The 61,553-nt window shown below is 37.2% G+C and overlaps 2 protein-coding genes and 2 long non-coding RNA genes across 4 annotated transcripts; 1 reads left to right on the forward strand and 3 right to left on the reverse strand.

Annotated features, from left to right (window-relative positions):
- Positions 1–13,670: 13,670 nt before the first annotated feature.
- LOC131936210 (uncharacterized) lies at positions 13,671–14,272 on the reverse strand. The gene is made up of 2 exons (XR_009386025.1): positions 14,133–14,272; positions 13,671–13,824 (listed from the first exon to the last, which is right to left on the reverse strand). It is a non-coding gene; the product is annotated as an uncharacterized LOC131936210 (long non-coding RNA).
- A 10,599-nt stretch (positions 14,273–24,871) lies between these two features.
- LOC131936226 (uncharacterized) lies at positions 24,872–25,477 on the reverse strand. Its single transcript, XR_009386031.1, has 2 exons — positions 25,351–25,477; positions 24,872–25,024 (listed from the first exon to the last, which is right to left on the reverse strand). It is a non-coding gene; the product is annotated as an uncharacterized LOC131936226 (long non-coding RNA).
- Positions 25,478–41,566: 16,089 nt separating this feature from the next.
- On the forward strand, positions 41,567–45,020 carry LOC131936181 (perlucin). The gene is made up of 5 exons (XM_059293094.1): positions 41,567–41,650; positions 42,092–42,174; positions 42,419–42,521; positions 43,510–43,713; positions 44,919–45,020. The coding sequence occupies exons 1-5, from the start codon at positions 41,587–41,589 to the stop codon at positions 44,945–44,947; spliced, it is 483 nt and encodes a 160-aa protein (XP_059149077.1). The 5' UTR covers positions 41,567–41,586; the 3' UTR covers positions 44,948–45,020.
- A 2,070-nt stretch (positions 45,021–47,090) lies between these two features.
- LOC131936199 (uncharacterized) lies at positions 47,091–60,215 on the reverse strand. Its single transcript, XM_059293113.1, has 12 exons — positions 60,084–60,215; positions 58,652–58,883; positions 57,825–58,021; positions 56,761–56,992; positions 55,675–55,892; positions 55,030–55,279; positions 54,196–54,231; positions 52,483–52,700; positions 50,678–50,915; positions 49,129–49,179; positions 47,888–48,084; positions 47,091–47,351 (listed from the first exon to the last, which is right to left on the reverse strand). The coding sequence occupies exons 1-12, from the start codon at positions 60,213–60,215 to the stop codon at positions 47,091–47,093; spliced, it is 2,262 nt and encodes a 753-aa protein (XP_059149096.1).
- Positions 60,216–61,553: the final 1,338 nt, after the last annotated feature.

Consider the following 61,553-nt stretch of genomic DNA (forward strand, 5'->3'; position numbering starts at 1 on the left):
TTTTGTAATATTTTGAACAAAGTATTTTATGAAATGAAAGCTTTATTGCTGTATTAACCATTAACTTACTCTAACAGTTTTCATGCAATATTTTTTAAATATATTCTCTGTTAAATTCCATTATATATTTTGTGTTTTGAAATTTGAAATTTGATTTAAAATTTTGTCAATCTCGTGAATTACGTTTACTTAAACATAATTTTCTTTATTAATTTTAGTGTGCATCGGATAGTTTTAGTTAACTAAATATTAGATATTTAGATTACAGAACATAATGCAATAAATTTAATGAAACGATACAATAATCACCGGTATTCTCTTTGTGAAACATTACTATCGACTTTGATGACAGTCTTAGACTATTTAGGTAAATGTTCGTCCAATACTGTTGGTGGGAAATACGTTCATTGTTACGACACAACTGATAGGGTATAATCTTAGCGCTCAACCCTCAAGTAGACATATCAGTAAATGCCACAAAGATCAATTAAAAAACGAACGAGTTTTAGCATGGAATACAGTATTACATAGTTTTAAAATGTCAAAAGATTTTAAATATCTGAACTTCTTTTTCTTCTTCTTTGTTCTTAATTTTAGTGGTGGAAGGAATCCACTCCATCACAATTAAGCGTTACTTGTCAACTGGTTATGCGCCATTGAGGCCATTGACTCAGGTTTCAGCCTGCTTTTCTTTTTGGATTTGCTTCCATAGCCGTTGTCCAACCAAGAACAAACTAAAAGGCAGCAGTTGCTTGATTTTGGAGTTGTCTCTCCTAGAAGAGTGGCTGTCCCGAGCTAACGAGCCTCATCTGTCCGAAGGTTTGAACTCGAGACTTTTCAATTTAGCAACCATGAGCTTTTACCGACTCGACCACGCCGAACCCAGTATCTGAACAAAAACACATTTTTCAAACGAGCATTTAAAATTAGAAAGTGGCCTACACATTCATATGCACATACGTAAACTGGTTCGTGAATACGTATGCACACGTACACGTGGTTTCATGTTATGTTCAATAATTGTACAGGAAACAATTGTTATGATTATAAATAATTGTAGTCTAACTAAACGCACCGTTTATCAACATAAGCAAAAAGAACACATAATCATTAAGATTCAAAATTTATTGTGCTCAATGTGGGACACATCAGAAAGGTGCGACAACTTTTCTCTTCTTGGGGGCCAGTTGCTCCTGCTCCCCCTCCCCCACCCAGTCAATGTATTTCTTTATCCCACTGATATAAAATGTACTTTTGCCCTGTTGATAAGGGAATTGAAATTAATACTTAGACAAAAACTTTTTAACACAAGCATACATATACATATTTTCTATTATTCTCATGTTTAAAAAAGACATACATTTCAATGAAATATATGTTTATCTGTATATGATGGTAAAAAATGCAACGATTAGATTTTAACAGGCACGCCATTAAAATAATACATGGAAAAATAATCTGATTACAACTGCTGAGTCTAAGTGTTCTAAATTTCTCTTTTGAGGAACGCTTTAAAGCAAGTTTACAGTTAAAGTTTCCGAATGATAGATTAGATTTTGTAATTAAAGCTTACCTCCCTAGTTTCCACCTCAATAGCAGAAGTGACAGCAAGCAGGAGGCCGATACACAGGAAGATGGCGATGGTTTTCATAGTAGTGTATGTTACACTTCGAAATAATTATGTTAACAAAATGTAATGACTTCTTGAAAGAGCGAGAAATCTAATAAATAAAAAAGAATATATATATATATATATATATATATATATATATATATATATATATATATATATATATATATATATATATATATATATATATATATATATTATATAATTTCAATCACACACGGAATGAAATGGTCCTGGAGTTCTATAAAAATTGTACCAAATGCTTGGTACTTATACACATGTGATCATAAGTTATTCTGGTTAAATATTAATGAGGAGACAACGAAATAGCGGTTCTTAAAACTTTGAAAATGTGTATTACGTTTTAGTGTAATAAGTTCACTCTACTTCAATAATTACTGTTAATGAAACGAATGAGGATCTCTTCAAACCTAACGGCATGTGGGACAGGTGAAGTAGAGTTCATCTGTTCCTTTGATATCGAAGAAATAATATAACAAGCAGTATTTCTAACGTGAGTTAGGTACCCAATTGAGCTGAATATTCTTATGGACGTCCTCTTCACTAGTCCGGGATCAGAACATTAGACCTTCTGTTTAGCAGTCCCGCGATCTGCAGTTAGACCACGCTAAAAAATAAACAAAGATCCAACCGATAGGGACCAGTCTGAGAATTATCGAACCTAAAAAAAGACGGTGTTACTCACAATATTTACAACAACAAAATGTTTAGGTTGTAAATGATCTACTAACACATGTTAAACTCTCTAAATGTCTACATTGTCACGGGTTGAGGTGCCTTGATAAATTAATTACATACTGCACGTGCATCCCGCATGAAGTAAATTTAATTTTACAAAATTATGCGGGGTTCATCCAATTTATTAATGGATTAATCAGATACAAATCAACAAGTTGGAATTACGCACAATTAACATTTCATGAATGATGTTTAGATTAACCGTTTTGTAATTAACATACCGAGGTATCACTTTATCCAATCACAATTTATCGATCCTGTTATATTGGTTTCAATTCACATAACTTGGCCAATTTTCTAGCATTGCCTAGGGTTTCAATAACGATAAATAATCCCTGCGGTGAATATAACCCCAGCATTAATTTAAATCTACCTTGCCAAAATTACATATATCTACACAACCTCAATGCTTGTTTAATATTACGACGGTGTATTGTGAGAATACAAAAGTATTAGATACAACTGTATCGGAAGATTCCTGTTATCTATCAGAAAAATTTGCTAAATAACCCTCTGCATCAAAATAAGGCATGGAATATCGCCACTATGATATAATTAGTAATAATAAAACGTTTCACATAAATATTTGGAATAGAACAAAATAGCTAATACTTTAAAATATGTATTAAATCATTAGAAAATGTGAGTCGTGTGATACCATGTTCAAACTGATGTTGATATAAATATATGTACCTCGCTTAGATATCTTTAATTTTTGATGTACTAAAGCAGCAATCGACGTTGTGAAGTAGGCCTACCTAGGGTATAATTTTAAAATCTTTATAGCAACCTGTTTTAAAAATTGAATACTGCATCACAAATTCAACACGTTTCAATTTTTAATATTCTCTTTGATTTAACTTAAACGTAGGTGGACATACATTTTTCCATATGTTCATGCAAGTATTCTATTTTAACAACTGACAGATAAACAACATAAAAAGAGAACAAAGCATTAGTTCAAATGAAAACCAATACGAAAACTATCTCACACACATAATAAATACTTGTTTACGAAATTATATTTTATTGTATTAATATTATTTTAATAATACCACCTTGTATGAATAAAAAAATCAGTATAATTTTACTTGAGTAGTTTGGTAAGATTTTACAATCTGCACAATAAAATATCTTGCTTTGATTGTTTTTAAATATGTAAAACTTGAACCCTTAAAACATGGGTTCCCAACCAAGGGGGTCGCGACCCCCAAGGGGGTCGCGAAGGGCTTTCTGGGGGGTCGCCAACTGGTAGACTAAACTCTAGCAATAAATAAAAAACATAAATATTTAGAAAAATATTTGAAATTCGGCATTACTAACATCACTGGAAATGGAATAGAGAATAAACAATTTGTACTGTGCAAAGTTGTTCTTAGTCAGGAGTCTATGAAAACTTCCAAACGTCAATTTGAGACGAGTCATTCGGAACACACCAAAAAAGATATGTAGTTCTTTCGTCGGCATAAAGCGAGTTGCAAACGTTAGAGACTTGATCGAACAGAACGTTTTCACCAAGAAAGCACATCATTAGTGCAAGCATCATATAAAGTAGTATTAGAAATTGCCAAGCAAAAAACCTCTTACACAAAGGAGAAAATCTCATCAAACCATGTATGCTGAAGATGATAAAATTAATTCTTGGGGATTCCAGTGCAGTAAAGATGCACCAAATATCTCTGTCTAATAATACTATGCAGCGGCTTATGTTAAAAGACAAATTTAGAATGAAATCAAACTTTCACCATTGTTTGATTTTCAAGTTGACGAATCGACAGACGTGAGTTCGTGTTCGCAGTTGCTTGTCTTTGTGAAATGTATTCATTCAGATGTTAGCAAACAAGAGTTTATGTTTTGTGAAGATATCATGGAGAAAATAAATACGTTTTTTTGAAACTGGAAAATTAAAATGGGAAAACGGCTGTGGGGCTTTTACGGATGGTGCGTCATGTTTGGGTCAAATCGGGGGTTCCAGAAAAAAGTAAAAGGTAAAAGACTTAGCTCCCTAATGAAAGGGAATCCACTGCATAATTCACATATGCTCTCGCCAGCAAGACTTATCCGACTTCATTGCTAATAAACGTCGTAAATCATATTAAATCTGGAGCCCTAAACACCTGTCTGTTTCAAGAACTGTGCAAAGACATGAATAAAGATCACGAGGTTCTACACTTCAGTACGCTGACTGTCAATAGGAAATGTGAAGCGTGTTTTTGAATTGAAAGATGAAATCAAGATGTTCTTGGAAGTGCAAGGAAACAAGACCTTTTGATATACTTTAACGACATGGTGTGGTTGGAGAGAGTATCATACCCTAGCAGATATATTCGAACAGCAACATAAGCTTAACCTGATAAAGGAACGAATATTATCTCTTTTCATGCTAATCTCTTGGCATTTTTATCAAAGCTGCAAAGTTGGCAAGGAAAAATAAATATTTTTAATACTGCCATGTTTGAGAAACTCTGCAGTGTGGTGTGATAGATAAAATTTCGAAAGGATTCTGTGCATCTTGAATCTCTGGACAACGAACTGCGGCGTTATTTTCCCCGAGCTGAAAGAAGAAGAATCTGCATTGTCACCCATTCTCTGCTTTCCTTGATGTTACCAGCATTGCCGATGAATAACAAGATGAATTCTTAAATTCTTAAATTTAATTGTTAATGCTAGTTGATGCTTGTTAATAGCATGTAATTTTGCTCATCGTATTAAAACAGTTATAAAAAATAATTCATATTGAAAGTCTACTAGAAATAATTAATTTAGCGCTTATTATTTTCTTTACTAATTTCGATTTGTTAATTATATGGGGGTCGCGGGTCACTTACGTTTTATGAAAGGGGGTCGCCACTCGAAAAAGGTTGGGAACCACTGCCTTAAAAACATACTAAAACACGCATGAAGCATTATAATAGGCAAATATCAAAACTTTAAAAGTAAGACAATATGAATTTGACTGTTTTTTTCCTCATTTTTCAATGGCAAAAACGGACTAACCATCTAATACAGTGGATTCCTTAATTTCCTAGTATAGTTCAATAATATATTTAACACACTATATTTTTGAAATATTGTTTTAAACCTTATTTTATACATCGTCATGTTCCAATAGTCAATAACAACTTTGCCATTAATAAACACATTTATCAGTTTTACAATTACGTTTTTAAATAGTCAGTTTATCTTTAAATCAAAGGTACAACCCAAATAACAGAATTTTTATAACTGCTTTGACGTTCTTTCTACTGCAAAGTTTGGGTGTGACAAAGCCTTAGAAAAACATTAAAGTGTTTCGTGCATTATCAGGTATCCATAGCTGTCAGTATCAGGAGGGTATTGTTCATGTTTTGTATTTCCTAGAGAGTCATTGAAGTTTGGTTGTTGAGTGTCACCTCTCGGAAGATGACCAACATTGTCTTCGTCAATAAGATGGTAAATATTTCCGTTTGTCTCATTTAATGTAGGTATGACACTAACGTTATCAATATGATTGGTTTGCATCACGTGACTGTTTCCTCCAGTTTCATGGACTTGACCTGTAGCAGTAGCTAGGATAGAACTGTAAACCATATCAGTTACTCTCAGATATCCGTCCTCGTCTGTGGCTTCATGTGATGTAGGAGTTAAAAGGCAGGGGAGTGCTGCATGTATAATGTTATTGTGTTAATTTCTAAAGAATTAGCTTACAAAATAACTTAAAACTCTTTTACATTTTTCTATGGTGGTCGATATGTAAATAACAAAGCTAATATTTTAAAAATAATGCGTGCTTTAGTAATACTTACTAGAAAAAAGATAATATAACGTGTCTATTAATAAGCTGAAAGTTCTGCCTAAAACATCTTTAAAACATACATGTCCTAAACTTTGTAAACTTACCATTAAATTCGCCTCGCTTTTTCAAAACGACAACAGAGGTAAGTATTGCAATAAATATACCTATGCTAATCCCAATCCCCACATACAAGGGATTAATGCTGTAAGAGTTGGTACTTCTTTCAACTGGAATGTTAAACAAATGATATATAATGAAGAATTATGTATTATGAGCACTAGTGGGATTGGTCCCGTTGATAGTCTACTGAACACAACATATCTAAAACAATAATGCAAAGCACTGTGACAAGAAAAGGAATGCAAAAACGTCACTGGATGAATGAAATCAAGGATTGGACTAAAATACACGTTTCAGGACCTCACAGCAGAAGATAAAAATTTATGAGAGAAGCATCTATGTTTCCCAGATAAGCCCGAAGCGTGAGTTCATGTACCAATAAGAATTAACTTAATTAAAGTAAAATGTGGTTGCAATTAAAAAATACCCTGGGGATATAGACAGGGGATGTTTTAAGCTATGTCGATGTGCGGCTTCACAATGGTATATTTTGACAACACAAAAGATCTATCTAAATTGAATAATTGAAGACTGTATATATATATATATATATATATATATATATATATATATATATATATATATATATATATATATATATATATATATATATACATATATATATATATATATATATATGTATGTATAAATGTGTGTGTGTGTGTAAGATAATTTTATTAGAAGGGTAAATATAAGTGTTAATGTAAATTGTAAACATACTGTAACTCACCATAAGGAAATATCGTTATGTTTACGTGAGGACACCTTTTCAAACCTAAATGATTGTAGACGTCGATCGTCACAATAAATGACGTATTTGTAGTCAGGTTTGTTAAAGCGATTGTTGTGCTACTGCTTTCTTCAGTGATGCTGTTGTCATATGTAAGATTCAATGCCGCGTCTTTCAGCTTGAGAAGTCTGAACGTTTGCTTGAGGCCACCGTTATACCCGGGTTTCCACGAAAGTGTGACTGTGTGTTTGTCCGTTCTTTTGTAGCTTAAATCACTTGGACATTCTGGAGTATCTGGATCGTTATTTTTTAAATATTACATTATTCAAAATGGCATCAATTTTCAAATAATAAAATTGTGTATAGGCCTCCTCACGTAAAGGGTTTTCGAGATTTTAAACACAATTTATTTAGTTAAGATTCTTTTCTTACCTTAAAGTATAATAAGAAGTCCATATTCTATTCGATCACAAAACATATTATATAGTAGGCCGCAATAATAACAGGAATAGCTAAATTATTTTTAAAAATTATTTCTTGTTGTCATTGAAATTTCACACATATGAATACATTTATCAGTGCAGAATACACATTATTGTTATAAAGTTACCTATTATAACGGTGATATTTTGAGAGACTCTGGCAGCAGCAGCTACAGGTGAGTCAGGTGACACGGTGACAACAAAGATATAATGCCCAGACACCTGTGGAGCTATAACTGCCGTACAGGTTGTTGTAAAGTATGTCCCATAGTCGTGTGTATAGTTGACATGAGTTAATGTAGGGTAGTGAGGTACTACATGCTTGATGTATTTAGGAATAATAATAGCAATAGTTATAATATTTTAGTTACTTTATTAACAATAATTGTGCTATAAGTAATATGAATAACAGCATTAATTAATAGTGACAATAATAATAACAAATGTATAAATATAAATTTTTGAGATTTATGTAATTAAATATTGAAAAAGTGATGCAAAGTCTTACAGGTTACTTGTCTAAAATATTATTACTACAGGTTTAAATTGCGATCGCAAGTAACTTGCTTATTTTAGTATGAAACTTACAACATAAACCCCCACCAAATTAAATTTATGTCATGTGTTATATGCACGGTCAGAACTAAATCAAATATATCATTAACACGTATAAATAAACCTGTTGTGTTGCGTCAGTGACAGTTGTGTTCCAGGTGCAAATGCCTTGTGGGTAAACTTTTGATGTGATGCAGGTGACGATAACGTGATTGATGTTCGAGTCCCAGGTGCACTCAGGTAGCTCTGGAGGTGCTGGAGTAAAACAAATTAAGCAGGAACATTAATTGAAGTTGTAGGCTAATGGTAATAATGATAATAAGATACACCCATTGTATAGCACCAATCGCTTAGCATAAACAAAAGGTATTTGGCGACTAACCCTAATAATGGGTTTACACATGTTTTTAAAACTAGAATTATTCTCACCTACTGAAAAACAGTTAAAACCCTGTGTAAAAGAACATATTACAAACTGTTCATTACTGTATTCGACGTTTTAAAAAATAAATTATATTTTCATGGGCTTTTTGAAAGCAAAAATTACAGGCATCCAAGAAAGTACCCGAATTCTATAGATGAAATAACGGGTAATTCATGCAGTTTACATGTTGACAAGCAGATCCTTTGTTAAAAGCATAGTATAAGAGAATGTCTATATTTCTCTTGCAGCACACAGGCGTCTGAATTTTAGGACATATAGTAGCATTTTGATAATGAACATGTTTGGCATAAAAAACGCGCCTTTCATAAACAAGATGCATCTAGCCTAATGACCATAAACTCAACGCAATGGAAATCGTCTTCGTTTACCGCAAGATTTTTCTGACACTGGACTTGATTCAAATTTTCTTATTGGTTGTACAATTTACTGTTTATCAATTATTTTCTTTTTTTAAAGCGATATACATTTAGAAGACACTTCAGCCCTTAAAACATTTGCATGGGGAGTTTCGCACCTATTCCCATGTACCATCACATCTGAAAACATGCATGATCGCAACACATAACTGTCTATCAGCCTACTAGCAAAAACAATTCACATTAAACTTTTTATTCAGTGTCACCCATTATCCTCACCGAAAAAAAAACAAAGACACACACTCACACGCACACATAAATACACATACACACACGTCCGGTATTTTTCATTCCTCATATGATAGTGGTTGTGTTCGTCAGCTTTTAAACCAACTTGACGAACGTTAGTTTTCTATGTGAAAACTGTACACAATATCGTTAAAACTTAAAATATCTAGTTTTTTTATTAAAAATAATTGAATTTTAAATAGGTAAAGAGTTAAAAAAACTGCATGTTACCGTAAATCTCCATGAAACAGTTCTTGAATAAAAATTCACGTAATAATTTATTATCACATTCCCACATCCCAGCGTGAAACGTTTGAACAACATCTATCAACATGACTGTATCAACATGAGTAGAATTGATCACAACATGACCTTTGATCCCTGGACTGGAATAGCATGTGGTAGAGTTACACTTCATGGAGTATCTGGAACTGTAGATACTGGATCCCTTGTACTTTGTAGTGTCTGCCATTCTTGTAATACAGTGTACAGTTAAGTTTAAAGTGCCTTCTGCAGCTGAAGGGCATACAAACGACATATTTGAGGTATTTGCTAGAACTCCTGAGAACAAAAAAAATATTACAATTACTGAAAAAGCGAAATAATATCAGTAACATAAATAAACCATCCCTAAAAAAATTGTGAGCATTAAATACAGCGTAGATTATTGAAGCGCGTTAATCTCAAGCATAAATGTTTACATAGCAATCACTCTTATATGCTTCGGCGAAACATTTGATGCTAATACGAGCTTCAATCTGGATGGTGGAATGTATGTTTCCATTATATAGGGGACAGATGCGTAGCAACCCATTTCGACGCCCGGGATGAACTGTCAGTTTTGCGCCTCGCCCCTCCTAAAATTATTTAGTTATTCACGTAGTTCTCAAGAAAACTCAACTAAACTACGTTTTGTCAGGTTTGATTTCAGCGACGTTTTCTTTCAAACAAGACTGTTTTGTTCATTAGGTTTTCATGACTGTTTAACCTTTGATCAGAAATTGGTTAAGTTCTCTCGTGACGTAAGTCTCGAGTTCGAATCCGGGTTCAAGTCAGTAGACCGTCCATTAGTCCACCCATTTCTGATGGGTACCTAACTCACGTTAGGGTAAGTAAAGGCGGCTGGGCATAGTGCTGACCACACTATCCCTTCATATGCCGAGGTCACAGAAACAAGTGAACTCTACTTCACTTGACCTATAGACCGTCTGGTTTGAAAGGGAACTTTACTACTTTACTCTCGTGACGTGCCTCAGACTATTTAATTTGTCAAGGATATTTATAGTTCTGATAGGTCCCAACTTAATCAATGGTTATTTACATTCATGTTGGTTATGTGATCACACTTACCTTTACTTGAAATATTTGATAGTATAAAAATCATGTGCAATATGCTTGAATATATCTTCATCTTAATAGTTTATCGAAAATAGAATGTCACCAATTTTAACGGCAATTAATCTCACCATCAATACACAATTAATAAGAAAAATTAAAAAAAAACAAGTAAAATGATCCTATTATCTGTAATCCAAGGCCACTTGATACAAATTTGACGTTTATCTTGTAAACTTCTATTAATAGGCAATACTTCATGTTTTACATGATGTTAGGTTTGAAACAGACATTTTAAAATCTATTTGTTTTTTTATAATTTGAAATAACACCAATCTTAGAATCATGGAACATTTAATTACTTTAGTTTTTTTTTTAAAACAGTTTGATTTTGACACAATGAACTAGTGTATAGCTAACAATACAATGTCAGATTAACAGCGGAACCTGAGTTTAGTGAGTGAATCAAAAGCTCTGAAAGCCGATGTTTAACTGTCGCCGGAAATGATTCTTAAAACATTTCCATCAACATCTTCATGTCGTACACTGTCATAGTAGATATGAATTGACTCATCTCAGACTGTGTGTGAAATTTTATTTGCAAAGATCATATAATAAACGTTAGGTTTAGAAGTATTGTGCGGTATATAATATAGTATTATTCTTCTACATTCTTAACTGTAATTTTGGAAAGGGATTTCCCCCAATACAATTAACTTTCAACGAATTCGTTTTTAGCGAATATCAAAGTTACAAACACAATGTGTGACGTGTGCAGACACTTCAGTTTTGCTTTGTTAGACTATCGTTGTTAAGTTTGGCTCAAGCACAGCGAAGATATATAGCGTTAGATATTGTTCTTATGAGAGAAGGTTGTGTGACAGTGTGACAATGACTAGGTGTGAAAGTTTGTCAGTGAGTTGATGTGATAGCGTGTTTGTGTGACAGTGAGTTGGTGTAAACATAACAATACCTATATTTATCTATATCTATACTTACAAAAATATATACATATGTATATGTATACTACCTGCATACCGTTGCCCCGCCACGGTAATTCTTTTTTAAATGTACCCACTTGGGAACAGAACAAAATAAACACAAAAACAACACAAACATAACACATACACAACATAAACACAACACAAACACAACACAAACACAAAACAAACACAACACAAACACAACACAAAAGAAAAGACAAACACAACACAAAAACAATGCAAACGCAATCAAACAAAAACAAAAACACAAACGCAATACTCAAACACTAAAGAAAAAACATGAACAAACACAATACAAACACAAATGCAAACGCAAAAAAACGAAAACGCAAACGCATAACATAAACACAACTTAAATGGAAAACATAAACACATAGTGCTCACAGTCCAGCCTGGGGCGGTAAATTGCACCAGCCGGGGCACCGGTGGAAACACCAAAACGGCTATAATACCCCAACTTATACATAAAATATTTAAAATATCCATGCTTTACCTACCACGGTGCATTTTTATAAATCTATGCTAATTATAATATTCTAACAATAATGTCCTGTTTAGAGTCCGCATAATTTGCATTCACATTTTTTTTATTAGCGTGAGTTGAATTTTTTAAAATTACCTACCCTGTCAAAATTACAAAACAGTTCAATTAATTAAGTTTTTGACCCTACTGTTATTAAAATGTATCCAATGTTTCTAGTTAACTAAGCGATAATATTATTTCATATTGATCCGTTTCATATGTTTTAGAAATTTGCGTGTGTATAATATTTTCTTTACATTCTGCAAAAGAGTAAAAACAGTGGCGACTATAAAATACATTAAGTTGTTATATACCTTTTATAAGCCAAGCGGCATCAGAGACGATTGGTTAACTCTCGTAAATTCGGGATGAGTTTTAAATCTCTTCGTCTTCAAAAAAAAAAAAACTTTTTGAGGACTGTACAGATATAGATGTTTGAAAGGGAAGAATGTTTGCTTTGATGTGTCTCATTGTAATAACATAACTTTTCCGATTGCTTAAAAATTTGTATAATTTTAATTCTCGGTAATCCCATTTTTTTTTGTTCAGCTCTACTTAAAAACCCAAATTCCACCCCCCCCCCCCGTCCCCCGTCCCCTCAGCCCACCACGCACGCCGAGAAAAGAAAAAATCCCTTGAATCATCATTTAATTACACATTTGCATTTTCAGTTTCAGGTGGGTTTTTAATTTTTATTTTTTCTTTATATTTAGACGTTTTGTATTAGATCTATGTATAAGTAAACCATCTTAAATGAATGAAAGCAGGCTACAAGTAAGAAGAAAATATTACTATTGTAAATCTGTATCATTCCTCACAAGCCGATGATGAAAACTCTAATACTAAAGCGAACACACAACTGACGCTGTAAATTACATTTCTGAGGCAAAAAAAAAAAAAAAAAAAAAAAAAAAAAAAAAAAAAAAAAAAAAGTTTAAAATCTCTTAGAAAAGCACCTTCTTAAATTAAGTAGATACAATTGAGTAAAGTTTTGACGAAATAACTATGAACAACTGTGCCTTGAGGTGATTAAAAAGTGATGTGCTATTAAAAATTTAGTGTCATTCTAATGTTTAAAAATTGTTTGATTTAAATATTACATTATTCCAAAAACTTTAAGTTTCGTAACGTGAGTCTCGATTGATGAAATGACACACTGCAGTCAGGACTCTAAACCGAGATCTGAACTCCAGACTTTCAGACAAGAAGTAAAACTCTCAACCACTCAGTCCAATATGGAAGGAGGGTCGAAGAAATGATACTCATATAACTGTCATATTTTATGTTTTAAAATTTTGTTCAGAAGTAATTTTGCATTTTAAATTGTATCATGTGGTATTTTATCTATCATTTTGTTAAAACGATGTCTTACCATTATTTTTTTTTCTGATATACTCAGTGTCCTCAATCCAAACAACTCATACAGACGAGCATTTTTAATTGCACGTTCACGTTCACATACACAAGCACACCCACACACCCACACGTAAAGCTAACACACACACTCACACACACTCACCAGTATATGTACATGTAAGTACACATTTGCTTATACACCATTACACCTATAGACAAGATCCACTTTTATAATTATCTTTTTGGCGCAACTAACCCAATTATCCCGGTAACTCAATATAAAACATAAAAATAAAAGAAAACTACAACTAGTCACCATGATTGGTATTTTATTGTGCTATACACCAAACACATCACATCAGTACGGTGAGACAACCTTTCTCTTCTTGGGGGCCAGCTGCTCAGCCTCCCTCTCCCCCACCCAGTCGGTATATTTCTTCTCCCCACGGAGAACTAGACGTTTGCCCTGTGAGTGAGTAAAAGATGAAAAAAAAGCTGAATACAATCTTTAACAAAATGGTGAATAAAAAGTTTATACATTCCAGTTGCTTTAAACAAAATACAAAATACATTAAAATAAATTCAAAGTATCACATTGATTGGTATAATTTTTCGCTAGGCAAGTAATTAACTATAAATCATGTAAGAATGAAAACCTAAGTTCCGATGCAATGATGGTAGACTGTTAATATAAGTCTAAATAATTTACACAATGACTAAGTTACATTAAACGAAAATGAGGGTTACATTTTCTGACGTTAGAATAAAACTTACTTCTTGAGTTTCTGTATCCCAATAAGCAGACACAGCACACAAGAGACCAATACACAGGAAAATGGTGAAGACTTTCATGGTAGAGTTGGTCTGTAGAGTTGACTTTACACGTACGTAGATATATGAACTTGAGCGGGAGTTGTATTAACGTTGCACCGAGAACGTGGTACTTATACATAATTTGTCGTAAGTTATTCTGGTGACATATTCACGAGGAGATAACATAATGACGGTTCTCAAACTGTAACATTATGTTGTACGTTTTACTTCATAAAGTTCGCAACAGAACGTTACAATATGTAATTGTAATTAACAACGCCGTATAACGAGTGCTAAAGGAAAGAGGCATCAGGCAACACCGACACAGATACTTATCATAGCCTGAGAGATTGGGCTTGAACTCACACAACTTATTTTCTTCCTACTTCATCTGTTCAAAGAACTTAAAATTCTGGGGGTCTACATTCTCAAGTACCAGGTTCCTTTGACCATTTGCATATTGCACGCACCACCCGCATATACGCGATGTATATACATATGCGTAATATTAAAATATTCTACTCAGCTGAACTGATTTAGGAATCAGATACAATAATTAAATTATTTAATTAGACGGACAATTAAGCAGTCAATCAGACAGCAGAATGCATGGTAAAATATCTCAGCCTGCTTACATTTTCAGGAAATATTTTTTATCAGTTACATCCGTTACTTACATGTCACTTTATTGATAGATCACGTATCACAAAATATCTACGTTGTGCATCATCGTTGTAACTACATTTACCTCCTATAGTTGTAACTACATTTACCTCCTATCTTTGTAAGTACCATTACCAGCTTTTCACTACAAATGAGCATAATTTAACCTAATGCAAACTATTATTTTTCACTATACCTTGCCGAATTAATATTATATATATATAATACTGAAGTATACAAAATCGTGCGGCGTCAAAACGGCCAATGACAAAACGGCCCCGTCAAAACGACCCCGACAAATCGGTCCCGACATAAGAGCCCCGTCAAATTGACCCCGTCAAAACGGCCAGCGGCATATGGACCCTGTCATATCGGCTCCCGGCGAATAGACTCCCGTCATTTAGGCTACCGACAAATAGGCTTCCGTCATTTAGTTTCTCGACAAAACGGACCCCATCATTACGACTCCCGGCAAATAGGCTCCCGCCATTTTGGATCACGACAAAAAAGCTCCTGTCAATTTGGCTCCCTACTAAAGGACCACCGACAATACGGTTTCTGAAGAGACTAAGTCTCCCAGCAAAACAGTCTCATTGAGTATGACACCTGCCAGTGGGACCCCTTCATCAATATTCTTTAGAATTAGCTTATCCGACACTCTTAAGTAATACAAGGTATGCATATCTTGTTCAGCAGGCCTTATTTTTATAATAGTTTATCTATTATAAGAAATAGTATCTATGACTTCCATAAATGAGTCGGTTATAGGCTGTTTCAACTTTGTGTGTGGGGAGAGGGGTCCACCCTGTACATTCATACCTGCAGTATGCTTGTAGGTTATCAAAACAAAATGCCGTTATCCTGTAAACATCATGTATATCATACATTTACACATCTGTGCTCGCTTTTAAGCAACAGATCTTTACTGTTGTAAATTAAACATTATCAAAAGTTTAGAATTTGTGAGAATTTAGGTGTTAAGGGCTCGATTTGTTTGTGAATTGATGTTAGTTAATGAAAAATAATTTCATTCTGGTATTTAAGAAAGGTTATAGTAGTAGTGGAGGTAGGACAAAATTGTTACTTTTATGCCAATAGTGGTCATGCCGTATTCATTTGCCTGGAGCAAATATGTCCTGAGTCATTTTGTCGGAAGCCAATATGTCGGGAGCCTAATTGTCGGGAGCCAATAAGTCGGGAGCCCATTTGACGGTAGAACATTTGTCGTGAGCCCTTACGTCGGGAGCATATATGTCGGGAGCCCATTTGTCGGGAGCCTATATATCGCGAGTCAATGTAACGAGAGCCTATTTGACAGGAGCCAATAAGTCGTGGCCCTTTTGACGGGTCGTTTTGTCGGGGGTCGATTTGACGGGGTCATATTAACGGGGCCGTTTTGACGGGGCCGAATTGTCCCGGGCCGTTTTGACAGGGCACCATACAAAATACGATGCTAGCGTTTTATAAAAGCTATATTATACCCATTTTTCTGAGAAGAAAAGTTAATTTTAGATGGCATAAGATATAATTTTCAATGTGTGTAACATTATTTTTACTATATAAAAAAGGTAACATTTACACCTTCCTGTGTTGGTAAAATCCACGTGTCTGTGCACCACATTGTTAACATGAAAACGATAATTTTGTACCGGTTTAGTCAGGTAGACTAGTCAGGGGAAACTAGAAGATCTGGAGTTTGCAGATTATCTTGCCTTATTCTCGCACAAGCTACAAGACATGCAAGAAAAATTTGATGCATTAGGAGCCATCTCTCAGCGCGTAGGTCTCAAGATCAACAAAGAAAAGATAGAAATGATGAGAATTAACAACAACCAGGAGGCCCCAGTGAAAATAGACGGAAGACGGGTAAATGATGTGGAAGAGTTTGTCTACCTTGGCAGCAAGTTCAGCAAAACGGGAGGCACAGAGGAGGACATACGTGCTAGAATTATTATAGCCCGCTACGCTTTCACAGTTCTGCGGCCCATATGGAAAAATTCTGCCATCTCCATTACCAAACAAATTAGGATATTTAACTCAAATGTCAAGGCAGTTCTGCTGTATGGAGCAGAGACATGTAAAGTCTCTAAAGCAAGCACAGCAAAGATACAGACCTTCATGAATAGATGCCTTAGATAGATATTGAAACTGAGATGGCAGGACAAAGTGCCGAACATAGAATTATGGAAGAAAGCAAGGCAGGAGCCTATGGGTGTGCAAATAAGAAGGAGGAAGCGGCGCTGGTTGGGCCACACACTGTGAAATGCTCACCCAAATGTTACACGACAAGCGCTTGAATTGAAGCGGAAGAGAGAGCGCCCAAGACAGACCTGGAGGCAGAGTCTTCTTGACGAACTGAAGCCAACAGGGATGTCTTTGGAGATGGCAAAAATAATAGCCGGGGATCGGAAGAAATGGAAGGAAATGGTGGAGGCGCTATGTTCCATAAGGAGCAAATAGGATTAAGTCAAGTAAAGTAAGTCAAGTCAGGTAGACGCAAAATAACTTCTTGAAGGTTTTAATCTCGATAAAGGTTTCCTTTAGTATTTGAGCGATTACCTGTAAACTCGAGTGGTTTCGAAAGTTTCGAGGTTTGGGCGCACTAAATTTCGCGGCGGCAGGCATGTAGATATTTCTGAAGGATTCCACTGAAAATGTCATTGAAACCCCTTCTTGAAAAAAATCAATTTTCGAAAATATCAAGGGGAGCTAACTTATAATACTAAAAGCTTTTTGAAAAAAATACTTTAGGTAATAATTAGGTAGACAATGTAAGTTTGGCAAGTATGGTGTAAATGTCCCAAAGTTAGCTTACGGCTAGATCAACCTTACAAAAATGTGTGCAATGTTAATAGAAACGTTTATGAGAAGATTAGCTGATGTGTGATCAATTATGCAAAGATTCGGCTGAATATTAATGTAAAATACGGCTTATCAGAACACATTATCAGCTGCTGTTTTTTTTTTTTTAGATTTTAGCGCGCATACTTCTTCCTATTTAGCTAGTATGCTATTAATGTATCAGTTGAATCCCTGCATAATTTTATAAAATTACAAAATCGTTTATACGGGTGCTATCTGCTGTATGTAAATTGTAAAGGGACCTCACATATTGGGACAGTACAGGGCTAAGTTTTGTATCTGGTTCTAATAGAAGGTTCTGGAATAAAATGTGTAGTCTACCTACAACAAAAGTAGCCTGTGGTCTGAGAAATAAGGGCTTGTATCCAGTTTGTTGATTGTTTCTACAGACACTAATTATCCAACATGGATATTTTAAAATAACAATCGATATGGTTTATAGGTGAACGTTTCAACATAAAACGAATAGCACATTATACACGCTTTGAGAACCTCCGTTATGTTATCTCCTCATTAATATCTTACCCGCATACCTTTTGACAAATTGTGTATAAGTACCAACTACTCATTAACATTTTCATTCGACTTTCGTAGAACTTCAGAAATCCACGTTAGTTAAATATATATATATATATATATATATATATATATATATATATATATATATATATATATATACGTGCTTTTGTTATTCCTACTTGAAGTTATTCCTTTTTTAAACAGATACTTATTCCAAAGCGTGCCAGACATGAAAACCATCGTCTTGTTCCTGTGTATAGGTCTCTTGGTTGCTGTCTCTGCTACTTGGGAAGCTTCTTGGGAGGCAGAAACTCAGGATGTAAATACAATAATATTTTTTTTTCTAATTAGATATCTAATTAAGCTATAATTTCTGATCCGTCAAATCAACGGGTCATCAAGTCCAAAGGTTTACCCATAACATATCTCGTAGACATTCGTTAAGCACTTCAGCACGCCAATATACAAGAATAGACCTGCACATAATTTCTTTCAATGCTTAATGTTAAGGGTGGGGGGGGGGGTGCACTTGAAACTTTCGAGGGACTGACTAACTTGTCCTGGGTTGGCTAAGTATATATTTTTTAATTTAAATTATTTTACTGGGGTGAGGCCAGTTGACGAGAGATGGAGGAGTAGTGCTCATCTGAAAATATGCTGAGTGCAAGAAATTCTGGAATAATTACATCTTAACGTTTTTAATCATACTTGTATGCGTTCATGAACTTTAATAAATTGTTTTATATCCTTAGTTTTGCTATTTGACAATTAAAGCAATTCTTTTAAAAAAAAGAATTACGAATGTATTTAAATATTTTATTGCTCTGCAAAATAGCTTCAAAAATTATTTGTGTAAAGGGTTACAGGAAAAATCATCTTGATAACAAAATATCTCAGGACAATATATCTTAGGACAATATATCTCAGGACACAATATTTCAGGACTAAATATCACAGAACCAAATATCGCAAGACACATTATCTCAGGATAAAATATCTAAGGACAAAATATCTCATCCAAACATTATTTCGTCACAAATTATCTCACGACCAAAATACTAAGAAATAAAAAAAAAATTATTGCATTTGAACTTTGAACTTAATTTTTCTCACCAACAGGGCAAACGTATGGCTCAACGTGGGGAGAAAAAATATACCGACTGGGTGGGGGAGAGGGAGGCTGAGCTGCTGGCCCCCAAGAAGAGAAAGACTGGAATTCCGTACTGATGTGTTTGTTGTATAGCATAATAAAATATCTATCATGATGACTGGCTGTTCGTGTATTTGTTCGCATTGGTAAATCAAAAGTTTAATTACATCAAAAGTTAAAAGATGTTTTGTATTTTTTTAATAATATACCTTAGTGCAACTCGTGTAAAAGCCCAAGAAAAAAACAACGCTAAACTTTTGTAGAAGAGTTTTAATAAGTATTCACGATCACAATGTTTTGACGATCATCTAGAAAAATAGTTTTAAGATCTTTAGGGAGAGGCGTCCCTGAAATTACACGCAAAGGAAAAAAAAGTAACTATACATGTATTAATAATGATTTTAAAAATTATTCACATAATCTAAAAATCTTTACATAACTCGAGCTATGCACAGCACAACGATTAGATGGTTTAATAAAAATCTTACGGCTACACATCTCTAAACAATAATGTATAGAATAATGTGTTAAATTTACTATAATTCACAGGATAAACGAATCAAGTATTACATTAACATGGCTGCATACTTTGAAAATATGCATACAATTAATTAAATAATCGCAAGACATGAAATTATTTTAAAACATCACATTACGAACTATTAAATTAATTTTCATATACTAAGATGTTAAATAACTTATCCCTTGAAGTAAATTAGATAATGCATCACATGACAAAATAGTAGACAATATGCTGCATAATAAATCTAATATTATTAGAAAATATATCAAACGACAACATATTCTAGACAAGCACCCTCATGTAGTCCTATATAACAGAATGTGGGATAGTACTTCCAGTACCATACTGGGTAAAGAAAGTTTCCATTAATTTCTTTTGTTAATTCTTATTTTTTATAAGAATCACTTGGAAAATGGATCGGGAGTGATCTCCCCTAAACTTTCTCGAATATTCTTATACTAGGCATGCTGCCCAGCTTTGCTTAGGCTTTCGAAAACATTGAGAATTTGAATGCTTAATTAATTCGCCCGAGGGTCGGTCTACGACCTCAGGAGTTATGAAGAGGTTCCTCCGTGGACATTTTTTTTCGATTTAAAGCTCATATAAGGTACCGGTCAGTCGAGGTCAGTTTTGACCCCCTCATCGTAGACTTTTCGGCCAACCGGCCCCCGTGTTCTGTCGCCCCAAGGCAAGATCCTGCCAAATTTGAAGCGCCTGCGGCGCCGGGAAGTGCCCTATGGGCACCCGACAACTTTGCTTTATATATTATAGAGATTAGCAAATTGCATAGATAAACAAAGATTTCAATAAAGTAATTAAGGCCTGAAATACTTTAGTATAGAAATGTATTATTTGAATAGATGAATCTATAATATCTAGATCTAGAATCCAAATAAATATAATACATTTTATGAGTTTAGGCCGGAAAAATTGTATTGTATACATTTCATAGTGTACGTAGATCTAAATCAAATTTGAATGAAATAGTTCATTTCTTTTTATTCTAAACACGGCAGATGACGTCATTAGTTAATGTATAAGCAATAGTGACGTCACAGTTTTATGCGTTCTTTTTCACATATATTATTGCTTTTCCGGTTGCATAAATAATACTGTTTCTCTACATTCGAATACGCCTTTAATTTTTATTTTTATTCTTTAAATAAAATTGTGGTTTACATTTAAAACATCTAACATATTATTTTCAACAAAAGTCCGTATAAAGTTCTCCATATATCGCTGCCGTTTCTGACGTGATGTCCGGCGACAATATTTTGCGGACAGACAGAGAGAGAAAGAGAGAGAGAGAGAGAGATGTGCGCACATGGGGAATTATATATTAGGATAACGCTACTGGGGTTGGCGTCCCGGGATATAGACATGATTTTTAGTCAGTTTTAAATTACTTCAACTTTTTAAAATAGAATAGAATCGCGTAGAAAAAAAAAATGCATAGCAAGTGAATAGCAAACAATGTGTGTATAATAGTGCGGAATATTAGTACCATAAAATTCGTATGCGTTTTTTTTGTGAAATCCGAAATAGCGTAAATTACTATTTCCGGTAAACGGAAATTACTAAAAATTCGACAGAAGGCAACACATTATTTCTTCTTAATTATATGTAAAAATTCGTTTATCTTTCTGTAACAGTACTCAAGTGTCAGACTTTTGAAAACCCAAAAGCAGAATAAGCTCCTTTCAGGTTACAGGAAATCGCTGAAAAGTTGATACAGAACTACAAAATTTATATAATATATTACATTTCATCAATCTAGCTGTAACGGTACTCAACGTGTTTACAGGCACACACCCACACAGACACACACTTACATATATATAAAATTTTATAGCCTACACAATGGCAACACTAAGTTTTTTCAACTCAGGGAGTTGTTAAACGTCGATATCGAATTTTTGCACGGGCAATACTTCCTCTATACTTCGTATACGACAAAGTTAGAGAGGATTGCTCACTAAATGCATGCAAACTATGTAAGTACAAGAGAGAGGAAAATTAGTACTTCATAAAATATATATATTAATTAACATTAAAATGTAATTAAACATCAAGTTTTGAACTACGTGAAACATAAACATAAAATAGTCCAGTTGTAATGGTCGAAATTTTGCTCGCAATTTTCCATCCCTGACGAAAACTTCAAGATATTAATATTATTTTGTCCATTTGAAATATCGGAATAACGTAGAGTACTACTTCGGTTACTTAGGATTTTACATAATCAAAAGATCAAGATCTTACACTTGTGTATTAAATTCCATCCAGCTACTTGAAATGTACTATTATTATCGGTATTTTAGAAAATAAATAATAGAGTAAAGCACCACTTCTGTTTATTGGAGGTAAGTTTAAAATTTAAAGTTTTCTGTGCATAACATATAAGCACATATACCTACAAATTCGTATACCTAAATGAAACAGTACCCAAGTTATCGTATTTTCACGGAAATCAAGTAAAGTATCACTTCCGGAATAATGAAATCGTTCAAAATTTGAAACCTGCGCATTCTATGTTATACATATAAGTGACATTTTGTTTGTTTATCTAATTTAAACGGCATGCAAGTCACCAGCTTTAGAGGAACTTGAGAAACACAGACATGCAGAAAACATTGCAAAGTTAAGTTTTTTTCCAAATGTAGGTGTTATAAAAGGTCGAGAATAGTCAAAATCTCTAGTTAGACTGTTTGCAGACTTTAACAACTTTCTCTATACTCTATACTGATAAGATAAAGGGAAACAAACCGTAACATAGCACATGCAAAAAATATTTAAATAAAGATTGCAGGTAATATTTTTACAACATACCTTATGATCTACTATTGTACTGACATTCAAATTCTTTGACACATTGTGTCTCCCATCCACAATGTCACACAGACGCACTGTCACCCCAAGTCAATTTCATATTGTGACTTCTTTTTCTTCGTTCTGAATTTTTAGTGTTATAACACATTGAGCCTTATCTGCCAGAGGGTTTGAACTCGAGACTTATCGAATGTTAGCAACCATGAGCTTTACCGACTCGACTACGACGACCCCCCTCCCCCCATACTGTGACACCCATCACCGCTAACACAACGATCCAACCAATGGGTTCCATGCCGAGGATATCGGACCTTAAAAAATATATTTTACTAACTCCACTTACAATAACACTTTTTTTTGTCGGTACTAAGCCGATAATATCGGACCTTAAAAATTATGTTTTACTCACTCTACTTACAATAACACATTTTTAACTTTGTCAAACATCTACTAAACACGAGTCACACTCGAAATGTGTACACTGTCACGTGTTGAGGTACCTTCATAAATTACACACCGCACGTACCACCCGCATGAGGTAAGTGTAATTTTACACAATTATGCAGGGTTCATCTAATTGATTAATCAGACACAAATCAACTAATTGGATTTATGTACACGGTAAAAAAAATCAACATTAATTCATAAATGATTTTTAGATTAGCTGCTTTGTTATTAAAATGTTGAGTTATCAATGTATATCAAACTATATCACAATCTATCTGCCCTGTCATATTCGTTGCAATTGATATTACTAGGTGAACTATCTAGCTAAGCTTAGGGTTTGAATAGCGATACATAATCCCTACGGTGAATACAACTTCAACATTAACATTTATACTATACCTAGCGTTAGTTACCTCACAAGTTACAGACAGTTACAAATACTACGGACGTTTCAACCCAAGGTCTTCGTCAGCACACAACAGTGTGATTACAGATTAGACAAATAAAGACAAACAGTAACACAATTTTGGACTTAGCTCGACAGTGAAAACACGTCTTGTTTAAATGCCACGATATCCAAAAGAAAAAAACTCGTTCGAAACGTCCAATTTGATATTAAACTTGACTTAACTGTCTTTAACTTGTGAGGTAACTAACACTATCTGTTTTATTACTTATTGTATCAACCTCACTGCAGCTACCATTTTTATTTTACTTTACCTTGCTCACTCCCTCTTTATTTGTATAGGTATCTTAATTAGAACACGACAATTTTCTGGCTTTATAACTGACTATTGGTTTAACTTCAGTTTGTATTGAAGCAGTTTATGGCACAAACGAAGATAATATATTTTATCCAAAAAATACTTTATACAATGAAAAGACAACCAAACATGTTTATATTTACAACTGAATTGAAAGTCAATCCCTATCGGCAATTACTCTGGTCATGTATGTTAGAGACATGTTCTAATCAGGGAACAAGAGTATAGATCAGACTTAAATGATCACAGTTTGTACATGAGTGGTTGGCCTATCTTATAGAAAATGTGATTGCTCAGGCTCGGATAAGATAAATTCAAATCGATTCCAGCTCTACCATCACACACACCTATTTTTTTTTAAAAATAATGTGTCTATTACTATGTCTGCTGTTGCTTTATATACCATTCTTCCTTGTTTTATTGAGTATATCAAGTCAACAATTGATGTGCCGTGTGGTGACATAAACAGAGGCGTAGCGACGAAGGGGGGGGGGGGGAGTTACCCGGGCGCCAACCCAAGGGGCGCCAAATGGGTTGAAAAAAATTAAAAGCTCATTTTAGCTGCAGTTTTGAATAATAAATATAAAACAAATATATGGGGGTGGGTGGGTGGGGGTGGTGTGGCGCCAAATTGAAAGTGTCCCTAGGCGCCGGGAGGGGTCGTTACGCCTCTGGACGTGAACATCGGCCTGCTTTTCTCCCTGGATGAACTATCGTGGTACATGAACAAAACAATTAGCGAGTGTTGCTATCTCAGCTAACAAAATCATCTGCCGGTATATTCTTTTGTAGATCTAGTCGGTTATACGTGTATTGCATAATTATTTCAACGCTTAGCATCCGTGCAAGTTGTTTTACCATTTCAAGCAGTGTTTCGCGTTTTATTTTTTTCAAAATTGAAGTTTATTAATTAAAAATAAATTAAACAAACAACAAGAAAACTCATTTAATATTTTAATGTATCCAATCCATTGAATTTAAATCCTGGGGAACGAACTATCCTACCATCAACAGTGGGGTCATCACTGTCCTTGTCCCTAGCATAAAACGACGGATACACGTATTTCATCTCTCCTCGGGGTAACACCCGTTTTCCCTGTTGTAGAATTAATTTATCAACAGTTGGAAAATCAAAGTTTCAAGATTAAAACATATAAACATGTAAATGTATTCGCATATTTTACACTACCAAAGTGTCTCAATGTAAATATATTCTTTAGCCGTCAAAAATAAATCTCGAAATTGTAAAAATAATCGTATTAGAATTTCGTTAAAAGTTATGTGAGAAATGTTATAATATTTTTGAAAAACTGATGAACTAAGCTAAGACTGTGTAGCTAGTAGCTGTTAAAATACTCTATTATACATTTTAATGTACCACATTAATGAAACAAAATATCAGTATAATAGTAACAGACTTACATCCTGAACTTCTGCCTCTAAAGCTGCAGAAAAAGCCAACAGGAGACCAATGCACAGAAAAATGGTGATGGTTTTCATGGTAAGGTCTTTCACACTTCCGAATAAATATCTGTTCAAATATTGTGGAATTGTTATTACAAGTTAAGATTCAAACGAAACATGGCATATATATATATATATATATATATATATATATATATATATATATATATATATATATATATATATATATATATATTATATATATATATATATATATATATATATATATATATATATATATATATATATATATATATATATTTATACATATTGATATATATATATACTGAGTTCTCATTTGAACATACATAGTGTTTTGTTTTTTATCTTTAGACTGTATGAGCACTTAACAAATATGTATTTATACCCGTTTCTGCTTCAGTAATTCACGTCAAGTATTCATGAGGGACTCTATAAGGATCTGATAACACCTAACAATGTATAATGCAATATTCTAAACCTAATCAGTGAACAATAGATATTACTTTTCAAAAAGTCGCGGATATAATATTAAAAACTGACATGGTCTTTTTAAATGCCTAACACAACTAAACAATACTATGCATTTTTCAAGTAAAGACTATATGCATTAAAATACCTCTACACAACCGAAGGCTTCACGTATTGTCATACTAAATAGTTTTAATGCTTTATTACAAACTTAAAACAGGGATGTTTTGATCTTTGATACATAATTCTTTTCGATCACAAATACTGTGCAAATCACCCACATATAGGATAGGACTGTTAGATTTATTAGATTTCGCTTACATAATTAGTTAATTAAATACCCGCTGATAATGTATGTTATGTGGTGATCCAGGAATTAATGTTCGATTTTAGTCTATAATATTACAAATCATGTTTTATTTATTGCCAGCTTTTATTTAACTTTCTCCTCTATATGTCGTCAGTCTATCGTCAGTCTGTCTCTTTAGATCAAATCGCCCGAACGAAATTTCAGGCACTTTTAACTGACAGATTCGTTTCAAAGTTAGCACGTTGGTCAAGACATGAAATAAATGCAATATGATTTTAAACTTGACTTAATTGGATGCCTAATTGATTTTTTATTAATTTATCAAAATTGTGTCCAAATTAGTAGGCGGTCTCATCAAACTATTCCCCATTATTATACGCGCGTTATCATATTCATTAGGTGCGCAATGGTTTTTAGTCATGCAACTCTAATATTTTATAAGCCCAAAAAATTTCAAGTACTGAAAAAAATAAACAGGTAGTGATCTCCCCTAAACTCTCTCGAACATTCTTACATAACACGGGATATAGCCATGATTTTTAATCCATTTTTAATCACTAAAACTTTTTAAAATAGAATAGAATCTCGTCGGAAGAAAAATTGCTCACCAAGTGAATGGAGAAAAATATGTGTATAATAGTGCGGAGTATTATTAGTACTTTATAAATTCAGTTTCAGAAGTAATAAATTACTACTTCCGGGTTGACACTGGACTATTGGTTTAGATGCTGGTTGGTTGCCGGCTATCGGGATGGCTACAGGTTGGGTTCTGACTAGCAGGTTAAGTTGCTGGTTTCTTTGCGTCTCCTGTTGCTAGCCAATTAACTGGCTCATTGGTGATTGGCTGTAAGTGGGTTAGAAGGGTAGTTGTATTATGTTGGTCGGTTGTCGGTTAGTGGTGTTAGTTGTGGTTCGTTGTTTGGTGGTTGGTTAATGGTGTTAGTTGTAGTTCGTTTGCTTTTAATCGACAGTTGGTTGTCGGTTTGTGGTGTTAGTTGTGGTTCGTTGTTTGGTTGTTGGTTAATAGTGTTAGTAGTAGTTCGTTTGCTTTTAATCGACAGTTGGTTGTCGGTTTGTGGTGTTAGTTGCGGTTCGTTGGTTGGTGGACGTTGGTTGTTTCGTTGTGAGATATTGGATTAGTCGTGGTTGATGGTTGGTAATACGTTGTTTTTGTTTACTGTGCACACAAACACGCTAATTAAGCACTTACATGACACTATTCGTGTCTGATCATCTTGTTGAAGAGTCCTCTAGTTGATGGGTCCTCTAGTTGATTGGTCCTCTAGTTGAATGGTCCTCTAGTTGACGGGTCCTCTAGTTGTTGGGTCCTCTAGTTGATGTGTCCTCTAGTTGATGGGTCTTCTAGTTGACGGGTCCTCTAGTTGATGGGTCCTATAGTTGATGGGTCCTCTAGTTGATGGGTCCTCTAGTTGCTGGGTCCTCTAGTTGACGGGTCCTCTAGTTGATGGGTCCTCTAGTTGATGGGTCCTCTAGTTGCTGGGTCCTCTAGTTGCTGGGTCCTCTAGTTGATGGGTCCTCTAGTTGATGGGTCCTCTAGTTGACAGGTCCTCTAATTGATGGGTCCTCTAGTTAATGAGTCCTCTATTTGATGGGTCCTCTAGTTGACGGGTCCTCTAGTTGCTGGGTCCTCTAGTTGATGGGTCCTCTAGTTGATGGGTCCTCTAATTGACGGGTCCTCTAGCTGATGTGTCCTCTAGCTGATGGGTCCTCTAGTTGATGGGTCCTCTAGTTGCTGGGTCGATTGTATTACCTCATAAAAACCATTGCCCTCACCCACCCATGTATGATACGGTGGGTGGCAGGTGATTAAAATATATATTTCGTATTTAATTTTAATATTGCGTTCTATATTGACAGTGTAATGGGGAGGGGGGGGGGCGTGACATACCCCAATCCTATATTGAGATTATCCTCTCATAAGAGTAAGTAACCAAGCTTGGTCGATGTTATCGAAAATATTAATAGAGTTGTCGCGCTTCACATAGAAAATCAATATTTATGTTGTTCAATGCGCTACTCACCAAGGGGAAGCGTTGGGGCAGTGGCGTAGCGAGGTCGTGTGTCACCCGGGGTGGCAATTAATGGTGTCAACCCTAGAGGCGTAGCGACCCTTCCGGGGACAAACTCAATTTTCGATTTGCATCCCCCCCGCAAACGTTCGATTTGCACCCCCCCGCCCCTCAAACTTTCGATTTGCGTCCCCCCCCCCCTCAAACTTTCGATTTACACCCCTCCCCTTTCCACCCCTGTCGGGATTTGTCAAATCTGCTCTTAAAAGACTTTTTAACACTCGAATTAATCAATTAAGTGGAATTATCATTTTTCTCTATATATTTTGTTATATTTTGCCTTGGTGTCACCCCCCCTAAATGGTGCCACCCGGTACGATCCGCACCCCTCGCCCCCCCCCCCCCCTCGCTACGCTAAGTGGGGGATGGGTGGAAGATGTTTAATGGGGATAGGGTGATGGTTCAGGAAGTGTGATGTCCAGCTCTTGCAATAAAAAAAGTGTAACAATTTTTTTTTTCATATTTGATAGAACGTGTTTCAGTTGTAATCAATGCAGATAGAGGTGTAAAGTGCGAAGGGGGGGGGGGGAGATACATTGTGACGATGTATAGCTGGAGGGTGTTTCATTTTGTTAGGATGTATTATTTGCGGGCGCGATGATCTTAACAATGTGAAAAGGGGTGGGACGACACATTATGATAATATGTAACGGAGGGAGGGGGGCAAATTGTAACGATGCATAACTGGGCGTGGATATTGTGAAAATTTGTAATTTGGGGCTACATATTGTTACAACTGGGGTGGGAGGAACATCTCTGATGCCACTTAAGTCCCACCTTCTTAAAAAAATGATGTTATTTATGAACGCCCCTTAAACCGTAATGTATTCCACCAAATTACATACTAATACAAAGAAATTTATTGAAAATTAAAATGTAGGCCTTTAATACAAAAAAAAAATTAAAAATAAAACCAACACGGGAAACCACTACACAAATTAAGCTATCTAGTTTCATATCATTTTGGCTGAGCTACAGGATATAAAGCTGCACTTCAATTATAGGTGGATTTAAAACGAGATGAAAGCGGTTTGAACACGATAATTTCTGGCCCGAAAAGAATTTGAGCAGAGCGCTAGACTATATACCCTAAAGTCTCGAATTTCAATGTGGGTTGAAATCAGAAGGACGTCACTGAGTTTAACCAGCTCCGTTGGGTACCTAACTCACGTTAGGGAAACAAATACGGCCAGCCATAGCGCTGACCACATTATCTTAGCTTCAGCTGCGCCATGTGCCATGGGCAACACGGGAACAGGTATTATATATATATATATATATATATATATATATATATATATATATATATATATATATATATATATATATATATATATATTTAAATATATGTTCGTGTGTATGTATGTCCGAAATTATAATATCAAAGACACATGTATGCACGGTTTTCATATTATTATGGTGTGCGTAACACAATACAAAATATAACGACATTTTGATATCTTTCTATTTGTTAAGTATTAATTAATATTAATAAGGGGATTATGGGATATCTATAAAAGCTAACTAGAATCATGTCCAATCAAATATTTATTTGCAAAGTAAGTGTAACTCTCTCTCTCTCTCTCTCTCTCTCTCTCTGTATATATATATATATATATATATATATATATATATATATATATATATATATATATATATATATATATATATAAATATATATATATATATATATATATATATATATATATATATATATATATATATATATATATATATATATATATATATATATATATATATATATATAACATCAGTAATTTATTACAGGCAACACAATGAAATTGTCCGTTCTTCTCTTGTGCATTGGTCTACTGCTAACAGTTTCTTTGTCATTTGAAGCGACAACTGAAGATGTAAGTAATGTAATGTATTTGGTGTTTAAAGTGCAGATTTTCTAGTTCTCAAGACAAATTTAATAGATTGTTTCCGAAGTCTTTATGTTTTGAAATATTTTTTTGAACACATGCACAACTAGAAACATTTTTTTTAAAAAGAAAACTTATAAAGAGGGTAGTATAAACATTATATTTTAATTTGAACAGTTTTCTTTTAGAAAGTAAGTTGCGGTTCTCCTGTAGGGTCTGAGGGTAGTGTTTAAGGTTTACGCTCATTTGACCATAGCTACAAAAGCGTTGTTCTACACGCATTTCTATTGAATGGAATATCAATGTCTTAAGTATGACAACGCTTAAAGGCCTACCAGATAAACGGATTACAATATATTTATATTTTAGTTATTATGCTTAACACAATAATATACTATTTACAGGATAATGTGCTTGTTCTAAAACTAGCAAACAAGAAGCGTTTTCTGAATAAGAAAGGAGTGGAAGATAAACAAAGAGTAAGAAAAATTACTTAAAGAGATCAACATGATGGAGATAGCATTTCAAGTGATAAATCAATTATTCTAAATGTTTTCTTTTTTTTTTGGGAAATCCAATTGGATTTTGATTTTTTTTAAAAATAATATGTAACTACTGTAGCCTACAGAACAGTACATCATCTTATGTTTTATCACGTTTACGCTATTTCTCAAAGTCACATTTATTTCACAATACCACATCTTTTCTCAAGATCACATTCTTATGCTATCAACACATGTTATGCGCCTTACAGGCCGTTGACTCCAAATTCAGCCTGCTTTTCTTTATGAATTTCCCCCCATTGCCTTTGTCCAACCAAACACAAACTACAAGAAGGGTTGCTGTTCCCTGTTCCCAACCTCTCTGCCCGGGGTTTCGAACTCGAGTCTCTTCGGTTAGACAAGTTTGAACTTTACCGAGTCCACCGCGCCAAGCCCTGATTGTTTTTCACTACCCTATTATTTCACAATAATCCTTTCAGTTGAGCCATTCCGCTACTACGTTCATGAATTTAACAACTTTTATTTTATTTTTACACAGCGTCAAATTCGAAAGATCAATACTTACTACAAATAAATAATTTGGAGGAAACTTGAATCTCAAGAGACCACGATGAATGAAAGTATTCTGCTCTCACGCTCTCACGATTTCTCTTCAAATAAATTATTTGAAAATTTTGTATCTATGTTGTGTTGATTTTTTTTTTACATATTCTTTTGTTACAAACTAGTTTTACATTGAAACTTGGAGACATCTTTAATTACACGATAGTCGGTCTTAGTCGGTCTTAGTTTAAAATGTTTTTTTTGACCAAGGAGTATTTGTGAAAATATTGTTAAATAATTTAACAAAGTAAAAATAAAGTGCTCTTCTACATTAAGAATTGGAGTCGATTTTTGGTCTATTTTTTTACCCGACTGCTGATATTTAGTTTTAAAATAACATTTTAAAACTATTATGTCAAAGTTTATAATTTCGTCCATGTAGTATTCCAGTTACATATTTAGGCAAGCAATGCTTGAAATACAAGTAGCTTTGGGAACCCTGAAGGCTCTACAAATATGGTGTTAAAATCAACTAATGTGTTTATGCCTTAAAAATAAAATATATACAAGGGTTAAAAGACGTATTTTATGTTATTTTAATTCCGTTAAATGTTTATAAAAACAATTCTTATGTACATACAGATACATATATATTTACCCAAATGAACAAGCCGGATGGGGCTTTTATTTGATCACTGTAAAATATATAAAACCATATTTTGAGAACCTCTATGAATTTACAGAAAAGACACATAATAACAATCGAAGCATAAATTCTGTTTTAGACACGTAGTTACAAAATTCATGCTTATCTATAACGCGTTTAATGAATGATATTTATCTTTAATATGATTACCATCAAGCTGAATTTATTCAGCATAAATGTTTATGTGTTATTCTGTTGACATTCATACTGTTGACATTCGTACTGTTGACATTCATACTGTTGACATTCATACTGTTGACATTCAAACTGTTGACATTCAAACGGTTGACATTCAAACTGTTGACATTCATACTGTTGACATTCAAACTGTTGACATTCATACTGTTGACATTCATACTGTTGACATTCAAACTGTTGACATTTGATCGATCCCTTCCATAACGAGATAACCCCAGCCTTGTGAAGAGCATTAAGATATGTACAAATAAAAGTAACAAGTTATGCAATACGCGCCGACCCGCGGCGTATCATATGCCGCTATTTAGTTGTTTTATTTTCAGTAATTCATAATTTGTGAATTCGACAGTACCAGTGCTGCCACTGAAAATATTTGCTTTAAAACACTACGACGATACAGGATGATACTACCCCCACCCTCCTTTCCCCCAAACCCTACCTTACACCCCCCCCCCCCTGTGAAAGCAGCCTCCTCTTAGTTACCTCTCCTAAGTTTAAAATCGTTTCAAACTAAATTATCTGCCCCTAATAGCTGTCACTAAACCCGGCTCTATGATTGTAAACATTTAGCGTGAACCACAGCTCATCAGACCATGTGGGGGTGGGGTGGTAGGGATATGCCTAGAGAGGAAGAGATGGGGCTGCTAGGCGCGCTTACAGCTTGGTGTTTTCTAGGGTATCCAAGAAGATATATATATATATATATATATATATATATATATATATATATATATATATATATATATATATATATATATATATATATATATATATATATATATATATATATATATATGTACGCATGTAATTCTTGTGCACGATTACAATACTTCCTATGTACTCAGTATTCGAGAAAAAATTAAACCGGGAGAGATCTCTTTTTCTAAACTTTCTCGAATATTCTTATATAACTTGGAATATAGACATGATTTTTAATTACTTAAACTTTTAAAAATAGAATAGAATCTCATAGAAAAACGAATTGCGCACCAAGCGAACGCCAAAAAGAAATGTATATAATAGAGCGCAATATTATAAGTACTTTATAAATTTACGAGCGTTTTTTGAGAAATCGGAAATAGCCTAAATTACTACTTCCGTCAACGGAAATTACTCAAAATTTGAAAGAAGGTAGAGAAATAGATCTTTTACTTACGTGTGAAATTTTATTTATCTTTCTGAAATAGTACTCAAATTATAGGCTTTTGAAAAATTCAAAGTAGGATAACTACCACTTCCAGTTATCGGAAATCGCTCAAAAGTCGATACGGATCTACGATTTTTATAAAATACTTATATATGAAATTTCATTAACCTAGCTGTAACGGTACTTAAGTCATCGTGTTTACACACAGACAGACAGACAGACACACAGACATACGGACAAGATTGCAAAATTATGTTTTTCCGTATCAGTGAGGTGTAAAACGTCGAGATTTGTAAAAATCTCGATTTTTCTTTTTTTGCACCATTACAATACTTTCTCTATACTTCGTATGTACGAGAAAGTAAAAAGATAAATAATTATCATTAAAAAAGTTTAAAAAAACCCACGTTTTCTGATTGAACTAAAAAGTAGAAAATAAATGCTATACATCACAATAATGCAAGCGATCACTCTACTATAAGCGATGAAAAACGTGGGGCGCCGAAGTAAAAGTTATATTACTATTGATTAGATAATACTATTGACTTTTATTAGGGAGCTTGTAGAGAGTCAACAGTATTAGAAACTGTAAGAAAATCACGTGCCTTGAACCCGTGTCGAGTGGATTAGCAATCGTGTGCCCAACCACTCGACCACATCGTCTCCCCCATACAGGCCACCAGTTGTTACGGTTGTTTGTACACAAACACCGCATGAACACTACTCAGTAAGCAAAGAGGGAGAGTACCGAACCTTGCTTTCATCAAATTACAGTTACTGGGTTATGTCCCTATTTCTCCACGTTTTTACTACAATTATATAGCGCTCTAAAATGCTCAATAAAATGTTTCCATGGATCAATTAAGTAATAATAACAATTGAATATTCTATTGTCATCCAAAACAAAGCTTTCCTGGAAATTTCAGCGCGCTAGCTAACTGGGAAGTGCCAGAAATTTCGATCGCAAGATTTGATTGGAAAGACAGAGACGAAAGCAAGTTAAAGAAAACGTGGGAAAAAAATAAAAAAATAAAATAAACTAAGGGGGTTAACCTATTCAATACTACATCGTGTAGCTGCATTCAACACTTATGTACCTTTATTGTTCTTTTAAAGGAAAACAGCAACGGACATTAGAACTTTTAATGTTACTAGCTCATCAAGAATTAACTATTTGTAATGATATTAATAATAATACAATATAATGTTTATATTTTACTTTCACTTTTGTAAATCATTAGCTTCCCTCGTTGTACAGATTGCTGTGGCTATGGCCATGACTAGCTTCACTTAACTCTAAATGGCACTCACATTCATTTGTTATTTTTATTTTTTTCATTAGAAATAAAAATTCAAGTTTATGAAAAAGTACACACACACATTTAAGCTAGTACACTTATATTTCCTGCACAACGTAACATAAAAGAATAATTTGAGAGCCATTGTAAGTTTACACAGCTCGTATGAGTACCTAACTCACTAAGTAAAATCAGTAAAAATCTACTTCATCTGTACCATGTGTCTTGGGCACGAACGGTAAAAGATAATGATAAAATTACCAATTAATGCAGTAGGTACATTATGATCGGCCATACATATAGCTATTGAAATTAGTGCATGTATTTTACGAGATATTTTAATGACTAGTTTTAAGGTTAGGTTGACATTGTGATGAAAATCTTGCATCACAAAATGCCAACTTTTTTTAATAATATATTTTAATACTTTTTATTTGCATTTCGAATTCCTGCATGTCTGACAATAAGTTCAAAACAGTGCAAACACTTTTCATAAGTGTTCATTCTTTATATTATCTCACCTCAATTGTCTATTCTCAAAAGCAAATTATCATGCGGTGCACTAAACTTACCTTGTCAGTGCATGTTTGTATTGTGTAATTAATACCCAACATGTGGAAAGACAAAGAGAAGGGAAATTGATTGATACTTGTATAAGACAGGTGAGTTTACGAAGTTGCAACAGCTTTTGTTTGTTCGTGTTTTCAATCTGTTATCTGATGCATATTTGATCTCGTTGCATCAATTAACTTAATTATTGTCGTTATATCATTTAAACAAGCCCATCAGTAATGGAGGTGATTAAATAATACGTGCAGCATATCTAGTATTTAGGCGTGATGGTTAGGGTAGCAATACATTGTAGTTAATATACTTCGGCGCTAGTATAACTGTCTGTCCGTCCGTACCGTCTGTCCGTCTGTCTGTCTGTCTGTCTGTCCGTCTGTCCGTCTGTCCGTCCGTCTGTCTGTCCGTCAGTCTGTCTGTCTGTCTGTCTGTCTGTTTGTCTGCTTACCTGCCTGCCTGTCTCCTTGCCTGCCTGCTTGCCTGCCTGTCTCCTTTCCTGCCTGCTTGCCTGCCTGCCTGCCTGCCTGCCTGCCTGCCTGCCTGCCTGCCTGCCTGCCTGTCTGTCTGTCTGTCTGTCTGTCTGTCTGTCTGTCTGTCTGTCTGTCTGTCTGTCTGTCTGTCTGTCTGTCTGTCTGTCTGTCTGTCTGTCTGTCTGTCTGTCTGTCTGTCTGTCTGTCTGTCTGTCTGTCTGTCTGTCTGTCTGTCTGTCTGTCTGTCTGTCTGTCTGTCTGTCTGTCTGTCTGTCTGTCTGTCTGTCTGTCTGTCTGTCTGTCTGTCTGTCTGTCTGTCTGTCTGTCTGTCTGTCTGTCTGTCTGTCTGTCTGTCTGTCTGTCTGTCTGTCTGTCTGTCTGTCTGTCTGTCTGTCTGTCTGTCTGTCTGTCTGTCTGTCTGTCTGTCTGTCTGTCTGTCTGTCTGTCTGTCTGTCTGTCTGTCTGTCTGTCTGTCTGTCTGTCTGTCTGTCTGTCTGTCTGTCTGTCTGTCTGTCTGTCTGTCTGTCTGTCTGTCTGTCTGTCTGTCTGTCTGTCTGTCTGTCTGTCTGTCTGTCTGTCTGTCTGTCTGTCTGTCTGTCTGTCTGTCTGTCTGTCTGTCTGTCTGTCTGTCCATCTGTCTGGCTTTGTTTAACGCCCTGGCGTTAGTGTAACTTGAGTCGCGAATTCATCTCGTCTATCTAAGCATCTGGTGTCCGTTCATTGCACGTCTTGCACTGGGACTAAGTGACAGTACTTGAATAAATAATGATAAAGCACTTGAAATCCCTGTCCTGTCTACAACACCATTGTTACATCGTCTTGACTTTTACCCTACAAAGAATTTTTTTTGCTCCATATTTTTTTTTTCTTAATTACACTACAATAGCTATAGATGAAGGCAAGGGGGGGGGGGGGGGCTGGCGATCTCTGATCATTATGTGCAGAAAATAATGTTGCGACTAATTAATCAATAAATGGAAGACATGATTGACGTCTGCACATAAAGTAACACACTACCTCTTGTGACTACAATTATGACTTCAACCGTGTGGCGTCAAAACGGCCAATGACAAAACGGCCCCGTCAAAACGACCCCGACAAATCAGCCCCGACATAAGAGCCCCGTCAAATTGACCCCGTCAAAATGGCCAGCGACATATGGACCCCGTCATAAAGGCTCCCGATAAATAGGCTCCAGTCAATTGGGCTCCCGACAAATAGGCTACCGTTATATAGGCTCCCGACATAAGGGGTCCAGTCAATAAGGCTCCTGACAATTAGGCTCCCGTTATTTTGGCTCCCGACATATCGGGCTCCCGTCATTTAGTTTCTCCACAAAACGGCCCCAGTCATTACGACTCCCGACAAATAGGCTCGCGTCATTTTGGCTCACGACAAAAAGGCTCCTGTCAATTTGGCTCCAGACAAAAGGACCACTGACAATACCGTTTCTGTAGAGACTAAGTCTCACGGCAAAGAGGTCTCATTGAATATGACACCTGCCCGTGGGACCCCTTCATCAATATTCTTTACAGTTAGCTTATCCAACACTCTTAGGTAATACAACGTATGCATCTCTTGTTCGGCAGGCCTTATTTTTATATTAGTTTATGCATTATAAAATATAGTATGTTTTAATTTAAGGGCCATCTATCTATGACTTCCATAATTGAATCTGTTATAGGCTGTTCCAACTCAGTGTGTGGGGAGAAGGGTCCACGCTATACCTTCCTATCTGCAGTATGCTTGTAGGTTATCAAAACAAAATGCTGTTATCCTGTAAACATCATGTATATCGTACATTTTCACTTCTGTGCTCGCTTTTATGCAACAGATCTTTACTGTTGCAAATTAAACATCAAAATTTTAAAATTGGTAGAGTTTAGCTGTTAAGAGTTTGATTTGTATGTTTGTTTGTGAATTGATGTTGGTTCATGAAAAACTATTTCATTCAGGCATTAAAAAGAGGTTATAGTAGTAGTGGAGGTAGGACAAAATGGTTACTTTAATGCCAACAGTGGTCATGCCATTCATTTGTTTGGAGCCAATATGTCGGAAGTCCTTTTGTCGGTAGCCAATATGTCATGAGCCCATTTGTCGGGAGCCCATTTGTTGTGAGCCCTTATGTCGGGAGCCAGTATGTCCGGGGCCTATTTGGGTCGTTTTGTCGGGGGTCGATTTGACGGGGTTATATTAACAGGGCCGTTTTGACGGGGTCATATTAACAGGGCCGTTTTGACGGGGTCGATTTGTCCCGGGCCATTTTCACAGGGCACCGACTTCAACGGTATTCCCTCTACAAGTGGCTTCGTCAAACTCATGCGACAGACGACCTCAGCCAACTACTAATTTCTCAACATCGAGCTACACACCATCAAAGCAGAGGACTCTAAATTTTATAATAATAACCTAGCTCTCTCGCCTACACTCACTGTGCACGGATATCCTATAATTAACACTATTCCTTCTCCGTCAACAAAGCGTAGGTGTGTTTTCATAGATTTTACACTCCACTCATAGCATTTAGTATAGCTAACTCTTTAATATAGTTTCGTCCATCACATGTGGTAGGATTTTTCATGATTATAAACCCATGACATGAGATGTTTTGTCTGGGAACCATATATATATATATATATATATATATATATATATATATATATATATATATATATATATATATATATATATATATATATGTCTATCCATATGTGTGTATGTCTGTGTGTGCGTCTGTGTGTGTCTGTGTGTGTACCACGACGATTCAGTAGATAAACCTTACACTGTCTCTCAGCATAATAATGCAAGTATGGTAGACTCTATCCCCTGTCCCCTTTACTTTACCTGAACATGAATCAGACAGCCATTACGGCTGTGAGGATTCCATTCTCAATCCGAGAACAATTGGGTCAGCAGTCGAACGCGCTACCGCCGTACCATTCCACTCTAACACTTACAAAATATATAACTACTGTAAGTTTATATATTGTAAAATTTACAATTTGCCGAGTGTGTGATAGCAATGCGTGTGAAAACTTGTTATTAACCCTGTTTTTGCCATTTGCAGATGCCTATTTTTTAAAACTAATTAGATCTAGATGTTAATTTAATGTATATATTATCTATCAGTTGGCCGAGATGGTGATTACGAATGTTGTTTGACAGTCTTCTAACTTTAATGTAGGCACTAATAGTGGTTTAACGGTATTTTATCGCAAATTTCGTTTCATATTTAAAAAGTCAAAGGTTGGAGGTCATTCCGAGTGTAAATTAGGTAAAGATGGATACAAATAGACAGAATTCGTTTGGTAACGCTGTATTTTAAATGTAATTGATTTATTATTATAATTTGTTAAGAAACTAAAAACAACTACTTCTTACAAGGTTCGTATTGTCTAATTATTGAATCATAAGAAACAACAAAATATATATTTTAATTTGGTTTGTTCCGAAAATAAAAAAAAGGCAATTGTAAATGATTTTATAGGCTACTTTGTGTTAAAGTGATGTTTTTAAATTTAGTTAAATTAAAACGCCGACTAAATCTGTCTTCGATGAATCAAAGTTGTACAACAAAACAACGTGTGTACACGATAAACAATAACTCAACATCAAAACTTCTCAGGATCCAAATTTTATTGGCCCATCAAAATAACAAACAATAACTCAACATAAAAACTTCTCAGGGTCAAAATGTTATTGGCCCATCAAAATGACAAACAATTACTCAACATCAAAACTTGTCAGGGTCCAAACTTTATTGTCCCATCAAATAGACAAGGTTATTCATCCTAGTCACAAATAGGAGGGCACAGAATTCGTTTGGCCACAGTTTGATCTCCAGCGTCCTTAGCCTAAATCTCCACAAGCTCTTTCCCCACTTCAGTCAGCCCAGCCTTGCCGTCCTGTCGACATAGCGTTTATATGTTATAGTAATTCTATTTTAAGTTATCAAAATTTCAAACCGAATAAAGAGTAACTTATTTAATACAATACTGGAACCAATATATCTGCAACTAGTGGTGGATCGAATATTTAAACAATATATATATATATATATATATATATATATATATATATATATATATATATATAGTTATATAGTTATATAGTTATATACCTACCCTTTATATTTTAGCAAATTAGCTAAAATCAGAATTATCCAATATGCAGTTATTGAAAATGTTAGGTAATCACATTTGGGTTTTTCGAGTTTTGTAGTATAATAATTTTAAGGATGAGGTTACAGAATCGCGATCACTATATAACATTTCTAATACCAAAGTAGAAATATTTGATATCGTGATATACATCATGATATTAAAGTAGAAATAGCTTTATCAAGGCACAGAAGCATTTAATGAATATAGCTTCAGATAATGTAGGTTTGTTTAATGCTTAAAATAAATGCAAACATTGGAACCTTTGGCTAAAGTAAAAAAAAGTTTCAGTAAAAGTTAGTAGACTAAAGATAGAGCTCTTACATTCATCACCAGCGAATTGTGAAGTATTACATGCACTATAACCCAGACAGTGATAGGTAAATAACTGATTTGGTGAGTAACACGAAGAAACGCACGCTAGGGTCACACAGCAACACAAGGGCAGATAACTTTTTAAACTCGGGTCTCAAAATGTATCACGTATAACGGAATGCAATGACTAAATAGAAACAAACTTGGGTGAAATAGAGTTGTTTGATTAAACCGCAAACCACCAACTCTCGAAACGTAATGTATCAATCACAAGCTCGAAATTTACGTTTACTTATAAAAGTACCATACTTACATCTAGGCTCGCCACATCAGCAGCTAACACGGCAAACAGCAGCCCTAAACAAAGGAAGAAGACGATGGATTTCATGGTACTGCTTTCTGTATTGAAGATGGTGAATCTTGTTTCTGTTCTTGTTTTTTGATACAAGTTCGAAGTCAGATGTCTTACAGCTAGAAGCAAGCAGCTGTTTTATAGTCAGTTTAGAATTAAATTAAGATAATTTGAATTTTAGATTACCGAATGATAAAACTAAAAAACAATATTTTGAAAGGTTCTAAATATTACGTTTAAATTCAAGCTATTTCAAAATTTAAATATTAAACTTACACAGCGTTCCAAAACTCAATTAAAAGAAAACAACGCATACAAACTGCTTCATGTATCTTTAATACACAGTGATAAGATTTGACTTATTCTGTTTCTTTAGTAGAAAACAACTTTTTTATTCATAAAACGCATTAAACATTTTAGCTTTACAAAAACATAACATCATAATTTGAGAATCCCCTTGAACTAAAACGGCAAAATGTATACGCCCCCAGAAATCTCACTAAAAAAGTTCCAAAACATTTTAAGTATTAATAAACTGTTATTTGAGTATCCTCTGTCTAAAACATGTTAAAATTTTGACAAATGAGATAATACACGACCAATGCACGAGTGGGTTGTTCAGTTTTCGAAGCATGTTGTATGATTTGTATGACCGTTTGCATCTATTAACTCATTTTCTGAAGTGTTGGCCAATCTCTTGACATTTCGTTGACCCTGTCTTTGACACGAGACGCACCCTCGTGGAATGTCATGGTAATGTCAAACCTGTTACTGATCAAGACTATTTGGCGGGGCATAACAAAGCGAATGGCATGACGAAAGCAAAATATATCGACTTAAAACATACAATTATTTCAGCAGCGTTTAAAGTAAAATTAAAACCAAACTGAAAAGATTGGATTAATGTTTATTTTCATATGAAAGCAGGAGCTGATGATAAAATTATACCAATATCAGCAACAAATTAATTAAATAATAGAGTAAGTAATTTAGTTTCATTTGTATTAATAACTAAAAAGGATTATATTCATTTATTTTTACAATTTTTTTATTATTTGATTTTAACTATATTTTACTTTCAAACCCTTTAAATTTTTTATGTGAGGAATGTTTTGTTCTATGTTGTGTTATGTTATTTACATTCCATATTTTTAACAAACGTGTTCATGTTTTGAAATGTCGTTCTGACCGACACAACAATGCTGTTTACAAACTTGGTTATTTTTTTGTTGGTTAGTTCGATTGTGGCTACGGAAAATTCAGGTAGTTTTATGTCGTTTTTCTTGTTACTAAATTAACCGACGTGATATACATTTACAAAAGACGGATTTCATTGTAACTAACAAGTACTGTTCTTATTTTAGTTAATCCATGTGTTAAATGCGTGTGTTTATTTTTATAAACCCCTAGATCTAGGTCTAGACATGATTAAAAATAGCATTGTTTGCACGTAAAGTATTTTGTCGAGATAGTTATTAGCCAGTATTAGAGATATGTTAATGATTAATTTCAGGCACAATATAACACAAATTAAATAATCCTCTTTAAACCTAACGGTCAATAGAGCTGATACATTGGGAAAGAGCCTTATACATTGTGTTAAAGTCGTATACATGGTGTTAGAGTCGTATAAATTGGTTAAAGAGGAGTTTACTTGTACTCATCATCTCAACGTGAACTTTGACCTTTCTGTGTTTTGTGTAGGGTGTCAATGGGTCCATTCAGTGAAGATAGGTCGCAACTGCTACACTTTTTTCAACATGAAGTACAATTTTGCTGAAGCATGGGTAGGTCTAGCTAACTATTACAAATGTGATGTGTTTTTTTGCTTTCGCTGAAGCATAGTTAGGTCTAGCTAACTATTAGAAATGTGATGTATTTTTACTTTGCTTGCTGACTCTTGGCACATTACAGTGATGTACACAAGAAAGGACAAGTTCAAGGCCCGTGCCATTTTTAAAACCGTTATGTAACTTTTTAATTTTAAACACGCTACATTTTGATACTTTTAAAGTCGTTTCTTTGCTTCAGGGATTATGTAAATCACTATACCTGTCTGGGTCACTACCTGTGCATTTGAACTACATTAGTTTGGCCAGGCTGAGCAGCTATATGCACGGTATCAACCGAAACAGTGAGTACATGTTAACACTTAGTTCACACATGTTGATACCGAGTAGATGTTTACCCTTACTTCACATGTTGATACCTAGTAGATGTTAACCCACCCCACCCCTCCACACCACACCTCTACCCATCCCACCACACCTCTACCCACCCCTCACACAACACCTCTATCCGCCCCACCCCACCCCACACCTCCACACCACACCCTACCCACCCCTTCACACCACACCTCCACCTACCCCTCCTCACCACAACTCTACATACCCCTCCACATCACACCCTAACCACCCCTCCACACCACATCCTACCCACCCCACCCCACGCCTCCACACCACACCTCTACCCACCCCTAAACACCACATTAGGAACCCCTCCAAATATCACTTATACTCCCCTTCCGCCCGTCCAAACAACACCTCTACCCACCACACCATACCTCTACCCCTCACACAATACCCCTACTGACCCATCTACCCACCCCATCACACCTCTACCCACCCCTCACACAACACCCCTACTGACCCATCTACCCACCCCTCACACAATACCCCTACTGACCCATCTACCCACCCCATCACACCTCTACCCACCCCTCACACAACACCCCTACTGACCCATCTACCCACCCCTCACACCACACCCCTACTGACCCATCTACCCACCCCTCTACCCACCCCTCACACCACACCCCTACTGACCCATCTATCCACCCCTCTACCCACCCTCACACCACACCCCTACTGACCCATCTACCCACCCCTCTACCCACCCCTCACACCACACCCCTACTGACCCATCCATCCACCCACCTACCAACCCCACTTCTACCCACCCCTCTACCCAGACCTCTACCCACTCCTCACACCCCTACTGACCCATCTACCCACCCCTCTACCCACCCTCACACCACACCACTACTGACCCATCTACCCACCCCTCTACCCACCCTCACACCACACCCCTACTGACCCATCTACCCACCCACCAACCCTCAGCCACCTCCTGGGTTGGCCTGATCCGACAAGGCTTGACAACCTGGACGTGGACGGACAACACGACGGCCTCCGTGTCAGATCTCTGGGACGACAACCAGCCAGACAACTGGAACCGCTCCGAGAACTGCGCCCACCTCCGCCACAACTGGAAGCTCAACGACGTCAGCTGTCTCCAAGAGATGAGCTTCTTCTGTCAGGAACCACGTAGGATTATTTTTTTTGGATCACCCTCACAATTTTGTTTCTTTCTTGATTAGACACACCGTTTGTATACAGCCACATTTTTGTAGCTTTGATGGTGTGTTAAGTCCCCCCCCCCTCACCCCAGCGTCTTGTAGCCACCACAGAATGATTTTGTTGGATTACACATTCTGTTATTTACTAGTACAAACAGTTTATTACACGTCAAGCATAAAAATAAAAAATGTTGTAGGCTTTCCGTTTCGCTAGTATGACTTGTTCTTTGCTCCCTTTAGTATTACCCACATTACGCGAATTACTAGTTGCATTTCATATTGCTGACCAAATAATCCATATGTCATGTTGCCTACAGAAGTAACGTATACGTTAACTTAAGAATGGTCCACAGGGCAAGGGAAGTAGAGTTCACACGGGGCATGATGTAGTTACATGTTTCTGTGACCTTAGCATAAGAACAGGTAGCGTTGTCAGCACTAAATACGCTTGGTCGAGTATATTTTCCCTGATGTGAGAAAGGTACCGATTAGAGCTGGAATGACTCAGAAACATCGTACTCATTCCAGTCCGCGATCCGAACTCGAGACATTCGGGCTAGCTGTCATACGGTTAACGGTCTTGAACCAGGATCCGAACTCGAGACATTCGGGCTAGCTGCCACGCGATTAATGGTCTTAAACCAGGATTCGAAGTCAAGACTTTTGGGTTAGCATTTGTATGGTCTACAGTTTGGCCACACCGTCCAAGTAATGTATAATTCTCCTTTAAATGTGCTTATCTATCTCTTCAAAACACTTGACAAATGTTAACCTTATTCCTCAGTGATATGATTTTGGGACACCTGTTTGTGCTGTTACTTTGGGTATTAGCCGGAATTTTAAATAAATATAGAGAAGAGGTTTCTATTTTTATAAGTTACGAGGCTCATTGAAAACTTAATTCAGCTTCTTATTTTAAAGTTTGCTTACAAGTGTAGTATGCTGAAATCGTGGCATCTATTTTAAATTCATCACTTTCTCAAAGTATATTCACTATTACCCGTCTTCATTTGTTAAACTAGTTGTTTTACACATATAAAAACTTCACTCTGTATCTCTCTATACATTTCCTTCCCTCTCTATCTCTCTACGTTTAAATCATTTCCTATCTTACGCAGTCTACAGTCTTACAGTCCCACATATGATACACCAGTGATAAAAAATATATTCCAGAGATGCCACGGTCCTATCGCCCAGTGTAACAGTCCACGATTGATCCAGCACGCTCAAGTCTACCCTCTCCACAGCTCATCAAGCAATAAAATAAGTTTCCTGAGATTATAATATTTTATTTCTATTTTTACGATACAGATTCTATAAAATCAACTCAAATTTTTGTTTCGCTTGAAAATGTGTTTCTTTTTTGAGAACTTGTAAGGAACTTGTGACAAGAACAGGGTTGTGTTGAAGTGTCAGCAATAATCATTAAATACACAAAATAAATTTTTACCACACACAATAATCATTCAATACACATAATAAACAATCAGTACACATAAATAACATTCAGTAAACACAACAAACATTTAGTACACACAAAAACATTCAATACACAAAATAAACATTCGGTACACAGAATAAACATTCAGTACACACAATAAATATTCGGTACACAATCATTCAATACACACAATAAACATTTAGCACACACAATAAACATTCGATACACAATAAACATTCGGTACACACAATAAACAGTACTTACAATTAACATTTAGTACACACCAAAAATATACATAACAAACAATAAACATTCAGTACACAAGCAGCCATCAGCCGTGCGTATACCCAGTCACGCGTGATTTCACCAGTGTAGGTGTCACTACTATGAATATTATCACCCAGACTTCTGTAGACAAAAGATACAAATGTATTTATTTTCATACTTCTGTATTTTTTTAATTACGCTACTTATAAATAACATAACTTAACTTTCTACAACCATGATGCATTTATGACGAAGTAGTAATTAAACAAATAATATTAGAAAGTTATTTTAAAATGTTTATTTGTATACTAATTTAAATACTTGTTAAGGTATTTTGACTATTTTCTTCAGCAGATTTTCTTCCAGGCATCCCATAGAAAATATATACTTTTAACAGTGTCTGCCCCCCCCCCCCTCTCGAAAATTTTAAGTGCATCCCCGAGAAAAAAGTCTGGAAGACTCACTGTTATTCAGACTTAACGTCTAGGATGATTTTGTTACACAAATTTTGGACTACAGATATTTGGTCTACAGACATTTGGTCTACAGACATTTTGTCTACAGACATTTGGTCTAAAGACATTTTATTACAGACATTTTGTTACAGACATTTGGTCTACAGACATTTGGTCTACAGACATTTTGATACAGACATTTGGTCTACAGACGTTGGTCTAAAGACTAGCATCTAAGTATTTGTATACAAAGAAACGATAACGTTATTCAGATGATGTGTGCACCTGTGTTTTTACCTGGTTGAAGTTGACGATGGCCATTCATAGAAGCTGCTCGTCCTCCATAATAGTCTTGACGTCACGATGGATTGTAAAGGAACAAAAATCAGCATGTGTTAGTAGGTTGTATGTGTATGGGCTAGGGTTAGTCGTCAGTGTTCAAACTTAGGGTTAGGTATACAGGATTAGGGTTATATAGAGTGGCTAGGATTAGAGTTAGGTATATTGGCTAGGGTTAGAGTTAGGTATAGTGGCTAGGGTTAGAGTTGTGTATAGTGGCTAGAGTTAGAGTTAGGTATAGTGACTAGAGTTAGAGTTAGGTATAGTGGCTATGGTTAGAGTAAGGTATAGTGGTTAGGGTTAGAGTTATGTATAGTGATGAACCTCTTCGTTGGATGATATTTATGTTGAAAAAAGAAATTATGATTTTGTTATAGATTTTTGTTTTCTTTAGTTTTTGTTTATATTAACATCTGTGTTAAATCTTGCCTTTGGCAATGATACAAACATTTACGAATGGCTTAAAAAAATTGGTAGTTTTAAACAGTTATGATCATTTTTAAGTTTTATTTAGTTTATTTTTCTGCTACATAGTTCATGCGTGTTACGCTTGCAATGTTGTGAATAAGTTATTATTTTTTTTCAACATTATGAAAGCATTCATTGTGAAGTATTGTAAAATACTTAAATTAAAACATATCGTGACTTTTAGTGGACATGATACTCACCAAATACCGTCTAAATATGGACAATGTACTCACCAAATACCTTCTAAATATGGACAATATACTCACCAAATACCGTCTAAATATAGACAATGTATTCACCAAATACTGTCTAAATATGGACAATGTACTCACCAAATACCGTCTAAATATAGACAATGTATTCACCAAATACCGTCTAAATATGGACTATGTACTCACCAAACATCGCCTCTATAGCGATGGCTTTGCTGGTGACCGACGTGGCGTTCTTCTCAGTGGCGGCGGCCCACACGAGCCTATACTTGTTGGACCGGGAGACGCCGCTAGTGGTGGAGATCCCCAGGACCAGGCGGGTGTCGGGCATGTCCTCGACAGACGCGCAGACGTGGGAGGCGTGCATCCACGGCACGTTCTTGCGTAGTTTCAACCGGTTGCACTTGGAAGGGAAACTACATACCTGTGGAGGTGGAGTTGGTTCCAGGTGTTTACAAGTCAATGGTGGAAAACAGCATTTACAAACATGGGCTTGGTGAATTTTACGAGTAGATGGAAACCAAACTACAAAATGAATTTTAAGTTTGTTGATGAATATTAGAACCCAACAAATATTACTTGATTAAAGTTAACCAATAGAATCGCACTGTATGTGTTCAATATTATATATGTCTTATTTACACAAAGATCAAACACGTTTAGCTTGTTTCCAACGTTATTATGAAGTTCTAAGCCACAAATAATAAAAATAAAAATTAATAAAAACCAATAAAGGTCACATAATGTTTTAAACATAATTTTTATAATATATATTTTAGGGAGATGTTGATTGTCTTTACTACTATGGTTAAATTATTTTCAACACATCAAAATATTGTAACATTCCGTTTAGTCAAGATCGCTTAGTTGCTGATTCATCTTACTGTCGCGTCCCCACGCTCGACATTCAAGCACTCAACTAATTAACGAATGAACTACAAACAACCAGTTTGTATTTACCGTTGTCCAGTTCTCCTCAGCCGTACAGCCTGTCTGACACACCTGGGCAGAGATCGTGCGGCAGTGGTCCATAGAATAGAACCAGTTGTAGGTGTTGACCCTGGCCTGCCCGTACAGGTAGATGGAGCTGTTGTGTGCCTGCTTGCAGTCGTTGCAGGCACGTAGGGTCAGGTCAAATATCATGGAGCTAGGTGGTTCTGGGGGTGGGGGGGGGGGAATAGGACTTTGTCAAGTATGGGGATAGGTGGTGCGGGAGTTGTGTGGTGGAGAGGGAGTTGTGTGGTGGAGGTGTATGGTGGAGAGGGAGTTGTGTGGTGGAGAGGGAGTTGTGTGGTGGAGAGAGAGTTGTGTGGTGGAGAGGGAGTTGTGTGGTGGAGGTGTGTGGTGGCGGGGGAGTTGTGTGGTGGCGGGGGAGTTGTGTGGTGCAGGGGGAGTTGTGTGGTGGAGAGGGAGTTGTGTGGTGGCGGGGGAGTTGTGTGGTGGCGGGGGAGTTGTGTGATGGAGGGGGAGTTGTGTGGTGCAGGGGGAGTTGTGTGGTGGAGAGGGAGTTGTGTGGTGGAGAGGGAGTTGTGTGGTGGAGAGGGAGTTGTGTGGTGTAGGGGGAGTTGTGTGGTGGAGGTGTATGGTGGCGGGGGAGTTGTGTGGTGGCGGGGGAGTTGTGTGGTGGCGGGGGAGTTGTGTGGTGGCGGGGGAGTTGTGTGATGGAGGGGGAGTTGTGTGGTGTAGGGGGAGTTGTGTGGTGGGTGGTGGAGTTGTGTGGTGTAGGGGGAGTTGTGTGGTGGGTGGTGGAGTTGTGTGGTGTAGGGGGAGTTGTGTGGTGGGTGGTGGAGTTGTGTGGTGTAGGGGGAGTTGTGTGGTGGGTGGTGGAGTTGTGTGGTGTAGGGGGAGTTGTGTGGTGGGTGGTGGAGTTGTGTGGTGGAGGGGAGTTGTGTGTGGTGTAGGGGGAGTTGTGTGGTGGAGAGGGAGTTGTGTGGTGTAGGGGGAGTTGTGTGGTGGGTGGTGGAGTTGTGTGGTGGAGGGGGAGTTGTGTGGTGGGTGGTGGGTGGTGGAGTTGTGTGGTGTAGGGGGAGTTGTGTGGTGGGTGGTGGAGTTGTGTGGTGTAGGGGGAGTTGTGTGTGGTGTAGGGGGACTTGTGTGGTGGAGAGGGAGTTGTGTGGTGGAGTATGAGATGTTTGGTGAAGGAGGGATGTGATAGGGTACGTGTGGTGGGGGAGATGTAAGATCTAATCAACTCGACTTACCTTTTTTTAAACCTGTCTTGTCCTTCAGAAATTTGATGATGTGACCTGACTCTGTGTAAATACAAAGTTAACATTAACTATCTTGTGTGATTTAAGTAAGTAATAACGAGTATAGTTCGCTGGTACTTTAAAATTAATATCAGTGTATGTTAATTTGAATTTGAATAATTTTTAAATATTTTCAAAATGTAGTTATGTCATTAAACATCTATATTTATGCAAATAAAACACAATTTATTACACTCATGTTTAATTAGTATACGAAACGTGTTGTTGTTTTATCATTACTTAAATTTGTACTCTGCTCGAGTTTTTGTCAGTTACCCCTTACAGCATGTCATCACAGGTTGAAAATGTTGCTACTTAAAAACATACAAGGCATGACAAACCACAAGACAGCTATAACAACACACACGACAAGTAACCAAGTGGGGCGGGTATATTACAGTCCACCTGTTCATGTTACCTCGGCTTATAGAGGGATTGTGTGGTCAGCACTATGCCCAGCTGCCTTTCCCTAACATGAGTTCGGTACCCACCTGAACTGTGTGCTCAGGGACATTCTACTGACTTGAACCAGGATTCAAACACGAGAGCTAACTACAAACTGATCTAAGCCAACATCTCAACAACTGACTTGAACCAACAACTGACCTGTACCAACAACCAATCACCAAAAGGTGACTTCTACCAACAAACACTCACCAACAACTGACTTCTACCAACATCCACTCACCAACAACTGACCTGTAACAACAACCACTCACCAACAACTGACCTGTAACAACAACCACTCACCAACAACTGAGCTGTAACAACAACCACTCACCAACAACTGACCTGTACCAACAACCAATCACCAAAAGGTGACTTCTACCAACAAACACTCACCAACAACTGACTTCTACCAACAACCACTCACCAACAACTGACTTCTACCAACAACCACTCACCAACAACTGACCTGTACCAACAACCACTCACCAACAACTGACCTGTACCAACAACCACTCACCAACAACTGACCTGTACCAACAACCACTCACCAACAACTGACCTGTACCAACAACCACTCACCAACAACTGACCTGTAACAACAACCACTCACCAACAACTGACCTGTAACAACAACCACTCACCAACAACTGAGCTGTAACAACAACCACTCACCAACAACTGACCTGTAACAACAACCACTCACCAACAACTGAGCTGTAACAACAACCACTCACCAACAACTGACCTATAACAACAACCACTCACCAACAACTGACCTGTAACAACAACCACTCACCAACAACTGACCTCTACCAACAACCAATCACTAACAACTTACCTGTACCAACAAACACTCACCAAAAACTAACCTCTACCAACAACTGACCTGTACCAACAAACAATCACTAACAACTGACCTGTACCAACAAGCACTCACCAAAAACTGACCTCTACCAACAACTGAAACATGTACCAACAACCACTCACCAACAACTGACCTGTACCACCGAATACTCACATTCAACTGACCCCTGTACCACCGAGTACTCACCAAAAGCTGTCCTGAAGCTGAAGACATTGCTCACCGACAAGATCTCGCTGTTCATCTCAGCTGCTGTCGCCCAGCGGAGCCGCACGTGCAGGTTTTCATGCACGAGAGCGCCTCTAATAGAGATGAAGATTTCCTGCTTGAGGTCCGAACTCTCGCAGTAAAATGAGGTGTCACCCACCCCTATCTCACCCACACCGGTACAGTCCAGCTCGTTGCAGTTCGCTCGGAAGAAACCCATCTGTGGGGAGAACATGTGTGTTAATGGTGTGTGAGTGTGTGTACGTGTGGGGAGCATGTGTGTGTTAATGTTGTGTGAGCGAGTGTGTGTGTAGGAAACATGTGTGTGTTAATGGTGTGTGAGCGAGTGTATGTGTAGGAAACATATGTGTATTAATGGTGTGTGAGCGAGTGTGTGTAGGGAACATGTGTGTGTTAATGGTGTGTGAGCGAGTGTGTGTAGGGAACATGTGTGTGTTAATTGTGTGTGAGCGAGTGTGTGTAGGGAACATGTGTGTATTAATGGTGTGTGAGCGAGTGTGTGTAGGAAACATGTGTGTGTTATTTGTGTGTGAGCGAGTGTGTGTAGGGAACATGTGTGTATTAATGGTGTGTGAGCGAGTGTGTGTAGGAAACATGTGTGTGTTAATGATGTGTGAGCGAGTGTGTGTAGGAAACGTGTGTTATTGATGTGTGAGCGAGTGTGTGTAGGAAACATGTGTATGTTAATGATGTGTTAGAGAGTGTGTGTGTAGGGAACATGTGTGTGTTATTGATGTGTGAGCGAGTGTGTGTAGGGAACATGTGTGTGTTAATGGTGTGTGAGTGTATGTATTAAAGGTGTATGAGAAACTGTTGGAGAGTAAGGGTTAATGATGTGTGAGTGAGTGTGTGTATATGTGTGTATTAATGTTGTGTGAGTGAGTGTGTTGGAGTATGTGTTAATGTTGTGTGAACGAGTGTGTATGTGTGAGTGCGTGGGTGTGTAAGTGTGTTTTTGAGTTCGTGTGTATGTCTGTGTTGAATATGTAGGTTTTTTGTTTAGTGCAGAGTAAAATTAGCGCTGAATTTAACAAACCTCTCATTAAATTTCGCATTAGACCTACTTAAACCTCTACCTTAAATTTCCCCATAAAACCTACTCAAACCTCCGCTTTACATTTCCCCATAAAACCTACTCAAACCTCCGCCATACAGCTATTATAAACCTACTCAAACCTCGGTCTTGCATTTCCCCATGAAACCTACTCAAACCTCCGCTTTACATTTCCCCATAAAACCTACTCAAACCTCCGCCATACAGCTATTATAAACCTACTCAAACCTCGGTCTTGCATTTCCCCATGAAACCTACTCAAACCTCCGCTTTACATTTCCCCATAAAACCTACTCAAACCTCCGCCATACAGCTATTATAAACCTACTCAAACCTCGGTCTTGCATTTCCCCATGAAACCTACTCAAACCTCCGCTTTACATTTCCCCATAAAACCTACTCAAACCTCCGCCATACAGCTATTATAAACCTACTCAAACCTCGGTCTTGCATTTCCCCATGAAACCTACTCATACCCCCACCTTCCATTTCTCCATAAAAACTACTTAAACCTCCACCTTAAATTTCCCCATAAAACCTGCTCGAACCTCCACCTTACAGTTATTATAAACCTACTCAAACCTTCGCCTAAAATGTCTTCATAAAACCTACTCAAACCTGTGCCTTACATTTTTCCATAATAACTACTTAAACCTCTAAAATTTAAATCTCTAAAATTTACCCTATAAACCTACTCACACCTGTGCCTTACATTTCTCCACTTGGCTTTAGAGCACTGGACCACGTCCACCCAGGAGCAGAAGTCAACAAACACCGTGTAGCAGGGTTTCCGTGACGTCATGAACGTGGAACTCTCGTAGAGCACCTGTCCGTACAGCACCACCCGGTCCGTCTCTAGCACCAGACACTGGTAGCACCGACCCAGGTAGCCGTTGATCAGCAGGTTGTCGTCAGAGTGGAGCTGGTTCGCTGTAGAAAGAAAGGGGGGGGGGGGGGTCAGAGGTCGCAATGTGTGGGGGGGGGGGGTGAAGACCGACCCAGGTAGCCGTTGATCAGCAGATTGTCTTCATAGAGGAGCTGGTTGGCTGTAGGAGGAAGGGGGGGGGGGTCAGAGGAATCGTAAGGTGTGTGTGTGGAGGGGGGGGGGGAGTTTGGACCACCCCAGGGTAGGGGGGTCAGAGGAATCGTAAGGTGTATGTGTGTGTGTGTGGGGGGGGGGGGTGTTCGGACCGCCCTAGGTAGCTGTTGATTAGCAGATTGTAGTCAGAGTGCAGTTGGTTGGCTGTATGAGGAAGGGGAGGTCAGTGGCGTCGTAAGGTGGGGGGGGGTGAAGACCGCCCCAGGTAGCCGTTGATCAACAGATTGTCTTCAAAGAGGAGATGGTTGGCTATAGGAAGAAGGGGGGGGGGGGGGGTCAGTGGCGTCGCAAGGTGGGGGGGGGATGTTTGGACCGCCCAAGGTAGCCGTTGATCAGCAGATTGTTTTCAGGGCGGAACTGGTTGGCTGTAGGTGGAAGGGGAGGTCAGTGGCGTCACAAGGTGGGGGGGGGGAATGGGTGCTGATCGTACCGGGTGACACCCAACCTAGCGACGCCACTGGGTGACATCACTCCTAATTTTACAATAGCTCGTCTTCCAATAGGTCAGATTTGATCAACGTAAGCAACCTTGTATATTTACACATAGAAATTTGCCTTTATGGTATAAAATAGTAGTGACGCAAGTAGCATGACTTAACATTGGGATAAACCGTGTTGTGATTGTTAAGAATTGTGGATTTCTGGTAATCAAAAAGACAAAGAAGTCGTTTTAAAAAATTAAACCTTTTGTATTTTGATAAATGACAACATTTGAAGCACAATATACTGATGACACACGTGACTTAATGAGTAGGCTACAGGTAATTTCACTAAACAATTGCGTTGGTTATTTATCTTTGAATTTTATGTCTGTCTCAATGATTCGTATCTCAACCGAAAGTATTTTACCCTGTGATATTGGTCTCAGATAAAACGCAAAGTGCAAATATAATGCTCTAAAACATTCTTAATTTACGAGGTAGAAAACAAAATTATTTAAAGTACGATTACAGTATTGTGATGGGTATTTCTCCCCAGGCCTATAGAACTGCTGCCAGTGTTGATGGAGCTACCACTCTTCAAGTCTTAATAAGAGATTAAAAAAAAATTAACAATTTAATAATACTTGATAAACGCTAGGTAATATACAATATTAAATTACTCATATATAATGTATATTATTTGTTTAAGATTACACATTAAGATATGTAAACATACATTATACTTGAAGTCACTTTAATATTATATATTTACTAAATGTAATATAATCAACACCATTAACTAAAACAAGGTAACATACAACATCAATTGAAAATAAGTTAACATACAACATCAACTGAAAATAAAAATCTACTGAAAACATCGTACCATTGGATAAACCATTACCTGGGTATGTCACTGGTATGTACACGTGATCCAGGACTAAAACATGTGAGAGATAAATATAGACATGTAAACAACAAATGTGACTCAGTGTGTCTGTAAATATAATACGACCGATGTTTAATAAACGGAACAAAATGTTTATCCTTATTCGCAACCAAAATTTTCCCCCCAACTGAACTTTGACTAAACTTTGAAGATAGCCAACACAATAAAATTTAGATGGTACTGGCAGGTAACAAGCACCAACAGCCTATCCAAAACAATATTGCAAGACACTGTGCCAGCAGTGAGAAGAAGGGAAGGAAAAGGCGTCACTGGATGGCTGATAATATTTGGACTGAGCTGCTGCTTGCAGAGAAGGGGTAGCAAAAGACACAGACACAGCAGAAAAACAGTTGTGACACCCTCAGTAGCGTAGCGGGGGGGGGGACATATGTCCCCGGGCGCCGACCTTAGGGGGCGCCAAAATGGGTTGGAAAGATAAATTGAAAGGTTGAGGGTGGTGTGAATCGAAAGTTTGAGGGGGGGTGCAAATGGAAATCTCGAGGGGGGGGGGGGTGTGCAAATTGAAATCTCGAGGGGGGGGGGGGTACAAATGGAAATCTCGAGGGGGGGGTGCAAATCGAAAGTTTGAGGGGCCGTGCAAATGGAAATCTCGAAGGGGGGTGCAAATCGAAAGTTTGAGGGGGTGTGCAAATGGAAATCTCGAGGGGGGGGGGTGCAAATCGAAAAGTTTGTCCCCGGGGTCGCTACGCCTCTGGATACCCTAACTACACCAATGACTGTTAATATATTGATAGATTTTTCGCATAGGACATTAAAGAAATCACCCACGAAAGATAGACTTGAACTGAAACTCCTTGCTGACGGTCGTCGTGTCGCTGTCTGTGTCCTGGTTAGCCGCCCAGCGAAATCTGAACTGGTAGAGGGACAAGTTCTCGATGCGACTTGTGTTGAAGGCGACGAACAGCACGTTTCTGCTGTTGCTCTGTTGGCAGCTGCACTCGACGCTGGTCTCACCCTCAGGGTAAAAGGAGTGGCTCTTACAGTCAAGCTGGTTACACATTGTGTTGTACTGACACACCTGAAAGGTCAAGTGGGTACCTGATTCAACAAATAATTTGGATAGAATGATATGAATGAAAGACGATTTTGAAATAAGTATATAATTAATAGGCCCAATATATTTCTTCAAGTATATATATGTACACAAATACAAATTATTCCTTAACAAACATATGTATACATATAAATGCATATATATATATATATTGATTATTATATATATATATATATATATATATATATATATATATATATATATATATATATAGGCCTATATATTGTATATATTATAAATAAATAAATAAATAAATATATATATATATATATATATATATATATATATATATATATATATATATATATATATATATGCGTGTGTGTGTGTATTTATAAGTCCATGTATTGGAATGTTACCCATCTCCAAGCCTCAGGTTTCAAACATTCCCCCTCCGACCTGTCGCACACGTCAGCAAACAACCCGCTACATTGGGTTGTCGGGTGGTTGAAGGACGGGTTGATCACGTTGGAGCTGCCGAAGACGACCAGCTTGTCCTTGCCGAGGACGATGCAGTGTCTGCAGTTGCCATGGTAACCGTCTACGGTCAGCACGACTGGCTTGTTGCTAATGTTGGCTGAAACAGGGTCATTGTTTTAAAGGTCATTTATTCTTCAGTAGTTTTGTTCATTATGTCCACAATGTATCTTATAATGTTGTTGATAAGTACATATAAAAAATGTAATGTAACTAGATAATACGTTTTGTGAATTATTCATCTCATACTCAAAATGCGGTTTTTAATTTTAAAAAATTAATCAGTATTTTTTAAAGAGAGGTCATTTTTTTTTTCTTTACAGCTTTTTTTTTTCTAAAACGTTGTATGATCAAGAATATTGTGGATATAATCATGTGATTGTAAAATATTTCCTCGTATGTTTTCTGATAGAAGTTTTTTGACTGAAATTTTTTTCACTTAGTGAGTAGACACCTATTTGTCTATTGCTTTTGGAAACAAATTGTTTCGCTTGTAAATATTCAGTTCCTTAATGATTAAATAAAAAAAGTATAGTTGTCTGACATAAAACTGATCTTTTTACTCAGTTATCAAGTGTTCACTAAAACCAAATCAGTCTAACCTCTGATTGTCTTAAAACTAATTTCTTTGTTCATTTGTCGTGTTCAATTTAAACTAAAATACTCTAATCTAACCTCTGATCGACTTAAAACTGATGACTTTGTTGATTGGTCGTGTTCAACTTTAACTAAATTACTGTAATCTAACCTCTGATTGTCTTAAAACTAATGACTTTGTTCATTTGTCGCGTTCAACGTAAACTAAATTACTGTAATCTAACCTCTGATTGTCTTAAAACTGATGACTTTGTTCCATTTGTCGTGTTCAACGTAAACTAAATTACTGTAATCTAACCTCTGATTGTCTTAAAACTGATGACTTTGTTGATTGGTTGTGTTCAACTTAAACTAAATTACTGTAATCTAACCTCTGATTGTCTTAAAACTGATGACTTTGCTTGTGAATGCCCTCTGTTCTGTCGCATCAGGCGTCCGATCCCAGCGAAACCTAAAGAGTTGGTTGGGGTAGGCGCCGTCCCTCAGACGAAATGTGACCTTGTTGGGTGCCAGACAGTCGCACTGGAACTGGAGCGGCACTGTCTGGTACTGCAGGCTGTCCTTGCACTCTATGGCGTCACATGTGGTCGGGTACTTGCACAGCTGGAGAATCGGGTTCGAACAGGAAAGGTTGAAGTTGATCGTTGATAGAAAAAGAAAATGGATTAAAGCTGTATTACACAAAGCACTTCAGCCACTTGACATCAACCCTAACTCCACACACCACAATTCAAAATTCAACCCACACACACCACACATCTGCCCATTCACACCACACACCAACACATACACACCAAACATCAAAATCCACACACACCACACATCATCCGACATACACAACACAGCAAAACACATACACACCACACATCAACCCACACACCCAGCACATACGAATACATACACATCACACATCAAAACACACACACACCACACATCAACCCACACACATCATACATCAACCCATACACACCACACATCAACCCACGCTCACACACACTACACATCAACCCGCAATAACACCACACTTTAAAATACTCAATCCACACATCAACCCAAACACACCACTTATCAACCCGCACACACTTCACACAAACCCACGCACACAACACATCAGGCCAGACACACAAAACACCAACCCACACACACCACACATCAACGGACACACACCGAATATCAACACACATACACCACACATCAACAAATACACATCCCACATCAACCCACAAACACCACATATCAACCCACACACCACACATCAACCCACACACATCAATCCACACTAACACGACACATCAACCCACACACACAACACATCAACCAACACACCACATATCAACCCACATCAACCCACACACCACACACGCCGCACATCAAACCACACACACCCCACATCTACCCACAAACACCACACACCAACCCACACACATCAACCCACCCAACGCCATGACGAGTCCACCCCACAGTCCTGCAACTCTGGGTTACACGTATCAGCGTACAACGAGAGACAGTCCCTCCGTCCTTTATCCCCGCGGACGTGACCATTGATGACGACATTGTTGAACTGGTCTATATGCGCCTGTATAACAGGGTCCAGTGTGATGGCCGGATGCTGCACAATGCCAGAGGTCACCTCTAGATATGGGGTACAACATCTTTTATTCAAGACAAATCGAAAAAATGTTTTTTAATGTTTTGCGGTAGAGCACTATACTGCTACATTGCTAACCCGAAAACAAGTATTGAAAACAAATTTAACAAAAGACCCTAAACGCTTTGAAGTTCATAACGTTTACGTATCACATAAATTAATACTTAACCTCTTAAAACAACCAACTATTTTACGCATTCAAGTTAATGAATGTACATCAAACAAGTACTGACCGTTACTACCTTTGCAGAGGCGTAGCGATGGGGGGCAGGAGGGTACATATGGCCCCGGGCGCCGACCTTAGGGGGCGCCAAAATGGGTTGTAAAAACAAATTAAAATGTCATTTTAGCTGCATTTTTGCAATATAAATAGTTTGAGGGGTTGATGCAAATCGAAAGTTTGAGGAAGGGGGGGGGGGGGGGTGAAAATTGAAACTTTGCTCCCAAGCTGGGCGCCAAATTTAAAGTTTGTCCCCGGGCGCCGGGAAGGGTCGCTACGCCTCTGTACCTTTGGCATTTAATAACTGTACATAACATTAACAAGTACTAGAGTACTACACTAACAAGTACTAGAGTACTACACTAACAAGTACTAGACTACTAGATCTACTGACCTTCCAATGTGTCCAGTTCAATGACCTGACTCAGCAGGGTGTGCTGGGTGGGGGAGTGGTATGCCAGACTCCAGCGGAAGCGCAGGAGAAACATCTCGAAGAAAGGGAGGGAGACGACGACAGAGACGAGGGAGGGGCTCAGGCACCGGCACTCGTATTTCTGGGGGACGTTCGGGTAGCTCACCCTCTCGGTGCAGTCGAGTTTGTTGCACAGGGTCGGGAACGCGCACATCTGGGGGGGGGGGGGATAGTGGGATGTTAGGGGAACACGCACATCTGGGGGGGAGGGTAATGGGATGTTAGGGGAACACGCACATCAGATGGGGGGAGTGTGATGTTAGGGGAACACGCACATCTGACGGGGGATAATGTGATGTTAGGGGAACACGCACATCTGATGGGGGGTAATGTGATGTTAGGGGAACACGCACATCTGGGGGGGATAATGGGATGTTAGGGGAACACGCACATCTGGGAGGGATAATGGGATGTTAGGGGAACACGCACATTTGACGTTAGTGGGGGTAGGGGATAATGGGATGTTAGGGGAACACGCACATCTGGGGGGGGGGATAATGGGATGTTAGGGGAACACGCACATTTGACGTTAGTGGGGGTAGGGGATAATGGGATGTTAGGGGAACACGCACATCTGGGGGGGGGGGGATAATGGGATGTTAGGGGAACACGCACATTTGACGTGGGTGGGGGGGTAGGGGATAATGGGATGTTAGGGGAACACGCACATCTGACGTTAGTGGGGGTAGGGGATAATGGGATGTTAGGGGAACACGCACATCTGACGTTAGTGGGGGTAGGGGATAATGGGATGTTAGGGGAACAAGCACATCTGACGGGGGATAATGGGATGTTAGGGGAACACGCACATCTGACGGGGGATAATGGGAAGTTAGGGTAACACGCACATCTGATGTTAGTGGGGATAATGGGAAGTTAGGGGAACACGCACATCTGACGTTAGTGGGGGTAGGGGATAATGGGATGTTAGGGGAACACGCACATCCGGTAGGGATGGTGGATTATGTAATTTTGAGGGAATACGCACTTCTGTTATAGTTGGTAATAATGTGACAAAAGAAACACACACTTATGATTTGGGGGGGGGGTTAGCTTTAAGTCAGATAGACTCTGCTTGTCAACTATGAGACTTAGCCAGTGGTGGGCTTGTTTTGTTAGGGTATATTTTATTTCCAAGCAAAATGTGAGTTTAGTGTGCAGAAGGTTACATACAACAATCACCATGTAGCATTTTTACCATTTAACAATACATCACATATTTTACCAATGGTATTTGATACCCACACAATGTATTACATATCTTACCCAAACAACACAATCTAGTCCACTTCATGCCCACACCGAATCTACCATATTTTATCCAGAAACAATTGACAACCATTGCATCCTTTACCCAGGTCCAATTGATGTCCACGTGACAGTCTGACCACTGCCTGTTGCACATGTCCATGACCAGACCATGGCACCCCCCGTCGGGGAGCGGCAGCACCGTGGCGTTGATCGAGGCGTGGTCGTCTGGCAGCATGTAGGATCGAATCCTCGGCCTCGATTTGGTCAGGAGCGAAAATTCCCTCTCTGGTGCCAGACAAGAAACGATATTAGAGACATAGAAGATTGTACTTCAGAGTTTGATTGGGTGATATCGATTGTGATATCGATTGAGGTATCGTTTGGGGTATCGGTTGTGGTATCGGTTGTAATATTGGCTGTGGTATCGCTTGTAATATTGGGATATCGGTTGTGGTATCGGTTGTGATATAAGTTGTGGTATTGGTTTTGTTTTCGGTTGTTGTATCAGTTGTGATAGCGGTTGTGGTATCGGTTGTGGTATCGTTATGGTATCGGTTGTGATATCGGTAGTGATATCGGTTGTGGTATCGGTTGTGGTGTCGGTTGTTGTATCGGTTGTGGTATCGGTTGTAATATAAGTTGTGGTATCGGTTGTGGTATCGGTTGTAATATAAGTTGTGGTATCGGTTGTGGTATCGGTTGTGGTATCGGTTGTGGTGTCGGTTGTAATATTAGTTGTGGTATCGGTTGTGGTATCGGTTGTTGTATCAGTTGTGATATCGGTTGTGGTATCGGTTGTGGTGTCGGTTGTTGTATCGGTTGTGGTATCGGTTGTAATATAAGTTGTGGTATCGGTTGTGGTATCGGTTGTAATATAAGTTGTGGTATCGGTTGTGGTATCGGTTGTGGTATCGGTTGTAATATTAGTTGTGGTATCGGTTGTGGTATCGGTTGTTGTATCAGTTGTGATAGCGGTTGTGGTATCGGTTGAGGTATCGATGGTGGTATCGGTTGTGGCATCAGTTATGGTATCGTTTATGGTATCGCTTTTGATATCGGTTGTTATTTCGGTTATGATATCGGTTTTTAAAGATGAATTGTCAGCTGGACTTTCAATGGATATATATATATATATATATATATATATATATATATATATATATATATATATATATATATATATATATATATATATATATATATATTATTTTAAAAATCAGATAAAAACTGCACACTAAAGAAAGATTTGGAATTGGCAAATTGTGATATTTTTATTTCGAGATCTGGTTTTATCAACTGTTCTTTGTCCAGGACATTAATTCTAGACCCGTGCTAAATTGAGGTAGAACATTTTTTACTCTCTACAGTTCAGCCTGATATGATTTGCATAGGCAAACGCACATATTTGAATATGTGAGATTTATATGTGGTTCGAAAAGGTTTGACAAATACATTTCTCATGTTATCATTTGCAGGAAATCTGCACTTATTGAAGGTAGAGGGTATGACAGTTAACTCAGAAGGTTTCAGTTTTATCGCGAGCTAGTCATTAGGATGTTCCTGAGTCCACCCA

Source organism: Physella acuta, unplaced genomic scaffold, assembly GCF_028476545.2.
Source record: "Physella acuta isolate Inbredline_101_S28 unplaced genomic scaffold, ASM2847654v3 ptg000171l, whole genome shotgun sequence".
In the NCBI taxonomy this organism is placed as follows: domain Eukaryota; kingdom Metazoa; phylum Mollusca; class Gastropoda; family Physidae; genus Physella; species Physella acuta.

Coding starts and splice junctions, on each gene's coding strand:
- LOC131936181 (XM_059293094.1), top strand. CDS start 41,587: ATGCTGTTTACAAACTTGGTTATTTTTTTGTTGGTTAGTTCGATTGTG. Junction 41,651..42,091: donor TGTGGCTACGGAAAATTCAG/GTAGTTTTATGT, acceptor TGTTTTGTGTAG/GGTGTCAATGGGTCCATTCA. Junction 42,175..42,418: donor ACAATTTTGCTGAAGCATGG/GTAGGTCTAGCT, acceptor TCTTTGCTTCAG/GGATTATGTAAATCACTATA.
- LOC131936199 (XM_059293113.1), bottom strand. CDS start 60,215: ATGCTGCCAGACGACCACGCCTCGATCAACGCCACGGTGCTGCCGCTC. Junction 58,884..60,083: donor TGGACATCAATTGGACCTGG/GTAAAGGATGCA, acceptor CCCCCCCCCCAG/ATGTGCGCGTTCCCGACCCT. Junction 56,993..57,824: donor TGGACTCGTCATGGCGTTGG/GTGGGTTGATGT, acceptor CCGATTCTCCAG/CTGTGCAAGTACCCGACCAC.